Source organism: Macrotis lagotis, chromosome 1 (genome assembly GCF_037893015.1).
Source record: "Macrotis lagotis isolate mMagLag1 chromosome 1, bilby.v1.9.chrom.fasta, whole genome shotgun sequence".
Taxonomy (NCBI): Eukaryota; Metazoa; Chordata; class Mammalia; order Peramelemorphia; family Peramelidae; genus Macrotis; species Macrotis lagotis.
In genome coordinates, this window is record NC_133658.1 from 589588386 (window position 1) to 589649333 (window position 60948).

Below are 60948 nucleotides of genomic sequence, written 5' to 3' on the forward strand. Positions count from 1 at the left end.
AAGATCAAGTAAGTAGATAGAGGGGAGAAAGAACCTCAGGTCAGAGGAATGTTTTTATACTTCTATCCTTCAGAAACCTTTTTAATAAATAGCGTATAACACACATACTCATAGACTCATAAGTGAAAAATGTTAATATATTGATACTTATACACTTCAGATATTGTGGCATCTTCTTCCCTCCTAAGATCAAAGATTAAGAAGATATTCTATTGCTTAATCTAAAAAGAACATTTTATTATTTTAACTTCTGTTATTATCAATATGGTACTATTTTCAAAAATAAAACTTCCTCAGAAAATTCAAACCACATAGTCTCACTAGTTCCTGTTGCTGCTGAAGGAGATACCTAGGTGGCACAATGGATAGAGTTCTACACTTGGATTCAGGTACTTACCCTCTTTCTTTCTCAGTTTCCTTATTCATAAAATGGGTGTAATTTTAGTTCCCATCTCACTGAGTTGTTGAGTATCATGTGAGATAACACTTATAAAGTACTAGATACAGTGCCCAGTACTATTTAGCATCTTAAGTCATAAAAACTCCCTCAAGAGCATGAATTCATCAGTGTAGGAAATGCCTTCCACAAAACTTGGTAGATAAATCTTAGGAAGTGAGCTAGCTACTTATGGTACAAGTAGGTACAGAATACTTTACAAACATTATCTCATTTGAAATGATTTATCTAGGGTCACAAAGCTGGAAAGTGTCTGAAGTTCTGTTTGAACTCAGGTCTTCCTGACTCCAGGTCCAGGGATCTATCCATTGTGATACCTAGCTGCAACAAAAATTAAATCAAAACAAAGCAACACCCTCTCTCTCCAGGGAAACTTTATATAAATAAATAGAAAATATCTAAGTTCTATGGTACAAGACACTCTTTCTCCACCTCTGGCTATCCCTCATCTCTGGAATATTCTCCCTCCTCAACTCCTACTACTGACCCTTGCTTTGTGACCCCATTTGGAGTTGTTTTGGCAAAGATATTAGAGTTTTTGCCATTTCCTCCTCCAGCTAATTTTGCAGATGAAGAAACTAAGGCAAATGGGATTAAGTGATTTACCTAACTGTGGGTCACCTAGTTAAATCCCAACTAAAATCCCACTTTCTCCAATCCCTCTTAATCCCAGTGTATATTCCATCCTTAATTATCTCTCATTTATACTATATATTATATATATAGTATATTATATAATCTTGCATATATTATATAATCTTGCTTCAAATATATATTTATTTGCATGTTTTATCCTCTACTACTTGTTGCAAATTCCTTGAGAGCAGGGAATGTCTTTTGCCTCATTTTTATAATCCCAGGGACTGGCACATGGCAGGCACTTAAATGTTTCCTGATTCATTGACTGATATCAGAGTTGATTTCAGGGTTGGCAGATGGGAAATGCCCAACATGAAAGACATTTTGTTAACAAAAGAACAAGTCTTCCAGAAAACAATAAAAGGATAAAAAAATTTTTGTCTTTCATTTTTGAAAAAGACTACAAAATCAGGGAGATAATGCCAAGGCAAGCAGGTCAGTTGGATTTGTTTGTCCAGTGGACAGATATGAATCAAGATGACTGGAGATGCCTTGGAGGAGAGACAATCAGGGTCATGACTTGCCTAGATCACACAGTAGTCAAACAACTGAGGTCATATTTGAGCTCTCATTCTCCTGATTCTAAAGTTGGTGCTCCATCCACTGGGCCACCTAGCTGCCCTAATAGAAGGATAAGGAAGAACTAGATAGGGATTCCAGAGGCAGAGATTTATATAGATGGGTTTGATGAGGAAATAGGGAGTTTTTAGTATAGGGAGGTTCTTCCAAATCAGTCTGGAGTTCAGATGTATGGGGACTTTCAGGAGAGCCATAGAGCAGTAGATTGTCACACCCTTCAAGATAACAAAGGTAATGTGCATTTGAGAAAGGTTTAAAAAGGGCTGGGGCTAACTGACTATAGCAGAACAGAACAAAACAGTATCTTTCCTGCCTGATGATTAAAACCAAGGTCACTTGATTGCTGGGGACAGAAAGATTATTCAGACAGGTCAGACCTTCCTCAGGACTTACTCCAATGATGACTAGATTTTCAAGGGAGAAGAAGAGAGAAATGCCAAATAGGATGTTGTTTAGTCACATTCAACTCTGTGGGTTGCACAGCTAGTAAATGTCTATTTTTGTTTAGACTTCATTTTCTAAAAGAATCATGACCTCAGGGAGGTTCTGTCATGACATGCAAGTAAATTGAATTTAAGTAGGGAGGGCTGTGCTAAATTACCAGCCTCACTTTCTCCTCCACAGCCATCTGTGACCTAGAGCTAGAGATTGAGATGACTACAGAGGGCCCTGGCTGCAGTGGGAAACCTTGATGTTTTTAAGCTAAGGTGGCAGTTTGACTGAGACAACACCCAATAAATGTCAGAGGTTGGCTTTGAACTCATGATGACGAGTTTTCCTCTGACAAATAGAATGCTGCTTATTATTTCTGAATTTCCTGGTCCTTATAAAGTGTGAAGAATGGTAAAGCAATTCCAGTTTGGGCTGAAAGTTTAAGAAGCATTGTTAACTTCCCTTTTTCTTACTTTTCTTTCTTCTCTTTCTTCCTTTTTCTTCCTTTCTTTCTCTCTTCCTTTCCTCTCTTTTTTCTTTCCTTCTTTTTCTCTATTTTCTTTCTCCCTTCCTTCCTTCCTTTCTTTCTTCCTTCCTTCTTCCTTCCTTCTTTTTTTCTTTCTTTCTTTCCTTCTTTCTCTTTCTTTCTTTCTTTCTTTCTTTCTTTCTTTCTTCCTTCCTTCCTTCCTTCTTTCCTTCCTTTCTTTCCTTTTTCATGCTGGCTCAGACCTGTGATTTCATTGACCTAGGAAACACCCAGTGTAGAAACTACCTCCACCCATGAAAATGGGTGGGTTCTTTCTTCTTGACACTTATAGTCAAAAGATAATTACCTACAGTAAGCAGAAGTGAATTCCCCATGGAATACAGCTAGTATGAGTCAGTAACTGAACTTGCCTCCAGAGCCAATCCTTTATTCACTATACCAGAGCTGTGTTTTTCTCTATTTTTTCTTAGCTAGGAATAGCTGTATTCATTTTGGCACCAAAAGCCTTCAGATTGTGAGAATTAAAGAAAGGGATCTCACAATCTGAAGGCTGTGCTAAGCCTTTTTATTTATGCTTTCACTTACAAATATTAAAATGAAGATTTAGTAGACTTAAAGATACCCTGACTAAGAGGTTATTCACATCCAAAGTCCCCAGATATTTAAGGTTGGGATAAGGGTAAAGATAGGAGTAGGAAACAGTTGAATTAATTTTTCAAAAATAATTTAACTAGCCAGGAATAAAAATATTCAAATTCAAAGCTAAAAGAAGCAATTTAACATAAATCTATAACATTGTGGACAAAATCTTAGAGGAAGTATGGTGGATAGAGAGGTAGTCTTGGTACAAGGAAGACTCAAGTTGAAGTCCTGCCTCTGACCTAGCCTGGCTATGTGATCAGTCTTTAAGACCATGTTGCAAAGAAAGTGTTGACCTATGGTAGTAGAAATAACTTCCCATCCAGGAGTTCTGTATGCCAAAAAAAAAAAATCCCAGGACCAGTCCCTATGCTTTTTCCATAGTCCAAATATAAATTTTTCTTTAAGGATATATATTTTGAAGGGTAGAGTAGAGGTAGTTATTTAGATATTAAAATAAAAAATATTAATGAGGAAGAAAAGGAAAGCCTGGAATCCTATTCTAAATTGTATCATATTTCATCAAAAATCTTCTGAGTAGTATTTCAAGTCTTCCCTTCAATTTGCTCAAAGAGATTCCATCTAAGAGTGACCTTCATTACGCAGTAGAAAGAGCATCCAATTCAGAGCCATAGGATGTGGGTTCAGATTCTGTCTCTGCTGTTTACTATATGACCTTGGGCAAGTCACTTTCTGAATATGAATTTATTCATGTATAATTAATCAGTCATTTATGATTTATACCTAGCATGTTACCCTTTCTTTCCTCGTTTTTCAGATTCTTTTTCTGATTGCCTTCTCCCATTAGATTGTGCCTTTTGCCTTTCTTTGTGGCTACAATGCTTAGTAGGGCCTAATACAATGTAGGTGCTTAATAACTATTTATCTACAGACTATTATATACTAGACACCGTGCTAAGGTATAAGGTTACAAAGAAAAAAACAAATCGAGCCATGCCTAAAAAGAACCCACAAAGGAGGTGCTGGACCCAACGAACTTTGAGATCCCTATAACTACGATTCTTTGATCTATAGATAATATATCTTTCTGACTTTGTAGAAAGTTATAGTATCTAGAGGTAGGCAGATAGTGTGATGGGTAGAATGCCCAACCTGGAGTCAAGAAACCTCATCTTCCTGAGTTCAAATCTGACACTAACTATCTGGGCAAGTCACTTAATCCTATTTGCTTCAGTTTTCTCATCTATAAAATGAGCTGGAAAAAGAAATGTCATACCACTCCAATATTTTTACCAAGAAAGCTCCAAATGGGGACATGAAGACTTGGACATGACTGAAAAACAATTGAACGACAATATAATAATTAAAATGTTATAGAATCTTTAAAACTTTATAGTCCAAACTTCATAACCTTTTAAAAATATTTTGAAAATCCTGTAAATTGTGATGGTATGTATTTTATTTTATTTATTGTTATATATTTTGAAGCATTCTATGAATACTGAGTTATACTAGAATACTAAAGGGATCTATAACATATAAAAATTCTAGAAACTCCTGATCTAGTTCAGTCTCCTTGTTCCCCACAGATGAGGAACAAGAGGCTTTATTAGCCCACAGTTAATCAAACAGAAACTGAGAGCCTCTACTTTATTTGTTCTCTCCTCTCACTCTCATTTCCAGTTTCCAAAAGATGAGGGGGGGGGGGAACCATAGGTAAAAATTAAGCCTCTTTATGCTTCCTGATACCCAAAGTCAATAGAGATATGGTTTGGGCTTGGTTTCATGCCTGAAACTAGTTGTAATTATCTTTTCAGGTCCCTTGCACAGATAGGACCATTTACTTCCAGTATCCTGCCTATAATTCAAAATTAAAGTATCTTTTATTTTTCCCAGTCTGAGAAATTGAAAGCCACACAATCATGCCCCTATCACCATTCCTCAAAATGAAGTATCTCCCTTCTATATATACTAATAAGAATTATTCAGTTTTTTAGAACTTTAAAATTTGCAAAGCACTTTAAAAGTTTTTATCTTATTTGATCCTGGCAAAAAGCTGGTAACATAAGTGGTTTTTTTTCTATTTTACAGATAAAGAAACTGAGTTTGAGAGGGATTAAGTATCTTGTTTAGAACCATAGAACTAGTAATTTTAGAGATAGACAGGTTTTCCTGACTTCAAGTTCAGTATTCTTTGCATTATTTTGTATCTGATCTTGAAATAGTCATTTCATTAAATTCTGTCTCTCTTTCTCTCTCTCTCTCCCTCCCTTACACTGAATGACTATCATTTCCTAATTGTAAAATGGGTGGAAATATAGCTTTAACCTCCTCAGATAATAAGATATCAAGATATAAACAAACCTATAGAATCTAATAGAATATAAGCCCTTTGAGAACAAGCACTGATTCAATTTTAGCTTTGAATCCCTATCATCTAACAGAATGCTTGATATTTAATTAAAGCTTGTTGAATTGAATTGAATCTAAATTCCTCTAGACTTGGGTCAGTCTTTCAATCAAGAAACATAGACAGAAACCTCTATGACTTTAAGAGCACTGAGGTCTTCTTGTATCATTTGTGCCCAATGCCAGAAATTTAAAAAACTGTGAAGTCATTCCCTTGTCTCCAAATTTCATGCTCATGTAATGAAATGAGCCCTGCCTACAAAGGGCTTACTAAGAAGAAAGGTTATCTTCTTCTCATAGACCCTGCTTACAACAAGGCAACATACTTATTTTAGAATGCACATCTTTTCAGAATACCATAAAAATATAACCTTCACTAAAAGTTCCAGTTATATGAAGTAAACCCTGGTTTTGACATCTACAACAGTGTATGACAAATTCTAGCATTTCCTCCCAATCTGGAAAGACTACTCTTTTGGATATGGGCTCCACATCAAATGTCACCATAAAGCAATAATGAGGACCATTCAGCTAGACAACACCAGAGTTAGCCACCACCTGATGAATTTTTTCAGTCATATCAATTCAGAAAGACTAACTACTAACTCAGGGCAGTGTTAAGATGTGAAGTGGGAGGGGAATAAAATCACTCCAGTGAAATCTCAAATCTTTGAAGTATTAAAATAGAGAGCTGAACAGGATTTAGACATTATCCAGTATTATAAGCTCAGCTTATAGATGGCAAAGGTAAATAGCAACAGTGGGAAATGATTTGGCAATGATCACACAACTATGCAACCTAAACTAGAGAAAAAGCAACTATGTTACAGGTCCAAAGTCTCACATTATTTGATTAATTTGTCATATATTTAAAGCACTAGGTAATATTTCTCCATTAACAGAGTTTCACTGTTGCTTCTACACCCACTGCTTTCAATTGACTGGTTCCACCTCTAATTGCCATCTGCCACCCCTGGAATCATTTTCAATTTGTGTCAATTCATTGTTTTTACAACCTTAGGTCTAAGCTAAGAACTCTCTGTCTCTGTCTCTTTATGTGTCTTGGTTTAATTTATTTCCCTGTTTTTATCTTTTCTGCTTCTCTGTCTCTGTGTGTCTTTCGGTCTATATCTCTGTTTCTGTCTCTGTCTCTGTCTGCCTCTCTCTCTCTCTCTCTCTCTCTCTCTCGCTCCTTTTATCTGTCACTCTTAGTAACCATAGCATCCAGTACATCTATAACTGTGCCATTACTTTAAATCTCTTCTTACCCACGGTAAATAACCTCAATTCTTTTCAATGATACTCCTATAGCATGGTTTCCAGTACTTTTACCATTCTGGGTGTCCTTCAAGATGAGCTCCAGTTTGTCAGTGTCCTCCCTAAAATATGGTGTCCCAAACTAAATCAAACTGAAAGAAACACATCAGATGTAATCTGACCACGGCAGCATTCAGCAAGGCTATCATTTTTCTCTTCATGGACACTATGTTTCTATCAATGGAATACAAGATCATATCAAGGAAATGCATGATTAGAAAAATGGGGTGGGGTGGTCTTGGAGTAAAGGATAACTCCCAGGCTTAGCTTAACAAGTCGTATGTGAATCAATATATTTATCTAGAACTAGAATTGCAGGTGGACAGTGAATTGGGCCCTGGACTGATCAAGAATAAGTGGCCTGGATTACATTCTCAACATTGCTTGGAGCTTTTATTGATCCCAAAATATTCTTTGGCACAAAACCCTAAAAAAATGTTTAACAAAAAGAGTCAAAATTTGCCAATGACCCAGATGTCAAGGAGAGACATGATGGTAGCAAGAAAGCTAAAATATATTTTCAATAATGACCCTCACACAAGAAAAGGTTATAGAGATATCACTGAAAGTGGAAGTCACAAAAAAAAAGCAGATTTAAGCTCAATACAAAGAAAAAAAACTTCCTAATAAATAGAGATATCCAAAAGTGTAATGGAATGCTTTTTTTAAGGTAGTGTGTTCCTCATCACTGTAAGTTTTCACATGGAAATTGGTTGACTACTCTGACCTACTTGTGAGGATTCAGGAATTCATGAAACTAAATGATCTCTAAAGTCTTTCTCAGCTATGAAATTCTGGGATTCCAACTCTGATGTTCTATGATTCCCAATGAGCACCTGATAGGAAAGAATAGCAAAAATAACTTTAGACTGAAGCCTCTTTGGGAAGCATAGGTGACCTTGAGTTTTCAAGTGTTGGGTCTGACAGATTCTACTAATTAGAATGGTTTCAAATATGGGCCAAATGGTAAAGAGCATATCTTTTACTCAAGGACATAGGTTGGTTAAATCAGGAAATACCCATTACTGGGATGGTCTCAGGATAATGAAGCTTTAATCACTGCAACTTTTCAAAGACCTATCAGTTAGGCAGCTTAGGGTACAGTGCTTAGAGTACTGGACTTGGGGTGAGAAAGACTTGGGTAAAAGAATTCTGCCTCGACCACTTAGTAGCTACGTAATCCTGAACAATTCAAATAATCTCTGTCTGTTTCCTCATCTATCAGATAAGAATAATAATTATGTCTACCTTCATGTTATGAAGATCAAATGAGAGACTGAAGGGTTCTACAACATTGGCGATCTATATAAATGTTAGATATAAAGGAAGTTCTATCCTAATACTATTATGGATTTTCTTTAAAGAAATAGTGGATGAATTTAGTCCTAAATTTATTTGAACAGTTTTATCTACACTGAAGGAGCATCTTGAATGTCAGTGTGTCATTGTATACCTTATCTCAATAAGCATTTTCCCTTCCTCTCTCCACCTGTTTTTGGGAAAAGAAATGAATCTGACTCCAAGACTAAGTCTAAGGAGATTTTTCAAGTGCTTTTCCAAATGATTTTGAAATAATGAAGTACTATTTCTAAATATCAGTGTACCAATGTTTTCTAATAAGTGATGAAAACAGAAGTCAAAATAACTTATCTCCCATCCTAAAAGTCTAGATGTAGCTGTGTTGTTTACCATTTTTAGAAAGTTTAATCAGATTTGTCAACCTCAGAAAGAATTCACATGAGATAATACTAGGGGTAATTCCCAATTTGTGTTTCCACCTAGTCTTGGCAACTAATATACTACTCTCACACCCACAAACTAAAACAAATAGAAATGAATCATTACATGACTAGGTCTGCTTTGCAAAACCTGCATGATGTAGAAAACAGAACTTTTGCTTCTGTAATCAGGAAAGCATTCTGCTGGATCATATTTTCCCATCAGGATGACAGGCAGTAGTATAAAGGACACTGAATATGGTTGCAAAAGACTGGGTTGGAATCTTGACTTTGCCTTCTACAAATTCTGACTTGGGCAAATAGTTTAACCTCCATGAGTTTTCTCACTCATAAAATGAGGCTGGTTTAAGATGAATATAGATAATTCAAAATGGAAAATAATGTCTATATCTATTATAACATTTGAATACAAGAGTTTTTACTCTTTATATTTTAAATAATAATTATTTTAACTTTAAAGTATTTATTATTTTCTCTTTCTCCTTTCTTCATATTCCCATAACTTAGGAAAAGAAAGAAAAAGGAAGATGAGAGGAAAACAAAGGAAGAAAGGAAGAATGAAAGAAAGGAAAGAAGGAGGGAAGGAGGAGAGAGAGGGGAAAAGAAACAAAAAGAAAGAAAGAAAGAAAGAAAGAAAGAAAGAAAGAACAAGAGGAAGGAAGGAAGGAAGGAAGAAAGCAGAAAAGAGGAAGGAAGGAAGGAAGGAAGGAAGGAAGGCAGAAAAAAGGAAGGAGGAATAGCAAAAGGAAGGAAGAAGGCAGAAAAAAAGAAGGAAGGCAGAAAAACGGAAGGAAGGAATAGCAAAAAGAAGAAAGGAAGGAAGGCAGAAAAAAAGGAAGGAAGGAATAGCAGAAGGAAGGAAGGAAGGAAGGAAGGAAGGAAGGAAGGAAGGAAAGAAGGAAGGAAAGAAGGAAGGAAGAACACATCATATAAGCATAATTAAGCAAACAAATTCTTGTATTGACTACATCCAAAAAAGGTGTCTTTCAGTCCTTTCCATATTCTCCCTAAGATACTTAATGCTAAGGAGTTTCCCTTAAGTTCAAGACGAATTTCCATAATCCTTTCTTCATAAATTGGTTTTTTTAAATCAAAATGTAGAATTTATACTTATCTGTTAGATTTCATCTTAGAGGTCTCAGTCTAGAACTTCAGTCTGATACAACCATTTTGAATTTTAATTCTATCATAATCAGCCTTTATCCATTAAATTCATGTCATCTTAAAAATTGATAAACATCTTCTATATCTTCTTCCAAGTCATTGATAAAGAAAATGGATTGATTAAAATGTCAAAAAATGAAAATGATCAATGTTGAAGGAGATGCACTGGTGGTGGAAAGAAGGCACTAGCATTAAGGGAGACCATGAAAGGCTTCCTGTAGAAAAGGGAATTTTAGCTAGAAGTTGAAGGAAGGTAGAGAAATCAGGCAATAGAAATGAAGAAGACTAACCCAAGCATGAAGAATAGGAACATGTCTGGAATTAGAAGTACAGTATCTTATTATAAATAGCAAGGAGATTGATATCTCTGAATTGGAGAGTATTTGGGGTGTGTGTGTGTGTGTGTGTGTGTGTGTGTGTGTGTGTGTGTGTGTGTGTGTGTGTGTAGGGGGAAGGTATAAGGTCTCAGAAGACTGGAAAAGGGCAAGTGAGAAGCAGGTTATAAATGGCTCTAAACATGAGGGAAAATTTTTAAATGGATTCTTGGATTCAGACTTGTGTTTTAGAAATATCACTTTAGCACCTGGGAAGGATAGCTCACATGTTTGTGCCTTCCTTCTTCTATTTCCAGTTTATATGTGTACATAGTTGTTTTCCTCTGATCTCTCCAATTAAACTGTGAGTTCCTTGAGAATATGGATTGGCTAAAATGTCAAAAAATGAAAGTGATCAATGTTGAAGATGTAAGAAACCTGAAACACTAATGCACAGGTGGTGGAATTATGTGGAGAGCTTTGGAACTATGCCCAAAGGGCAAGAAAACTGTGCATAGCCTTTGATTCAGCAATACCACTACTTTGTCTGCATCCCAAAGAGATCATAAAAAGAGAAAAAGACCCACATGTACAAAAATACTTATAACAACTCTTTTTATAATGGCAAAGAATTGGAAAATGAGGATGCCCATCAATTGGGGAATGGTTGAACAAAATATGGAATATGAATGTGATGGAATACTATTGTTTCCCCAATTGTGATTTATTACAGAACATCAGAAAAGCCTGGAAAGACTTGCATGAACTGATATTGACCAAAGTGAGCAGGACCAGGAGAATTTTGTGCACATTAAGAGCAACAATATATAGTGATTAACTATATGGACTTAGTTCATTGACCAAGGACAATTCTAAAAGACTTGTGAGAGAAAATGCCATCCACATTCAGAGAAAAATCTCTGGAGTTTAATGTAGCCCAAAACACACTATTTTTGACTTTTTAAAACTTGTTTTACCTTTTTTTTCTCTTTTTTTATCTTTAGTCTTTCCCCCTTTAGTTCTGATTCTTCTTTTTTCTTTTTTTTTCTAACTGGTAGACCCATTTTTATTTTGTTTTTTAGGTAGGTTGTCTTTTAAAAAATTATTATTTTATATTTTTCCAATTATATGTAAAGATAGTTTTCTTTTTATTATATAAATATTATTTATTTTCCAATTATATACAATAGTAGTTTCTACCTATCATTTTTGTAAGGTTTTGAATTTAACAATTTTCCCCCACCTTCCTTTTCCTTCCCACCCCCACACACAGAAGGAAATCTGTTAATCTTTACATTGTTTCCGTGCTATGCTTTGATCAAAATTGAATCTGTTGAGAGAAAAAAAACATATCCTCAAGGAAGAAATAAAATATTAAAGATAGCAAAATTAAGTAGTACGTAAGAACTTTTTTTTAAAATTGAAGGTAATGTCTTTATTCCTTGCTTAAACTCCACAGTTCCTTTTCTGGATATAGATGGTATTCTCTATCTCAGATACCCTCAGATACTCCTGATTATTGCACTGATAAATTAGCAGGTCCATTAAGGGTGATGATAATCATGTTGCTATGGCGTACAATGTTCCTCTGGTTCTGCTCATCTAGCTCAGTATCAAGTCATGCAAGTCTTTCCAGGCTTCTCTGAAATCTCATCCCTCCTGGTTTTTAATAGAATAATAGTGTTCCATAACATACATATGCCACAAATTTTACAGCCATTGCCCAATCGATGGATATCCCCTCAATTTCCAATTCTTTGCTACCACAAACAGAGCTGTTATGAATATTTTTGTAGAAGTGATGCTTTTACCATGATCTCTTCAAGGTATAGACCCAGTATAGGTATTGCTAGTTCAAAGGGATGCATATTTTTATTGCCTTGTGGACATAATTCTAAATTGCTCTCCAGAAAGTTTGGATCAGTTCACAGCTCCACCAACAATGCATTAGTGTACCCACATCCCTTCCAACATTGATCATTATCCTTTCTGGTCATATTGGCCAATCTGAGAGGAATGAGGAGGTACCTCAGAGATGATTTAATTTGCATTTCTCTAATCAGTAAGGATTTGGAGCAATTTTTCATATGAATATGGATGACTGATTTTCTCATCTGAAAATTGTCTTTGCATTTTTATCCTTTGATCATTTGTCGATTGGGGAATGGCTTGTTTGTTTTTTATAAATTTGACTCAGTTCTGTGTATATTTTAGAAATGAGGTCTTATTCAGAAACACTAGCTGTAAAAATTGTTTTCTAATTTACTACATTTCTTTCCATCTTGGTTACAGTGGTTTTGTTTGTGCAAAAGCTTTTTAACTTAATATAATTAAAACTATCCAGTTTGTTTTTAATGATGTTCTCCATCTCTTCCTTGGTCATAAACTGCTCCCCTTTCCATAGATCTGACAGGTAGACTATTCCTTGTTCTCCTAGTTTGTTTATAATATTGTCTTTTTATGACTAAATCCTGTACCCATTTTGATCTTATCTTGGTATAGGGTGTGAGATGTTGATCTAATACAAGTTTCTGCCACACCATCTTCCAATTTTCCCAATAGTTTTTATTGAAGAATGAGTTTTTATCCCAGAAGCTGGACTCTTTCGGTTTATCAAACAACAGATTACTATAATCATTTCCTACTGTCTCTTTTGCACCTAGTCTATTCCACTTTAATTTAAATATGGTAAGGCTAAGCCACTTTCTTTTGTACTTTTTTCATTAAATCCCTTGATATTCTTAACTTTTTGTTTCTCCATATGAATTTAGTTACAATTTTTTCTAGCTCACTAAAGTAATTTTTTGGAAGTTTGATTGGTATGGTACTAAATAGGTAGTTTAATTTAGGTAGAATTATAATTTGTATTATATTAGCTTGGCCAATCCATGAGCAGTTGATGTTTGCCCAGGTATTTAAATATGATTTTATTTGTGTGAGAAGTGTTTTGCAATTGTTTTCAAAAATTTTTTGAGTCTGCCTTGGCAGGTAGACTCCCAAGTATTTTATATAATCTGAAGTTATTTTAAATGGGATTTCTCTTTCTATCTCTTGCTGCTGTATCAATATATAGAAATGCTGAAGATTTATGTGGGTTTATTTTATATTTTGTGACTTTGCTAGAGTTTCTAATTGTTTCTAGTAGTTTTTAGATGATTTTTTTAGGGTTCTCTAGTTACACCATCTAGGTCATCTGTAAAGAGTGAGAATTTTGTTTCTTCCTTCCCAATTCTAATTCCTTCAATTTCTTTTTCTTCTCTCTTTGCTGAAGCTAACATTTCTAACACAATTTTGAATAGTAGTGGTGATAATGGGCATTCTTGTTTTCACCCCTGATCTTACTGGGAATGCTTCTAGCTTATCCCCATTGCATATAATGCTTGTTGATGGTTTCAGATAGATAGTGTTTATCACTCTAAGGAACAATCCATGTATTCCTACACTCTCTAGTGTTTTTAGTAGGAATGGGTGCTGTATTTAGTCAAAAGTTTTTTCAATATCTATTGAGATAATCATAAGATTTCTGTTGGGTTTGTTTTTGATATAATCAATTATACTAAAAGTTTTTCTAATATTGAACCAATCCTGCATTCCTGGAATAAATCCTGCTTGGTCACAGTGTATTATCCTAGTCATAACTTGTTGTAACTTTGCTAAGATTTTATTTAAGATTTTTGCATCCATATTCATTAAGGAAATTGGATTACAATTTTCTTTCTGTTTTTTTACTCTTCCTGGTTTAGGTATCAGTACCATATTGGTGTCATAGAAGGAATTAGGCAGAGTTCCATCCACACTTATTTTCCCAAAGAGTTTATATAGAATTGGAACCAATTGTTCCTTATATGTTTGATAGAATTCAATCCATCTGGCCCTGGAGATTTTTTCTTGGGGAGTTCACGGATGGTTTGTTGAATTTCTTTTTCTGGGATGGGTTTATTTAGGTATTTAATTTTGTCTTCATTTAACCTGGGCAATTTATATTTTTGTAAATATTCATCTATTTCACTAAGATTATTAAATTTATTGGCATACAGTTGGGCAATTATTACTTTAATTTCTTCCTCATTAGTGGTGAGTTCACTTTTTCATTTATGATACTAGTAATTTGCTTTCTTCTTTCTTTTTTTTAATCAAATGAACCAAAAGTTGATCTATTTTATTGGTCTTTTCATAAATCAACTCTTAGTTTTATTTGTTAGTTCAATAGTTTTCTTACTTTTGTTTTTATTAATTTCTCCTTTAATTTTTAGAATTTTTAATTTGGTATTTAATGGGGGGGTAATTTGTTCTTTAATTTTTTTAGTTCATGCTTAATTCATTGATTTCCTCTTTCTCTATTTTATTCATGTAAGTATCTAGAGATATAATATATCCCCTAATAACTGTTTTGACTGGATCCCATAAATTTTGGTATGTTATCTCATTATTGTCATTGTCTAGGATGAAATTATTAATTCGATCCATAATTTGTTGTTTGATACACTCATTCTTTAAAATGAGGTTATTTAGTTTCCAATTAGTTTTAGGTCTATCTCTCCATGGCCCATTGTTGCACATGATTTTTATTACATTATGGTTTGAGAAGGAAGTATTCACTATTTCTGCCTCTCTGCATTTGATTATGAGGTTTTTATGCCCTAGTAAATGGTTGATTTTTCTGTAGGTGCCATGTACTGCAGAAAAAAAAAGGTAAATTCCTTTCTATCCCTGTTTATTTTTCTCCAAAAGTCTATCATGTCAAGGTTTTCTAACATTTTATTTATCTTCTTAACTTCCTTCTTAATTATTTTATGGTTAGATTTATCTAATTCTGAAAGAGGGAGATTGAGGTCTCCCACCAGTAGAATTTTTCTGCCTATGTGTTCCTGTAATTCATTCAGTTTCTTCTCTAAGAATTTGGATACTATACCACTTGATGCAGACATATTTAGTATTGAAATTGCTTCATTGTCTATGGTACCTTTTATGGTTTCCTTCCTTTATCTATTTTAATGAGATCTATTTTTACAGTTGCTTTGTCTGAGATAAGGATTGCTATCCCTGCCTTTTTCACTTCAGCTGAAGCATAATATATTCTGTTCTAACTTTTAACCTTTATTCTGTATGTATCTCTCTGCTGCAAATGAGTTTCTTATAAGCAGCATATTGCAGTATTCTGGTTTTTAATCCACTCTGCCATTCACTTATGTTTTAGGAAAGAGTTCATCCCATTCACATTCAAAGTTATACTTAGTCTTTATTGCCCTCCATGCCATCTTCCCTCTGTTTGAATTTCCCCCCTTTTTTCACTTTATCCATATTCCCCAGTATTTTGCTTCTGAATACCACCTTCTTTAGTGTGTTTGCCTCATTATATCTAACCCCTTCCCCTTTCTTTTCCCTTTCTTTTGCCCCTTCTTTCTTCCCTTCCTTCTGTCAGTTCCTCTTTTCCTCCCCCCTCCCCTCTCCTCCTCTTAATACTTGAAAGATAAATTTCTAAACTTAACTGAGTGTGTGTTTGTTAATCCTTCTTTAAGCCCAATCTGATGAGTGTAAGATTCAGGCACTTCTCACCTTCTCCCTTCTTCTTCTCTATTGCAATAGTTCCTTTTACCTCTTTATGAGATGTAATTTACCCCCATTCAATCTCCTTCATCCTACTGTCTCTTTATTGTTTGCCTTTTTAAGGAGATACTATTATTAAATTCAGTCAGAGTCATGAATAAGTCATGAATGTCTATTGTATCTGGCTAAGTATATTCTCTCTAATAACAATTCTCAAGAGTTATGAGAATCTTTCTCCCAGGTGGGGATATGGCCAGTTTCATCTTATTGGATAGCAGGGTTTTTTTTTTCTTTTCCCTTTTTTACAATTCTGATCTGCTTTCACATGACAAATATGGAAATATATAAAATATGATTGTATATGTATAACCTACATCAAATTATTTGCTGTCATGGAAAGAGGGAAGGAAAGGGAGGGAGCACAAAAAATTATGAAACTTAGAAACTTACAAAAAGATGAATATTGGAAACTATCTTTACATGTAAATGAAGAAAATAAAATGATAATAATAATAAAGCTCTCACTCAATCCTACTATCCCTACTAGCTATTGTCTTTCATCTCTCCTTCCCTTCTCAATTAAATTTCTTGGAAAACATTGCATACACTTAACTGTTTCTACTTTCTCTCTTTTTCTGTCTATTCTAGACCCTCTATGATGTGACTTCTGACTTTATTATTCAATTAAAATTTTCCTTTTCCAAAGTTTCCAAAGCTAATGTCCTTCTCTCAACTCTCAACCTTTTTGATCTTTCTGTATCCTTTGGCACTATCTCCATGACACTGCTGTCTGCTAATTCTCCTATTTACCATTCCTTCTCAGTCTCCCCCCTTTGCTGTATCTTCATTCATTTCATGGTCATTCCTCAGGAGTGTCCACTTAATAGCCTGTTCTGGACTCTCTTCTCTTATCCTCTAAATCAAAGTTTGGCAAAATCCTACTTAAAAGTCAAATCTGACCTTTTTATATGACTCTTGAACTAAAAATGTTTTGGGGTTTGGGTTTTTTTTTAGATTTTGGGGGTTTTTTTGCATGGCAATGGGGTTAAGTGGCTTGCCCAAGGCCACACAGCTAGGTAATTATTAAGTGTCTGAGGCCAGATTTGAACTCAAGTACTCCTGACTCCAGGGCTGGTGCTCTATCCACTTGTGCTATCTAGCCACCCCCAAGGTTTTTTTATATATATTTTAAAACTTTTTATTTAAAATGTAGAAACCGATCTTTGCTCATAGGTTATATAAAACAACAACACACAAAAAAAAAACAAAACAAATAAGTTGTTGACCTTGGATTGTAATTTGCTGATGCCATCTTGTTTGGTTATTTGGTTATTTAATCAGATTTCCATTGGCATAATTATCATTCCTATTCATATGATTCCTACAGCTACATATTCAGGCTTAGTCTCTCTGTTGTGCTCTTATCCCATTTTATCACCTCCTTTTGAATATCTTAAACTGTATGTTCTCTAGGCTATTAAATATAACACATTATCTTTCCCTCCCTACCTCTCCATTTCCTTCTGTGTTGTTCTATTCCTATTAGTGATACCACCTCCTTGCTAGGGACATAGGTTCACAAGTTTGGTGTAGTCTTCTCATTAACATCATATACTGAATCTTTTCTCATATCTTGATGTTTCTAACTACTAATAATTCTCTTCTGTTCTTTTCTTATTCATTTTTCATACATATCTTTCATATACAAACTTTTCTCCATATTCACACAACTGTCAAATGTATCACTTCACACCTGGACTATAAACTAACCCAATGTTTTTGTCTCCCTGTCTCCAGGCTCTAAACATAGCTACCAAAGTGATTTCCTTCAGCATAGATCTGGTCATGTCATATCCTTCTCATAAACTATAGTGGCTTCCTATCACCTATCAAAAAAATATTAGTTGGTATTTAAAGCTCTTTTCAATCTGTCTTCTTCCTACCTTTCCAGTCTTCTTACTCTATACTCTCCCAAACATTGTATAATCTAGCTTGGTTTACCTTCCTATGGATCCCCAAACCTCACCATCCATCTTACTATTCCAAGCCTTTTTGCTGGTAGTTCCTCATACCTGGAATTTTCTCATTCCTCTGCTTTGTCTCTTAAGTTCTCTGGCTTCCTCTAAGATTCAGCTCAGCTCCCAGATTTGATGTGCAAGTCAAGACATCACTCTTATGATGTCAATGGTTCTCTTCAAGAACAGCAATAGGAAAACTCTCAAATTCTCTCTAGTCACTATTGTCTTCCCCTTTGACTTTACCTTCCATCTATTCTGTATATACCATGTATACTCATCTAATTATTTATGGGCTGGCTCCCCATTAGAATATGAGTTCCTTGAGGGTAGATTTTTGCTTTTCTATGTATCCCCAGCAAAATGGTTGACACAGTGTAAAGTGCCTAATAATTGCTTGTTGACTGGCCAACAAAATGACGTAATAGTTCCTTGATGACATTGTTTCCTCCTATTCTTTAGAGTTTTTCATTAGTTATATATTACAACCTGATCCCAAGAAAATTTTTGTTGTCCTCTATGTGATATTTTGCAGGCAGAAGAACTTTGTATTTTTTTCATTGATTCTGTTACACAAAGTCCTGATTTTCTTTTATTCAACTGCCCCCTTTCACTTGCTCTCTTTTCCCTCTGTTTTTCCCCAACAGCAAAGGGGCTCTAGGTTAATAGGTGGGGAGGGAGAACTCCCCCATAAGGCAAACAGAGCAGAGTGTGTGCACACAGTGAATAACAAATGGCTCTTGGTACCAAGTTCTGGAAATTATCTCACTGAATCAGATAAAGGAGAATAATCAAACTTGGGTGGCACAGGTGAGTCTTTCCTACGTCTGATTTGTGACGTATACTGTGTCTCAGAGTAAAAGTGCCTTTCTTACTCTGAATTGTTCAAAGGAGAGTTTTACATTACAGCTCCATATTGCAGGGTCATCTAAAGCCATCATGGCTGTGACAGCTTGCCAGGGTTTGGGCTTTGTAGTCTCTCTTATTGGTACTGCTGGAACCATAGCAGCAACCTGTATGGACCAATGGAGCACCCAAGACCTTTACAATAACCCTGTGACTGCTGTATTCAACTACCAAGGACTATGGCGCTCCTGTGTCAGAGAGAGTTCGGGATTCACGGAGTGTCGGGGTTACTTCACCATCCTGGGACTGCCAGGTAAGGTGCCTGGCATGATCTGACTGGATTCAGAGGGGAGAATAGAAGCCAGAAATGAAACTAAAGACCTTTTGTAATCAATAAATTCTCAGGAAATCTTAGGTCTGGCACAAGATATTCTGGTATTTGTCTACAAAAGTTGACTGTGGGTATGCCTGCTTACCATATTGCATTCTTCTAATAGAATGCAAGCTCCTTGAAGACAGGAACTGATTGGATTTTTTATTTTTTGTTCTTTGCATCTCAGCACCAAACAGTGACCAGTCCATGAATATGTTTAATAAATACTTTTTGAATTGGATTGGGTGAGAGAGCTTCTATTCTCTAAGTTTTGAAGGTGGGAGTGATAGCAATATCCCTAGTATCAATTTCTAGTTAAGCATTATAGATTTAGGCAGTAGTCCAGAACAGTTCTCTCAATCAATCAACCAATCAATAAGTATTTATTAAGCACCTACTATATGGTAGGCCTTGTAACTAAATTACACCTAAATCTAGTTTAGATGTCAGTTTGTAATTATTCATGAAATTCAGAAGTCAAAGAAGTTCATATTTTAATCACTTTCTACCTTTTACTTTAATAGTTCCTTTGTTAGAATAAGGAGTAAACTTTTTCACAGAGTTCAATGACCTTGCACACCTTTCCACAGTATTTCAAGAGTGGTAAGATATTCCAAATTTGTGTAGCAGAATTGAGGAAGCAGAGAAGGAAAAAATCTAACTAATTCATGAATATTTGAGAGTTGATTGGATTTTGATTTCATGTTTACATCAGCTCAAGTATAACAAATTACATTTAACTTTATTGAAAAACACTCTGTGATTATAACTTCAAAGAGGTTTTATTCATAAAATCTAGTTAGATCAGTTAGTGAGCAAAATCTTATTAAGCACCTACTATATGTTCAGTTCTCCCAAGTGCTAGGAATAAAAAAGAGGATTCCTAACCTTACCTAAGAAATTCACAATTTAATAGGAGAAATAATAAGCAAACAAATAAGTACAAACTACAGGAAAAATTGTTGTTCAGTTATGTATGACTCTTTGTTATCCAATTTAGGATTTTCTTAGCAAAGATTCTAGAGTGGTTTGCCATTTCCTTCTCCAGCTCCTTTTACAGATGAGGAAACTGAGTTAAAGTGATTTGTCCAGGGTCATACAACTATTAAGTGTCTGAGACTTGACTTAAACTCAGTTCTTTTTGATTCCAATATTGGCACTCTATCCACTGCACCACCCAGTTGCTCGCACAGGAAAAATGGAAATAATTAAAGAAAGAAGGCACTAAAATTAAGAGAAGTTGGAAAACAGCTTCATATAGAAGTTGATATTTTAATTGAAACTTGATGGAATGTAGGGAAGGCAGGAGGTAGAATGAGGGACAACCAGAGAAAATGTCTTATTTGAAAAGCAGCAAGAAGACCAGTATCACTGTATCAAAGCAGCAAGATCAGTATCACCATATATGTGGAGTGTTTAGGCTATGAAGGTCTTTGAAAACCAAAAAGAGGGTTCTATATCTAATTTTGGAGTAGAGGACTGACGTGATTGAACCTGAGCTTTAAGGAAAATCACTTTGATGGCAGAATGGAGGATGGATTAGGGTGTGAAGATAAACTTGAGGCAGGCAGATCCACTAGTAGGCTAATATATCCCAAATGTGAATTAAAGAACTGTATCAGGTGGTATTCATATCAATAGAGAGAAAGAGGTATATTCAAGAGATGTTGCAAAAGTAAAATCAACAAATCTTGACCAATATATTGGAAATGGGAAGTAAGAGATAAGGATGAATCAAAGATGACATCTAGATTGTAAACCTGATGATGTTCCCTTGATTATAAGAGATAAAATAAGTAGATACTGCAAAGTATATATGTGAAGTGCTGTTCAATTCTTTTTAAAAAATGAAAATTATTCTTTTGAACAGAACTGCTAGAGAATATCATATTTTTTACTCAATATATTGAATCTGATGAAGAGAAACAATGGTGCCTTTTGTTTTTAATTGAAAGATTTATGTAATTTGCATGTGGAAAAGTTAAAAATATGTTTCCCTATAGGCATTATGACTATATTTATGTTATGACCAATAAGTATGTTAGGGTAGTTAATCACTAACATGATAACTAAAACATTGGAAAGTGCTAGAGTTTGACTAATCATTGAAACTGGGTTCAAATCCAAGCCTACTCACTTATTACCTATGTGACCTTTTATAAGTCATTTAACTTCTCTGGATCTCAATCTTTCATGAGTAAAAGGGTGGGACTGACAATTCCTTTCAAGAGCACCTCTACGATCTTATTATTCTATAAGTATATTCCAAAAGTGGAGTTGTAAGTACTTCTATGTATCTTTGAAGAATTTTCCTACAGAAACAATATTATGAATTAAGGTAAATTTCCAAGACAAGCTTTCAAAAACCATTTTGACCAATAAAGTGCTTGCAGTATAAACATCGTTCATTTATCCTTGTTTCTATGGTGAAATGCATTCAGAACTCCATCCTGGTATACTAGAAACAAATCATTTTCTCATCACTCCAGTGGTGGAATCAGAATTTCTTCCTCCTCTCCATCTGCAGAGAAATGGGAGCATATTCTCCCAGCTCAAAATAGCTTAAAGGTCTTCTCTCTACATTTGTGCTAAAATTTCCATTAAAATTATTCCTCTATTTTGATCAACAAAGCAATTGTCTAAAAGAACCCATTGTGAAACCTGTTAGAGGCTGTGAAAAGGCTATTAATTAAATAGAATTAGCTCATTAGATTAGTTAGTTGACATCACAAAAACTTTAGAAGATATAGAGAGCCTAGAATGATACCAATTCACTATAATAACAAACACTCAGCAAAAAAAAAAAAGATAAATTTAAAAAAAAATTTTAAATAGAGTAAAAAAAGAAGGGAACTAAAGAGAGGGTTACACTGACACTTTCCTGCTATTTTACAGTTTTACCTAGCACCAGCCTCCTTACCTGTACTATCTTAGACAAAATCATGTAAATAAATTACAATAGCTATCTTTTACTTATATAACCCTTTACAGATTATAAAGCTCTAACCCAGTATCTCATCTGAGTCTCACAATAGCCTTATCACAATAGTCTATGGTATTAGAGATGTTATTGATCCAATTTATAGTTGAAAAAAATGGAGTTTCAGAAAGGTTAAATAAGTTGCCAGTTATAACACAGATACTTAAAGACTGAGTCAAGACTACAAGAAAATAACTTTTACCCTTAAGGATTTCACATTCAAATATGGTAGACAATGCATAAACAACTTAGAAGGAACAAGACATATGCAGTATTAATTGAAGATAATCAGGTTATACAGCTATCAATTTTCTCAGAGGAAAGGCACTAGAAGGAGAAGAAAACCAGAGTAACCAGGAGGTGGAGGTGAGGAAAGAGGGCAATAAATAAGGAACAGTCAGTTACAAGGCAAGATTGAGTAAGGAGTAACAAGTCATTGGATCATAGAGAATGGGAAGAAAAGTGTAATATTGGAAAGAAAGGAACTGGGATGTGAAAGGTTTTAAATGTATTTTTGATCATGGAAAGAAAAGGAAACTACTGGAATTTACCAAGTAGGATATGACATAGTCAGATCTATGTTATAAGAAAATCACATTTGCAGTTGAATGAAAGATGCACTGGAGTAGAGAGAAACTTAAAGTAGGAAGACCATCCAGAAAACTATTGCAATAGTCCAGGTATAGGGTGATAAGAAACTACACCAGAATGGTTGCTGTGTGAGTAAAGAGATATATCCATACATTTATATGTACATACATACCAACATGTATGTGTGTGTATAATATGAAGGTAGAAATGACAAGAATTTTTAGCAAATTAGATATGAGGAATGAGTGAGAAAACAGAGTTAAAGATGACTCCTAAATTGCAAGTCTAAATGAATGAGAGGTTGATGGTGTTCTGACAGTAAGAGTTTGAAAGAAACATCAGTTTGGGAGACAAGATGATGAATTCTCTTTAAGACATTGAATATAAGAGGTCTACAGGACAGACAGTAAGGATTGTCCCATATGTCTGATATAGGATCTACACTCGGGATTTCATCAATATAGGGAACTCCCCTAATATAGGTTGGCACCTTCTCAGACATATATAAATCAAGAGAGTTGCCAAGATCACTGATACATCAGAATTGCTTAGAGTAATTCAATCAGTCTGTGTCAGGTGGGACTTGAACTCAAGTAAGGGCTAGTTTACTATGTGGCAGATGCTTATAAAATAAATAGAAAGTATATATGAAAAACCTATTCTGTAGTAAGGATAGAAATATCCTTATATGAGTCTCACTCAGTCATGATTTTGTTGCTGAACTGTCCCTCAATGTTTGTTTATAAGTAGACTTTCTCAGCATTTTAAATGAAACTAAGGATGTTTGACTTTTACAAAATGTACATAGGTAAAGTTAGAATACATGACTTACAAATCTAGACCAACAGATTATTGAAATAGAACATATAATACAATGGAATGTATTGGAGTTGTAAACTTAAGATTTTTTAATAATTTTAAATTTAATACTACAGACCTCCAAACTAAATTAAAAATTTTTGGAAAATTAGTAGCATCTTTACAGAGTTCTTGATAGTTATCAAGGATTTTAAATACATTATTTTCATGTAATCTTCTCAAGTTGCCTGCAAAATAGGTAGTGAGAATATTAAACTTATTTTATGGATGAGGAAACATATTGAAAAACTACATGACTGCTCCATAGCCATATTTAGCAGTAAATGGCAGAAATGATACTGAAACTCCCATCTGTTGTCTCCTGCTTCCATACAATTTCATTACACTACATACCTTAAGACTCAACCATCATGTCTTGCTTCTTGCTCCCAGGATTTTGTCCTCCTTTGTAATTTTCATTAGTACTATTACTACTTGCCACTTTAGCCAGAAGTTACATTTTTATTGGTTCTTGAATAGGTTCACCTTCAAAAATGAAAGTTTATCTTTATGACACTGAAGAAGTCCTAGTTTCATTTGGGTTGAGTATAAGGAAATTGTTTGGGGAGCTGTGACAATAAATAGTTATTTTCTTTCATCACATCACTTATATCAATTAACTTCTGAATAAACATTTCATAGTTCTCCTTATCATTGTAATTATAGGCTTTAAATTACCCATTTTAGTTTCCCTCCAAGTTCAAAGACTTTTAGAGCTGGAAGAAATCTTCAAGGACCTCTATTTTAAGTTCTTACTTGGTAAAGTAAATATTCCATAGCATTCCTGATAATCTCTCTCTACCTGGAAACAAAGACTACTGGCTAAAATAAGTACTACACTGTCTAAATCTAGTTCCCTGTGTCAACTCTGACCCTGCCCTGCTTAATTGGTAAAGACCAAAAGGTTCCAATTGGTTTATTGTGATTGGTCAGGCATTCACTAGAAAGAAGGGAGAATTTTCATTGGATGGTGTTTATAAAAGTTAAGTCTTTGTTCACAATTAAAATAAAAACAAGAGAGAAAGTAGAAGTGAGAAAGAACAAAAAGGACAGAAGGAAAATGGGGAAAATAAGGACAAAGATGATAAAGAGTAATAAGGAAGCAATGGCAGTCAAATTAGGGGAAGTGGTCTTGAGAGCAGGGGAAAGCAAACACTGGCAATGAAGAAGAGGAGAGACACCTGCAAAGAGAGAGAAGACCAAATACTTCTACAGTACCAAGAGGCAAGTAACCAATTAGATTCCAATAGTCCCTAAGGGCAATACTATATTATACTGAATATACATCAACCAGAGGATAGATGGGAAACCTTGATGAGACTGTTAGTGAGATAGAAAGCTAAGATAAATCCACACCAATGAATTTAGCAAAGTATACAGTGCCCTGCTGAAAGAATGCCAACCAGGGCAATTTAGCCATCTGGAGCAGGCAAGTAGTGAAATATATAGTCCCATGTTGTTATTTAGTCATTTCAATCCTTTCCTACTTTTCATGACTCCATGTGGGATTTTTTTGGCAAACACACTTGAGTGGTTTACCATTTGCTTCATTTTACATATGAAGAGAGGCAAACAGAGTTATGTGACCTGCTCAGGTTCACTTACCTAGTATTTGAGGCCAAATTTAAACTCAGATCTTCCTGATTCTGGGCTAGGAGAGTTCTAGCCACACATTGCCCCATATAATCTCCAAGGGTATCATTAAATATTCAAATTCATCCTTCATTATTGAAGAGGATCAATGACATCAGGAGGGTAATGTCTTATAGTGATATAAGGAAGGGATATCACATCATGCCCTCCATGATCCTGGACAATATTAACATTTCTCTACTGGACTATAAGTTCCATGAAGACCAGGACTGCATCATATGCTGTCCTTATGAAGTGCATACAGTGCGTGCATAATAAATATCAATTGAATCAAAAGGACAAAAGAGGATCTGTAGTTCATTTTTTTAGGGACACAAATATAATAGTTTCCATTATTGTAGCCATTATACATATTCTCTTGGTTCTACTCTGTTCTGTATCAGTTCATACAAGTCTTCCCTTATTTCCCTGACTTCCTCATATTTGCCATGTCTTTTCATTGCCTTGCATTTGTATGCCATAACTTTGGTAGCTATTCCCCCAGTTAATGGGTTCCTACTTGTTCCTTTATTTCTTTTTTGATACCACACAGAGTATTGGGGGCCTTTCTTTTTGTAGTTAAGATGAAATGTTGCACATAGAGAGACTCAATTGCTTTGTGAGCCCTTGTTCAGAATTTATTTTATGTGAAGGGAACATTCAATGGGAGGTATATTGGGAAATTAGTCTGACAAAAAAGATACAAATAAAAGTTATTAATTTGGAGAAAAATAAATTTGCAATACTATTAAGTCAAAAGCACTGTTAGCAACAGAGAAGAAAAGGCTTTCTGAAGGGTGAGGAAATCAGTTAAGAGAAGGTTATTTGGGCCTTTGGCTCAATAATTAATTTTGTAAAAAGTCAGTCAGGTAACACACTTCATGGATACACATTGAATTCCTGAATGCAGTGAAGTTTTCTACCCATGAGTTAGCAGATGATTGTATTTCATTTTGAAGGTGATTAAACCCTGTTGTACTGATCTCTTTATTATTGAATAAGATCAGAAACCAGTTTTCTTTTACAGTCACATCTTTGGGGTTTCAATATGTTTGAACAAACCTTGTCACGGTTAATGAATAGATGGCTTTTTCATTGTGACCTTTTATTCAATGTTTTGACAGTGGTAATTCATTTTATGAATAAAAGTGCTGTATCAACTAAAAACAGCAAAGTGTTCATACAGTGGCCAGACATTCTGCTGGGTCTATGCGACACTGAGCATCTGGATAAGAAGTAAAAAATTCAATCATCCAAGTGTTTTCAAAACATTGAGATATTTGATTTCATACTAGCCAAATATAATTGATTGAATTATATACTTTTCAGTATCTTAGTTTCTCTTTCATAGTTTCAAACAGCCTCTTTTCTCCTTACTAGGCAAAGTCATTGACACCATTTTAACAATTTAAAAATAAAGAAAAAGCTTGATTAGTAACTTTTATTACCTATGAAAATTTTTTAAAATTATTTTTACTGTCTTGTATTCTCTGCCTGAATTGTTTGATCCTTGTCTAACAACTATAAGCATGATAGTCTACTGAAGGATCTGAACCATATCTATACTGACATTCTTACTATAAATGAATCAAGAAACCAGAAGGAAAGAGGCTTTCCCCTCCCCTCTTTCTCCCAGATTGAAGATCAAAGTTGAATCATTATTCCCTTCCATCTCTCTCTCTCTCTCTCTCTCTCTCTCTCTCTCTCTCTCTCTCTCTCTCTCTCTCTCTCTCTCTCGTGTGTGTGTGTGTGTGTGTGTGTGTGTGTGTGTGTGTGTGTGTGTGTCTTATAGTGGAGAATTGCATGTCTTTGTGACTTCGGCAGACTTCTATGGATTTAAGACAGGCAAGGCTGGGTTGGTTGTATTAGGAAAAAATACATTCAATAAATTCAACCTTCTCTCTGCCAAAACTAAACAAAATAACTTGTTCACAATAAACTCTGTTCCTCAGTTTTGGGGTTGGACTAACTTCTAAGGGCCTGTTGGGAGTTATTCATATTTGAATGTTTGACCTTGTGTACAGCTAATTATAGAGAATTAGGTTACTGAAAATTTTATTTTCATTTTGAACCATTCATTTGTCAAAGACTCCAAATATCACAAGATGAAAATCTGGAGACAAAGACAAAAGAAAACTCTCATGATGTGAAACAAAAGCTAAGGTTGAAGTCTTTGATTCTGCAGTTATGGGAAAAGTACAATGAGATCACATCTACCTGAAGAGTGGTACAATGCTTTCATAAATGTTTCAGCAATAATTTTCAGTATAATCATCAAACCAAGCAATCAAAGCTTTATTACGGATGAAAAAGAATCCAAGAAAATATCGAGTATTTTAGAGATAAAGAAGCAAAAGTTGAAAATGACAAAGGGCTTACCTAAGGCTTAGAACCAGGTCTAGATTCGAAACCTCTGGACTTCTAAACTAGTATTGATTCCAAAGCATAATATCTTCTAAAAAGTCTCCAGGTCGTCTGCCTGGTCAGAGAATATTATGATTCATCCTAATCCCACAACCACAAAACCCTCGTCTCTGTGATTCCATTCAGCATATCCAATTGTTAATGTCTCCTTACATTTGAGCTATTACTATGGTTTGAACATTATTTTAGAGAAATAATGTTAAGGAGTGCAAAAGAGGGGAAAAAACCAGGGTCAACTCCATTTTAATTCATCAAGGGCCATTTTATGTTTGCTTATTATATTTGCTAGGAATAAAGAAAGTTGGAGAGTACAGCAAAGATAACATTGAAATGTCCCAAGGGTCAGTGCTACCTTACTAATACATTATCACTGAGGAATGGAAAGATTGATTTTTTTTTAAAAGCAGAGTAGGGAGTGCCCTGAAATCCAGGTTTGGGGGAAGTGTAGTTGAAACTCTACAAACACTTAGAGGCTAGGTACACAAAACCAAAATGAAATAATAGACTTATAAATCATTTGATAATGTTAAGCATGGAAATACCAGTTCTAGATAATTTAATTCAAAGATTTATTTTCTCCATATGCTGTACTGGAGTCTTAATCTGTTGTACTGAAAACTCTTATGGAAAAGATGCTTTCATTTTCTTTGGTAATTAAGTTTCTTAATGCACAGTATAAAATTATATTGGTGCAAAAACCCAGATTTTTTTAAAGGCCCAAATTTCTCCCAGAAACAAGGAATCATTTTTTTAATAATAATATTCAACTCATGTTGCTGTGGTAGAACATTATTATCTCCAAAGAACCAAAATCTAGGGTTGCTCAGAAGACAATGCAGATATGTATGGCATGTGTGTGGATACACACACACACACACACACACACACACACACACACACGCACACACACACACGCACACATATATCATTTTCAACAAATAAGAACATAGATTTTAAGCAAGAAGGGACAACCATGACATATTGGGTAAGGTATTAGACATGGCATCAGGAAGACTTAAGTTTAAATGCTGACTTAGATTCTTACTAAGTCACTTCACCTTTGTTTGCTTCAGTTTCTTTATCAATAAAATGGGCATAATAATTGCACTGACCTCACAGTGTTGTGGTAGTGATTTATGAGGTAACAGATATATATATATATATATATATATATATATATATATATATATATATATATATATAAAATATAAATATATATATATTTATATTTACATATAAAGTGTTTTGCAAACCTGTAAGGCCTTTATAAGTGCTGGTTATTATTATTGATGCTACTGTTGAATTCAATTCCCTTATTTTAGAAATGGGAAATCAAGGTCAAGGGAAGTTAAATGACCTACTCAGGATCACATAACTAGTAAGTATTTGAGACAGGATTCAAAATCAGGTCTACCTCACTCCAAATCCAGTACTCTATTCAGTGTTCCCTTAGTTGTCTCTGCTACATAACAGATGAGGAACTAAGCCAAAGTAAAAGATTTCATCAAAGAATGATTTTGATTTTTTTAAAAATTGGCCTCATCACAAGATAAGAGCAAAAGCTAACTAATGGACTATATAAGCATTCTACTAGTATCCTCACAATATGAAGAGAAAGTAAGAAAAAAAATCTCATTTCTTGGGGAAAATGTCTTGTGGAAAATTTATGGGAGGACATAAGAGTGATACAAATAAGGAAATTGAAGGAAGCAAAGGTTAAGTTACCCAGGGTCATATTAAGAGACTGAGTTGGGATTTGAACTCAGATTTTCTTGAATTTAAGTCTAGCACTGTATCTGCTCTACCATTTAGTTCAAACTTTCTAGTTTTAAATCTATGATCCTATTTTTAAAACTATTCATGGATGGGTTCCAATCTGCATCATTGTGTGAGTAGGTTGGTATCATCAATACATTTAAGAATTTGAATAGTAAATAACTACACATCAACTTATGTATTCTACTAATTGCCTACAATTTAGTCAAGGAGTCTCTTTTCTTGAGAGTAAAAATGTCAAATCACTCTAGGTCACCAGAAGAAAATGATAACCAGTTGAGCTTCCATAGTATAAAGCCTCTTTTTAATGTATAATAATTTTGATCTCTTCCATTCCCAGAGTTTTTCATATCTAGCCATTTTATAAGTCCTTTCATTTTCAAGCAAACTCTCTTATGGTTTAATGAAAGGGCTGCAATACTGAAAATTCATCAGAAGACTTTATTTTCAATCCTTACTGTATTATTTGTGTGATGTTGGACAAATCCCCGGAATTTTCCTCACCTCGGTTTTCTCTTCTGTAAAATGGACTAGATGATTTCTTAAGCCTTTGTTTAAGTGTATCAGTTTCAGGTTACTTCTTCTTCTAAGTGATATTACCTGCTCTTGTTCCTCCACAGTATAGTTATGAGAAAACATCTATGAAAGCTTAGTATAATAATTTTAAAACATCATAAAATTGCAAGGCTTGTTATCATCCCTGTAATTCTTTTCTCATGTTCTCACATAATGGAAAGGAAAAAGCTTATTAGCTGAGTTTTCTTTTTTTTTTCAACTTGTGAAAACACTTAAAATTCTTCCCAAACAGTAAGTACAGCCAATGATAAGGTCTCTGGGCATAAGTAGTGGTGTAGGCTTAAACCAAGAAAAGGGAGGCAAGGTTGCTGAGCAAATTTCATTGCAGTGAAGGCTGTCTCTGCCCCCAAACAAGCCAAGCCAGCTTTAACTCAGAAGTACAAGAGACCACTCACTCTCCCTTTTGAACAGAAGAAAAAATAATCGTGCCTACCAAGACTGAGACTGAACTATCTAAGGAAAACACTTTGAGCAAATATCTACAACAGAAGGAAAGCAACTGATTACAGAACTGCTCCCCTTTGGGTGGCTTGGTTAAGAAGACTCATTTTTTTCTATAAGATCCATTGCACCCATAGACATAACTCAACTAATCTCCTGTGGTGAAGGGAAAAGGACATAGAAAGAAAAACCATGTCAACAACCCTTTGCCAAATGATAGGGTTCCTCCTATCTACCCTGGGATTTGCAGGGTGCATTGCTGCCACGGGGCTAGACATGTGGAGCACCCAGGACTTGTATGACAATCCAGTCACATCTGTGTTCCAGTATGAAGGACTTTGGAGGAGTTGTGTGAAGCAGAGCTCTGGTTTCACTGAGTGTCGACCATATTACACTATTCTTGGTCTTCCAGGTAGGAACCCAATGCTATTTATGTAGAAACTGAAGCTTTAAAGAGGAGATTCCACTTGAAAGTTCTGTGTGTTTGGGTTTAGGATTATTTGCAGTCTCCATTTGTCTGAATTTATTTGGCAGGTATTAAAGGTACCTACAAAGTTTGAGATTATGATGCCACTTATTTATGAATTCCAGAAAACTCTGAGCTATGACCCTTAGGAATTTATCTTGGCAGCTGTGACAGTAGAATCCAAATTTGCAACTGAGGGCTAATGAAGGATTTTGGCCCTGTGCTTTGGATGACAGTGAATTTTTTACACTGACATTGTAGTCTCCAAATCATGAGATCAAATGAAATAATGTGTGAAAAGTCTTTACAAAACTTAATAAATGTTTGTATCTATTATTGCTATATATGAAACATAATAGAAGAAAATCAGGGTGTGCATAATCAAGCTAAGGGAAATGGATATATCTTACAGGGCATTCCATAAAGGAAAGAAACAAAATAAAAACTTTCTTATCAGAAAAAAAGAGCAATGATTTTCAAATCACTGTGATTCTGTGTGTGTGTGTGTGTGTGTGTGTGTGTGTGTGTGTGTGTGTGTGTTTGTAACAGGAAAAGAGAGATAAAGACTGGAAAAAAGAGATAGAAATGAGTAAGGATTAAGTTACATCAGGAGAGAAAAATCAATTGACTTTATTATTCTCATAAAAATAAAAGATAAAAAGGTTTTTCCCCCAAAGGAAGAAAGCATTTATTGCATCATTTTAATTATATTTTTTCTCTGAGATTTTTAGACTGTAGGTAGTAACAATTTATTGTGTTCATAGGATGGTCTTGTCCCATGTTTGTGAGGAATTCTGAAATATGAACATCAAAAATATATATATATATATATATATATATATTCATATATGAATAAGAATCTGCCCACATATGTATCTATATATGGTGAAGATTTTTTGGTTTGGATCTGTGATTTCTTAGGTTTAGGGAACTCCCATGGTTTAAACTGCCACCTCTAATAGAGTTAGAAACTTGTGGGGTTCTAAGAGGTCAAGCAATGTGTTCATTATCACATAATTAACTTCTGTCAGAAGGACTTGAATCCAGCTATTCCTGATTCCAAAATCAGACTTTTATTGACTACTTCTTCTGTATGGGAATGTATATACATACTTATATGTAGATTATGCAAATAATCACTTAGATGCTTAATATCACTTTAGTCATGAAGAACTGACCAGAGATTTTGCTGCCAATTCTGAGTATTTAAGAAAGTCATTTTGTTTTCTTTCCTTCTTCCATTTAAAACTCACTGAAAGGGTGGCTAGGTTGCACAGTGGATAGAGCACCAGCCCTGGAGTCAGGAGTACCTGAGTTCAAATCAGGCCGCAGACATTTAATAATTACCTAGCTGTGTGGCCTTGGGCAAGCCACTTAACCCCATTTGCCTTGCAAAAATTAAAAAAAAAACTCACTGAAAGTTAAACTTACCCATGATTCCTAAACCTGGCACAGGGGTGTGTATGGGTTCCCTGAACAAGAAGTAGAGTGGGGCTATTATTCAGTGAAGTAGTTCAGTATTTCTCTGAAGGGTTTGAATCTCTTTTTTAAAATATATTTTTCCAGTTACATGTAAAAACAATTTTAACATCCTTTTATTTTAATTTTGAATTCCATATTCTCTTCTTCCTCCCTTTTCCCACTGAGAAGGCAAGTAACTTGACATAGCTTATATATGACATAATGCAAAACACATTTACAGTCATGCTGTGAAAGAAAACAGATAAAAAATGCAAAAAAAAATGTGTGCTTTGTTCTGCATTCAGACTCCATCAGTTCTTTCTCCAAAGATGAATAGTATTTTTTCATCATAAGTCCTTTAGAATTGTCTTGGAACTTTGTATTGCTGAGAATAGCTAAGTCATTCACAATTGATCATCATACAATAATGCTTTTATTGTGTATAATGTTCTCCTGTTCTGGTCACTTTACTTCACATTAGTTTTTTCATTTTTTTCTTTAAGCATCCTGCTCATAATTTCTTAGAGCATAATAGTATTTTGTCACAATCATATACCACATCTTATTCAGTCATTCCCCAACTGATGGACATCCTCTTAATTTCTAATTCTTTGCCATTATTAAAAAGAGCTGCTATAAATATTTTTGTACAGATAAGTCCTTTTTCCTTTGCTTTGATCCTTCCAGGTTCAAACCTAGTAATGATATGTCTAGATCAAAGAGTATGTACAGTTTATAACCTTATGGGCATGGTTCTAAATTGTTCTTCAAAACAGTTGGATCAGTTACAAATACACCAACAATGCATTAGTATCCCAATTTTACCATATCACCTCCAACATCTGTCACTTTCCTTGTCTCTCATATTAGTGATCTGATGGGCATAAGTTGGCATTTCAGAAATATTTTAATTTTCATTTTTCTAATCAATAACTTTTTAGAGCATTTTTTCCTTATGATAATAGATAGTTTTGATTTCTTCATCTGAAAACTGGCTGTTCATATCCTTTGAATATTTGTCAATTGGGAAATGACTTGTATTCTTGTAAAATTGACCCAATTCTCCATATACCTGAGAAATGAGACCTTTATCAGAGAAACTTGCTATAAAAATTTCCCCAATTGTTGGTTTTCTTTCTAATCAAGGCTGTGTTGGCTTTGTTTTTGCAAAAACTTTTAAATTTAATGTAATCAAAATTATCAATTTTATATCTAGCTATGCTCTCTATCTCTTCTTTTGTCATAAATTTTTCCATATTCATAGATCTAATAAGTAAACTACCTCATGTTCCCCTAATTTGCTTATGACATCTCCCTTTATGTCTAAATCATTTATCTATTTTTAACTTTTTTCTTGGTTTTTGGTGTGCAATTATGACTTAAACTTAGTTTCTGCCAAACTGCTTTTCAGTTTTCCCAGCAGTTTTTGTCAAAAAGTGAGTTCTTCTTTTAAAACCTTGGATGGGGGCAGCTAGGTGGCACAGTGTATAGAGCACCAGCCCTGGAGTCAGGAGTACCTGAGTTCAAATCTGGTCTCAGACACTTAATAATTACCTAGCTGTGTGGCCTTGGGCAAACCACTTAGCCCCATTTGCCTTGCAAAAACCTAAAAAAACAAAATAAACAAAAAAAAACCCTTAGATCCTTACATTTATCAAACAGTAGATCACTATGGCAATTAACTACCATGCACTGTTACCCAATCTATTCCTCTATCCCAATTTACTTCTAAGCCAATACCAGATTGTTTTGATGATTACCACTTTATAGTACAGTTTGAAATCTGGTATGGCTAAGTCACTTTCCTCCATCCTTTTTTGATTATTACTAATTCCCTTTTGATTTTCCAGATTAATTTTGTAGCTCTATAAAATATTTTCAGTTATTTGATTGGAATGGAATTGAATAAGTATATTAATTCAACTAGAATTATTTTTTATTATACTGACTTGGCATACATATTAGTCATTAATATTCTTTCCAGTTTTTATATATGACTTTATCTGTGTAAAAATTGTTTTGTAATTGTATTCCTATAATTCCTGGGTTTGTTTTGGCAGGTAGATTCACATGTATTTTACATTGACTATAGTTTCTTTAAATGGAATTTCTCTTTCTATCTCTTCTTGTTAGGCTTTGTTGTAAATATGTATAAGGGCTGGTGATTTATGTGGATTTATTTTATATCTTGCAACTTTATTAAAGTTGTTAATTATTTCAATTTTAATTGATTCTTTAGGATTCTCCAAATATTCCATCATATCTGTAAACAGAGATAATTTTGTTTCCTCATTGCCCATTTTATTCCTTCAAATTATTTTTCTTGTCTTATTGCTTAGCTAGCATTTCTAGTACAATATTGAATAATAGTGGTGATAATGGATATCCTTACTTCACCCCTGACTTTATTCAGAAGACTCCTAGTTTATCCCCATTACAGATTATGCTTGCTGATGATTAATATATATTCCTTATCATTTTAAGGAAAGCTTCATTTATTCCTATGTTTTCTGGTATTTTTTTAAAGGAATGAATACTGTAGTTTGTCAGAAAGCTTTTTCTGCATCATTGAGATAATTATGTAATCTTTGTTATTGATATGGTCGGTTTTACTAATAATTTTGCTAATCTTAAACCAGTCCTGCAGTCCTGATATGAATTCCATCTTGTCATAATGTACTTTTTTGATATATTGCCATATTCTCCTTGATAGAATTTTATTTAAAATGTTTACATCAAAAAAAATGTTTACGTCAATATTCATTAAAAGTCTATAGTTCTTCCTCTGTTCTGCTTTTTTTCTGCTTTAAGTACTAGAACTATATTTGTGTTATAAAAGGAATTTGGAGGGATTACTTTTCTAATTTTTCCAAATAGTTTATATAGAATTGGAGTTAACTGTTCTTTAACTATTGGTGAAATTTACTTGTGAATCAATCTGGTCCAGGGTTTTTTCCCCTTAGGGAGCTCATTGATAATTTGTTCAATTTATTTTTCTTAATTATTTAAGTATTCCATCTTCTTCTCCATTAATCTGGGCAATTTATATGAAAGTTTGGATCTCACATTGTTGAATATCATATCTTGTAAAAGGTTGAAATGATGCAAATTTTTAATGTTGGGAATCTTTGAAATTTAAATGCAAAAATTTATCAGGTTAAATCAACTATAGAAAAAGTGACATAAAAGATTTGTTGTTTATTCAGATTAATATATAAAATTTACATTCAGAAGTCTCATTATATAGTAGGAGATATAGTAGGAAGGATAAGTGAAATCACTGACTTGGTAATACTTAAGCATGAGACATGCATGCTTTTTTGGAGGATGGGATAATAAGGGAATCAAGAAATGAATAGTTAGAAATGGTAGAAAGTAAAGAATGAGAAGGCAGGAGTTTAATGAAGCTAAGAACTATGTAATAAAATTGAATCCAAGCAAAGATTTTCATGTCCAAGAATGAAATTCAAAGGACCAAACAAACTTTATTTTGAATTGAGACAGTTAGAGAGAATGAAGAGAAAGGGAGGCAGGCAGGTATAGCAAAAAGGAAGACAGGCAGGCAACTATATAGAAAGGCAGGGAGACAGGAAAAAAGGCAAAAGAAAAAAAAGGAAGATGGAAGTTGGAAGAAAGGAAGGAGGGAAAAGATGGAAGGAAGGGATACACAATTCTAGTCTATGTTTTCCCATAAATTCTCCATAGAGTACCTAGCCGGGTAGCTATTTCTAAGGTATCACTATTTCTAAGATAGAGTTATTTTATTTTTTGCCTTTTATTCAGGGATCAGTACATGTGAAGACTGATAGAAGGCATCCAAGAAAATGCAGAGCCAAGAAAACTCTTAGTAGTCTACAAAAAAGGGAACCCCTAAGAACAAAGCAAAGATATTTGTGGAATGTTGGGATAGAGGTCAACTTTGCAAATTTTTGTCTTTATGCCACTTCAGTTGAAATTATGCAATAGACAGGGCTGTCCAAAATGCAGCAGTGAAATTTTATGCAGCCCCCTCTAAGCTACTAATTGCGTTAGTAAATAAAGTCAAGCTACCAGAGCTCTTACTAAAATGGCAAATCAAAATATATCGTCTGTTGTTTCAATAAAAACTTTTTAAAAATAAGGTTGGACAGCCCTGCAATAGAAAAAGTGCCTGGGGGGCAGCTAGGTGACACAGTGGATAGAGAAGCAGGCCTGGAATCAGGCATACCTGAGTTCAAATCTGGTCTCAAACAATTAATAATTACCTAGCTGTGTGGCCTTGGGCAAGCCACTTAACCACAATGCCTTGGAAAAACTTAAAAAAAAAAAGAAAGAAAGAAAATATGCCTAAGTTGTCTCCCCAACTAGATTTTAAGTTAATTGAAGACAGAGATTGGGGCTGATATTTCTTGTTAGTGCCAGTAAAAACTAACATTATACCTTATACCTATAAGATTTTCAATTAATATGTATAATTCAATTATTTTATCATGTATCTGTTTTGCCATGCAATAATATGTTCTGATTAGTTTATCAGATACAATATTATGGTTGCATGTTACCCTCTCTAGGTGTATGTTACCCTCACCAATTGTTCCATGGATGGGAAAAATGATGAATTTTCTAGGCCAGGAAAAATATATTTCAAAGCTATGAAGGTCCCTCATTCCCTTCCCATATTTTCAAATAACATATTTGTAAAGCACTTACCACAGTATCTGGCACAGAGTAGATGCTTAAAATATGCTTATTCTCTCCTTTCACCTTCCACACATTGCCAAAGTTCTTTAAATCAGAAAAAAAAAAGCATTTGTAGCTGTGCAAGGAAACCAATCCTCTTTAAAAGAGGCAGTCATAAGATAAAATGAGATGCCAAAATTCAACAATTCAATCCAATAATCATTAATTAAATGCCTGTTAAATAATCAGATACTGGGAGGAGTTCCCAAATACAAAGACAAACAAAAAAGTTCTCAAGTAACTTACCATAGAATGGAGGAAGTGTAGAGTTTAGAACATGTTCACAAAGAAGTAAATACAAAGAGATTTAAGGAATCTCAAAGATTCCTAACATTAAAATTTGCATCCTTTCAACCTTTTACAAGATATGATATTCAACAACGTGAAATCCAAACTTTCATAGGGAAGTCATAGTGACTCTGTAGTAGAGGTACAACCTAGACTAAGCCTTGAAGCTTCCCAAAGCTTGGGAAGAAGAAGCCTTGAAAGGTCTGGGATATAGATTACATGAATACACAAAATCAGCAAATGGAATATCAAGGTCAAGAAACAACTAGTAGACCAATTTGGCTGGAAAATAGAAATCTTAAAGATGAACAATGTTTAATAAGGCTGGAAAGAATTGCTGGAGTCAGATGCTAGAAGTCTTGGAGGCCAGATAGAAGAACCTGGAATTTATCCTAGAAGGAATAGGGAGTACTAACATTTTTAATTAGGATAGTGATAAATCTTGGAAAGGATAGGGGGAGGGGGAGGGCAATGGCTAAGAATTAATGGTCATGGCATAAAACCAAAAGGCAACAGTGAGAATTATCTTGGCAGCTGTGTGGAGACCAGATTAGAGAAGGGAGAGATGGAAGTAGGGAGTCAGTGAATATTTCAATAATTCAAAGTGAGGATGGCCTGAACTAGAGTAGAGAAGAGGAGGATTAAAAAGAAGTTGGGGAGGTAGAATTGACAAGACTTAGCAATTGATTACATATAGTCAGTCAGTCAATAAACATTTGTTTATTAAGTTCCTAACATGTTCTACCACTGTGCTAAGCACAAGGGGTACAAATACCAAAAAAGAAAAAAGAAAGTAAGAAATAGAATCATTTGAAAGTTGATTGATGTAAGAGGGGAAAATGTGCATTTTTAACTTTTCAGAAACCTGGTTAGAAATGTCCAAGAGATAGTTGGGGATATGGAAATAAAATTCAAAAGACAGAATGAATCAGGAAAATTAGGTATAAATATATGTATGTGTATGTGTATACAAATATAAGTATAATACAGACACATATGTAAGTCATATATATATATATATTATACACATATAAATTCAAGTCTTCTGTATAGATGTGATCACTGAACCCATGGAAAGAGATAAATATAAATGAACCCATTTGTGTATGTGTGTGTGTGGGTGTGTGGGTGGGTGTGTGTGTGTGTGTATAGAAAAGGAACTTGCCAAAAGAATGTAGAGAAAATGATAGAAAGACAAGAGATGATGTCAATGATGATGATGATGAAGATAGAGAACAGATATTAAGGGCTTACTATGTCCTAGTCCACTGTAATAAACACTGAAGAAACCACAAAAAAAAACAGTTTTTGCCATAGACCAGTCCTTGGGGGGGGGGTGACCCAAATTATTTAGAGTAGGAAATAGATGATTATCCATGAAATGAGAATGAGGAGCAGCCAAGTAGTTAGGAAGAAAAAGAGAAAAGATCAGTGCCATGGAAGCAAAGGAAAGGGAATGTCTCTAGGAGTGTGTGGAAAGACATGTTTTGACTTCATTTAGCCAGTTTCTCATCTATCAGTCACCTGGTTGAGAAAAAACATTTGTATTTAACAGAACTGATAATCTTGGATAGCAGCTTGAATAGTGAAATTAAACACAGATTATAAGAAGTTGAGAAGTAGGAAGGAACAAAATGAAGGTAATGAATATAGATAATTCTTGCAAAGAACTGGATAACTGAAGGAAAATGGTATTGAGAACAATAGATTATTACAAATTTTTGTACTTAAGAAAGCAGGGGTAGCTAAGTGGTGCAGTATATAGAGCACCAGATTTGGAGTCAGGAAGACCTGAGTTCAAATTTGGTCTCAGACACTTAGGTACTGTGACCCTGTGTCCCTTAATGCAGTTTGTCTAAGTAAACTTATCTGTAAAAGGACTAGAGAAGGAAATAGCAAACCACTCCAGTATTTTGCCAAGAAAATCTCAAAATGAGATCACAAAGAATCAAACACAATCAAAAGGACCCAATAACAGCAAGAAGAGAACAAGAATCTAGGCTACTCAACTAACATACAAGTAAATTCCTAGAGACTTGATTTTGGAAGTGAATTTATAAAAGGAAATATAGATGATATTTAGAGAGAATAGATTCTATCTAAGCATGAAAAACAAGATGTAAAACTGTATGCTTCAATATTAGATATAGGGTCAGTAAGGTCCCCAATAATCTAGTAACATTGGCCTCATTGCTGTTCTTTACACATTTTCCCTAGTTGTAAATTCTCTCCCTCTTTCTCTCTGTATCCAGGTCAGGTTTTTCACTCAATTAAAATCCCATCTTTTGCATGAAGTCTTTCCCCTTCCACCTTAATGACTCCCCCAAGATTATCTCTAATTTGTCCTGTGATTTTCTTTGTATCTCTAAAGCCATTGAACAATGTTTAGGATATAGTATGCACTTAATAAATAATTGTTGACTTGATTTGTGTATTGGTAGATTAAAAAGGCCTAGATAAAAGAAACTGTCAAAGAGGCAGTATCATATATTGAATCATAACCAAGGCAGGGTGGACAATGCTTTGCCATGAGTTGTTGATACCAGAGAGGAACATTTCCCCTCTGTTGCAGTTCTCTGGAGCAGCTAGGTGGTACAGTGGATGGGGTGTAGAACCAGAAGTCAAACCTGAATTCAAATCTGATTTCATACTGGTTTTGTGACCCTGGGCAAATCACTGTACAGTTTCTTCCTCTGTAAAATGAGGAAATGGCAAACTGCTCCAGTATCTTTGCCCCAAATGGGGTCTTGAAGAATCAAAATACAACTGAAATGAGTGAACAACAGCAAAAAGCAGGTCTCTGAACCTGATAGAGTATTTTCCATTGTTTAAATTAAGGAAATAAATGCCATGCCATCTGGATTCAAACTATGACACTCTACTAAAAAGTGCCTGTGACTGGTCCTTCAATTAAAATTCACCCTGATTGCAAAAATAGGTATCGTATTTCCCCATGTATAAGATTAGGTTACTTTTGCCATGTTCTGACCAGAAATGGCCCAGAAAAGATTTTCCTACAGTGCCGAATTCAAGTTAAAAGTCATCCAGTTTGCAAAAGTGAATGAAAATCGTGCTGCTGAATTTGGTCAGTTTAGTCCTTCTCCAACTGAAAAAACATTCTGAGACTGGCTACAGGAAGAAGAAACCCTACTGAAAATGCCACAGTAGAATAAGGTCATGAGAGGCAAGTCAGCAAAATGACCTGATTTACAGAAGGAACTGAAGAGATGAATTGAAGAGCAAAGGGCAATTGGAATTCATGTTTCCACAAAGATGGTTCAGCATGAGGCAAGAAGAATTGCTGATGAAAAAGAAGTTACAGATTTCAAAGGAGGATAAAATTAGTGCTTCAGGTTCATGAAATGGAATGGACTAAGCATGCATCCATGTACCAGACTTGCCCAAAAGATGTCTGAAAGATATGAGCAGAAGGTCCTTGAATTTCATGATGAAAAAACCTAAGTTCAATAACTATATGTAATACAATTTTTTTCAAATTTTGGGCCCCAAAATTAAAGTGTATCTTAAACATGGGAGTTTCTTATACATGGGGAAATAAGGTAGTACTTTCTCTATAATTTAGAGGAAGAATGTTGGATTTGGGGGTGGAAGACTGAGTTGAAATTCTGAACCCTCTGCTAATATCAGCTATCTCTGCAACTCAATTTCTTCCTTTGCAAAATGGAGGACATGTTCTAGATGAACTATAAGGTTCTCTTTTTGCTCTAAATCCAATGATCTTCAGAGGATTCAGGAAAAGATAGAATTACTGAGTCAGACTTTGAGTGACTCTGGAGAGGATCTAGAACTAAAGGCTGGACTTGGGAAAAAAGAAGAATCAAATGGAGTGACCAATTGGAAACCTGCTGGTGGCCCATTGAGTGACTACCTATAAAAAGGTCTAAACAATGAAATGAGCCAAAACAAGTACTAGTGTTCTATCTGCCTACACTTTTACACTGCAACAAAGTAAATTTATATTCTAGAAAGCTTGTTGATATGTTATGTTAAAGTAAAGGTACCAGAGCTGTGAAAGATGAGATGATCTTATTCCAGTGACACAAACTAGAGCAAAGAAACTCTTCCTGCCTTGGATAGCTTTCATAGAAAGTCACTAATAATGGAACAACTGTGTAATCCTACTTGGTTACTTCTTGGATCATTTTTCCAATGAATTATTAGAAGGAATTTTATCCAAGGGCTGAGTCAGATTGGAGTAGGGGAAATATTGTTCAGAAAAATATATTTTATAATTAATCTATTCCCTCTCCACTAATCATGTACTTACTAATATTAACACTGACCTTGTCCTTCAATCTCCCATAGTCCAAGTAATGAGATGAGATCAATGAACTTTAGTAAAAGTACCTTGCTCCAGGGGTGGCTAGGTGGTACAGTGGATAGAGTGCCGGCCCTGCAATCAGAAGTACCTGAGTTCAAATCAGACCTCAAACACTTAATAATTACCTAGCTGTGTGGCCTCAGGCAAACCACTTATCCTAATTTAAAAAAAAAAAAAGTACCTTGCTCCTCCCAGACACAAAATAATACTCTATCAACAAAACAATGGATCCCTGCCTTTGCCTGAAAGGATCAAGTCTTTGACCTACCACCCCTCACCTCTATATCCCTAATTACCTCATTTCTGTTTTGAGTTACTGCCCCAATCTACATATACCTAAATAAACTCATCTTCCTATTCCTTTAAAAGTTCTTCAGTTGAGTTACTTGTCTTTCTTTGGGAGGATAACCTGCTCTGGAGTGTGGGAGAGTTGTGATACCCAAAATAACATCTCATAACCCTATTCCCTTCTTTACTTCTTATCCTCAACTGTCTTCTGAAATTAGCCTGCTCTTGGGGACCATGACACCCCTGTGATTACACCCCCCCAAGTAACCTTTCCTCATTCTGCTCAGTCTCTCATAGCAGTATATATACATTTATAAAGATCAACTTCCTCATTTTAAAAATAAGCAAAATGAAATCCATTAAAGAAAGTTATTACAACTAAAATATTATAAGCCATTCCTCCATTGATAAATGGTCAAAGGATATATACAAACAGTTTTCAAAGGGGAAAAAAAAATCCAAGCTGTCAATACTGTGAGAAAGTGCTCTGAAGCATAAAGATGTGAGGAATGCAAATAAAGTAATTCCAAGGTTCCAGCTCACTCAAATAAGATTAGCAAAGTTATCTGAAAAAGGATAAATATTGTAAGGGTTGTAGAAAAATAGGCACTTAAACACAGTGCTGACTGAGATGCAAATTTGTCCAATTTTTTTCTGGAGAACAATATGGTACTATGCTCTCAAATGCTACTAAACTCTCCATACTCTTTGACTCAGTGACACCACTACTAGGGTTATATACTCCAAAGAAATCAGAAAAAGAGGAAAAGGGTTTAAATGCACAAAAATATTTAAAATAGTTTTTTTGTGGGAGCAAAGGAATAAAATCTAAGGAAAGTGTCAAATTATGGTATGCAGATGTATTAAAAAATTACTGTGCTATGAGAATTGACAAGAGGATAGTTTTCAAAAAGACCTTACAAGATTATATGAAATGATACAAAGTGAAATGAGTTAGATCAGGAAAATAAAATAACAAAAACATTCTAAAGATAAAAACCTTGAAAGACTTAAAAATTGAAATTCTGATCAATATGATGACCAATAACAGTTCTAGAGGACCAATCATGAAGCATGCTACTCAACTCTGATAGGAAATTAATAGGCTCAGGACAAGATATTTTGGGACATGAATATTTGTTAGAAGAATTTTGTTTTCTTTTTTTATATAATGGATGAGAAGTGAATGGTAGAGAAATTTTTTTTTACTCATTGAAAAAACAAATTTAAAAATAAATCTAATATTATATTTCAACAGATAATCACTGAAAAACATAGCATGTATATTTAAATAATGGGGAAGTGATTTTTTTAAATGGATTATCTGTATTTAGATCCCAATTGCCTGTCCACAAAGACTCAAAAGGAAATGATAGTGAATATCAAGATGGTCAATGGATAAATGGCAGGAATAAGAATAAACTCCCTCTCCCCCAAATATAATCTATGACTTCTATAATCAAGGGGGGGGAAGTGTATTGTTGATAATGTATTTTCCTATATATGAAAATGTGCTAACAGAAGCCTAGCATACACTCTTGTATATATCATACTTCTTGGTAACAAGTTAAAAATTTTTAGCTATTCAGATGTTTCCCTCCAGAATCAAATTCAGTAAATTTCTAAATATCCAGATTCTAAATTCTTCATGTTTTCCTTTCCTTTTTTTTCATCTTCTGTATTTTATCTACAATCCATTTCATTGCTTTTTAGTTCCTAACCCCCAAATTCAGACTCTGTTTTCATCTGGATGCTCTGTAATCTTGTAGCTACAACCAGTAATAATTCAGGGAGTTATCCATCAAATTGTCAGCCAAATTTGTAGAAAGGAAAAGAATATATAAGTACAATGTATATTTTTTTTCATTAAACTTGGGACTCATGGTCTGATAAAGTATGTTCCTTTTGTAAAGTCTCATTAAAAGTACTTTGTTTTTCTTTAATTTAGGTAGATGGCGGGGGCGGGGGGAGAAATACAGAAATGCAGGTGATGCAAAAACAAAATAAATCCATAAAGATCTATTTGAAAAAAGAAATTGGTTGGTTGCCATAGTTATGGTCAGAGTTATACTGAATACCAGTGTGGTGCAGAGGACCAGGTTCAAATCTCATCTCTGATTCTATGTAATATGACCTTGGACAAAGACAAATAACCTCCTTCAGCATCAGTTTTCTCACTGAAAAAAAATGAAAGTTTATGCTAGATAGTCTCTAGAATCCTTTTGGGTTCTATATCTATGATCCTATGAATAATTATATAAAAATGTGACAATTCTGTAAAAATCAATAATCATCTTTCAATAGAATTTGTTTCCTTTGTAACCCTGTTTATTTTGTTTTATGCATTAAAAACATGATTCTGTGAAAGGATTCATAGAGTTTCCCAGATTGCCAGAGAACTATAATACACCCTTATCTGAGGCTGTCTCACCAGCCCAATTCAAGTTCCATTCATCTTGGATTACCTATCACAATCTCTTCTTTGTTTTCCATATTGTTAAACTATTTATAGGGTCCATCCTTCTACACTTCCTATACACATGTTTTAAGGTTTCCTCCTAATCCAAACCTAAAATATTCCTTTTCAGAGTTACACAATACATACAAGTTAATAATTTTTCTCTTTTGTCCTAAAATACATCCATTGTCTTCCATTCAAATGTTTTAAAAATGTAGAGCTCTCTATCTCCATTTAATCTGCATGTAAGCGTATTTAACCTCTATTTCCTTGTCTACAGTCCTCCTTCCTATAGGGAATCAAGTATTTTACAATAGGGAGGGAACACTCTGTTCCCTTTTTTATATTTGCTTCTTTCTGCTTTGAATCCTGCCCACCCTTCTGGTCTGATAACAGTTTTTATTCACCCAAGAAAAATGCTGTAATCACACCTTCGCAAAACATAAATAGTCACTAGATTTACCTGGTATCAACTGATAAGCACGCCCCTCTGGATCAGAATAACAAACAAGAGTAAAAGGTGGTTGTTTTAAAAAAGAGTGAAATGGAAACCTCCAAGTGTCAGACTGGTGCTTTTCAGTTTATGTATAGAAAGTGATTAAAATAAATTAATTATATTATAACCCCAGGATCAAGACTAGAAATATCTGTGCTTCTGTTGTGGGAGAGAGCATAGATTTTTTTCCCATGCTCTCCAAACTTCCCAAAACCATAATTTTTCTGCCTTCATAAAAACAAAACAATTACCACGATGGGTCAGATTTATTGTTTCTTTCCACCCCTCTGCACTTAATCTCAATAAGGCAAGAAAGCAGGCTAGACCCAAGCAATGCAAGGAAACTAGAGGTCAGGAAAAAGAAAGTTAAGGATTAAGATAGGCAAGCTTTCAGAAGTATGCTGAAATAAAAAGTATGACAGAGATACAAAGTCAAGCCAACAATTTGGTCATCAGCATAACACATGATCATTGACATAAACTTATAAAGTACTCCTACTTTTCCAGTCTTCTTACAATTCACACCCTTCCCTTGCTATCTATGTTTTAGTAACATTGGCTACCTCCTTCCTGTTGTTGCAGTTCAGATGTTTTTCAGTTAATTCTCACTCTTTATGATTCCGTTTGAGGTTTTCTTGGCAAAAATTTTGGAGTAATTTGCCATTTCCTTCTCCAATGCTCATTGCAAGTGAGGAAACTGAGGCAAACAGGATTAATGAGCTTGTTCAGGGACACTCAACTATTAAGTGTCAGAGACCAATTTGTACTCAGCAAGATGAGTCCCCCAAACCTGGCTTTTTATTCACTTTATTCACTGTACCACCTACTTGCCCCTTGCTATTCCTCAAACAATATCTCCCAACAACAAGCATTTTCATACCTATACCTAGAATCCCCCCCCCCCATTTCTACCTCCTTAATTCTCTTTCTTCAAGTCCCAGAAAAATTTTATTTACTTCTGGAAACTTTTTTTCCAATTCTGCTTAATCCTTGTGCCTTCTTTCTGTTACTTCCCTTCAGTTGATCCTGACTGCAGTTTTTTTTTTAATACACGGTTCTTTATTTGCTGTCTCCCCATCAGACTGTGAGCTCCTTGAGAGCAGGGACAGTCTTTTTGCCTTTCTTCATATTAACGCAGTGTTTGATATATAATGACACTTTTTAAATGCTTATTGACTGACATGGATTTGAGTCTTACATCCACCATTTACTAGCTATGGGACTAGGGAGAAATCACTTTTCCTCTCTTGACCTCAATTTCTCCTCTTTAAAATGAGAATGAAAAGAATGATGGATTTGAACCCCAGCTCTGCTCTTTACAACCTATGTGATATTGGTTGTGGTACAGCCTCTCTATACCACACTTCCCTCATCTATAAAATAGAAATGATGAAGTCCCTCTAAGCTTTAAAGCTACAAGTCTATTATTCTTCGAATGAGATGATCTCTCAGAGCTCTAAATCCTATAATCCTCTGACTTCCCTGAACTTTAGCTCCATTACTGGCAAAATGAAAATAATATTTTCACTACCTATCTTACCACATTGTTTAGAAGGAAGTACTTTGTCAGCAAAAAGGTACCCCCTCATATAAATAAGTCATCATCATCATAATTATAACTATTATGTTAAAGCAATGAAGTACAATGGAAAAATGAACTGAATTAGGATTCAGATGATCTAGATTCACAACCCGTGAATGCCTTTTCATGCTTCTGTGACCTTGGATAAATCATTTAACCTCTCTGGGCATCAGTTGGCTTTTTTTTAACGAAAAAAATAAGGAAGGTTGGATTAAATGGCTTCTATAGTTCCTCCTAGTTCTAAATCTATGATCCTGTAATTGTACTCTGATGCTTTCTTAGTAGAGATGTAGAGTACTGTGAGTTTAGAATGTTATACTGTGGCCACTATGTCATAAGAACATAGATTGGTTTTGTTTAACTGTTTTTCTATATTACAAAGGAGGAATAATTTGGGTATGGAAAATGATAATGATATGAAAACAAAAAACATTTAAGTTATTTTTATGGGGGGGGAAAAAACAAAAATGGGAACTTATTCTTCCCAATCCAAGCTCCAGATTTTACAGTCTTCTTCCTTTGTTCTTTTGCTGGCTTCTAAACAGATGCTGGGAAAGACCATAACTTTTAAAGGCCAAAGTCTCCCACTGCATCCTGGGCCATCTTCAATTGCCTGATCCAGATCTGGTCACTGGACCCAGATGGCTCTGGAAAGAAAGTGAGACTGTTGACTTTGTGTAGCACTCCCTCACTTAAATACATTTCACTTGCAACTCATGGCATCATCTCTCTGATGGTCCTCTCTGAGGACCATCCTCTTTGAGAATGAAAGACAAAGGACAAACAAACAAACAACAATAGCTTATTAGTGACACTTTTTTTTTCTGGAGCTCACATCACTGCATTCTATCATGTGCAGCCATTTTGTATTTCCAACAGGACACTTTATTTTTAGTTTATGGGAAATGTTTCCTACTTATATTGTTCCCAGGACTAATACCTTGATCTGTCACTAAATATGGAATGCAAAAAGAAAAATTTCACGAGGAATAAATTTTTCAGGATGCTAACTTTTCCATTTGAACTCTTGAGAAAATAGACTCAGGTTAAGAGAAGTGTCTTCATTTGAAAGTCACTCTTTTATTTGACATTTAAAGGCATTCTGGCACTCATCTTATCTTTTGGGCTTTAATCTGTCTTTCTAGTCTGATTCCTTTTATAATCCTCTCCAGCTCCCCCATCCCCACCTCTGTGTTTTGGCCAAAATGTTGATTCATTTATTCCAATATATGATTATATCCCACTTCAGTGCCTTTCACAAGTTCTCCCCCATGCCTGAGATGCTTTCCATCCTTACCGGAATTTTAGAAATCACTAGCTTCCTATAAAGCTCAAGTTCCAACTCCTTTCTAAGGCCATTGTTCTATTTCCCCCATACTCCAATTAGAGTGCTCTCCCAACTTGCTCAAAATTATTTTGTATTATTTTCTATTTACTTAATTGTGTACATATTGCTTCCACAGTTGACTATAAGATCCTTGATGATAGAGACAATTTCATATATGCCTTTGCATTCCAAGTGCTTAGCATAGGCAAATAAAATAGGCCCAAAACATGCTTGTTGAATTGATTTGTGGTGTACCACTGCTGGAATATTTTCTACTTATAGTCATTTAGTTTTGTATATATACCAAAAAGTTGATTAGAATTTCACTAATTTAGGCTAATTTCGTCTTGCTTAGTATAAATTAGTGTAGTTTTATAATGCCTTCCATTTAAATTGAATTATGCTCTAAATAAGCCAAGGAAAGTTTGACATTTAAAGAAGTCTTCTGGGTAGATTTTTGTATTGCAAATAAATGCATCTAATGTCTCCGTGAGCCCAAACTTTTTTTCCCTTGCTATTATCACTGTTATTATCCTGTAAAGGGGGTTTTCTAAAACAGGTCAACAGCTAGAACATATTATCTAAAAATAGATCATGATAATGGATTTAGACCTTGGGGATCATTTAATCCAACCCTGCCATAACCATTTAGTCTACATGCTTTCTACATAAGAATACATGTATCATTATTATGTTAGTACATCAAGGATCAAGAATCTGCAATTCTGGTGATGGAGTTCTCTCCATCAATAAGATTACTACCTATCTATAACAGGCAATTGTAGTAAACTGCTTAGGAGCAGTAAGGGCTAAAGTGACTTACCCAAGGTCCCACAGCCAATATGTGTCTAAGGTTAGATTTTCCTGATTCTAAAGTCAATTCTCTACTACCATACCACATTGATTCTCTGGATAGCAGTATTACTTTTTAAACTGAAAAAAAAATCTGAAATTTATTGCATTCTTCCAAGTGCAGCATGATGGTCTTAGAAAAAAAGTACTGAAGTGAGAAAAACTGGACTCAAATCTTCATTCCATCCTATATTAGTTGTGTGACCATTATCAAGTTTTTCACATTGCTAAGCCTCAATTTTCTTATCTTTGAAATGGAGATAATGATACTTTCATTGCCTTCCTTATATTGTTGTTTGAAAAACACATCGCAAACTTTAAAGCATATCATAAAAATGAGTTGTAATTATGTGATTTTTAAAAATGTGATAAATAGTTAAAACTGAATTATTTGTGCTTTTTTTAAAAGCTATGTTGCAAGCTGTGAGAGCCCTAATGATTGTAGGCATTGTCCTGGGTGCCATTGCTCTACTGGTATCCATCTTTGCTCTGAAATGTATTCGGATTGGCAATATGGATGACTCTGCCAAGGCCAATATGACTCTGACCTCTGGAATTATGTTCATTGTGTCAGGTAAGTTCCATTCAATTCAATAAACTTTGTTAAAGTGAAAAGTTCTATATTCAATTTTAATAATAGACAAAAACATTTCTGGGAACTTACATTCTGAACTTAGTGCTAGTATCATTATTATATCCTTCCATGTTAGTCAAAAGGAAAAAAATTAATTCAAAAGAGAATAAGAAAATGATTATGTCACCACAAGAAAAAATTGTTCTTAGGAGTAATCAGCTGTGTAATGGCTATCTTTGGAAATAGTGAGCTCCTTGACCCTTGAAATAGGAACACTATGATTCAAATTCCAGTCCTCTAATTACAAAACCAGTTCAAACAGAAGGTGGATAATCATAAAAAGAAGTTTTGAGAAGATGCCCAAGGAGTCTTTGACGTTGTATTATATGAACTCTATGATTTTTTTTCAATTTTAAACCTCTATGGTTTGAGATAGATTAAAGTCAAGTTATGGGAGCTAAATATATAATAAAAATCATATCAATCAACTACCACCATGACAATTTTGACAGGTTTTAGGATTATAGAGCTTTAGACCTGAAAGAGATCTTAGAAACCATCAAATCCAGTCTTTTATTTTACAGAGGAGGTCCAGAAAGATTAATTTACTCACCTGGGGTCTCAAAATCAGTGCCTGGAACAAAATTTGAACACATGTAACTAATTAAAGGCCTAGCACTACACCATTATATCACATCACACTGTCTCTCAGTACAAAATTATTAATCTCACCTCACCTATATCTTCATCAACACTTAAGGACCTCAATCTAACCTTAAGCTATTTTGGTTTTTGAATTATTAACATGAAAAAATTAATAACATGAAAAATATTTCACATAGAATATTTAACCTATGTTCTAAAACAAACTTTTTTCAAGTCACTTACACATGTATTCTAATAATAAATTGTTCTAATTTACTTATTAAGTATGTTTAGCTCAATCTCTGGGGTGTCTTGTTGAACACTAATTCAAGTGACTATATACAATTGAATTTTTGAAAATATTTTTGAAGTTCTAAAATTCATGAATTTCACTAATTACTTTTCTCTGACTAATCTAAATTAACAGAGCTTTACTATATCATTAGTATTTTAGATTTACAAAGTCATTATTTGGGAAAAAAAAAACCTGGATCATTTCTCAGGCTTCCTCTTGGCAGTCTTCATCTCACCATCATTTTCCCAGTCACTCAGGTACAAAATCTTGGCTTCCTTTTGCTTCTTTAGCCTGCACATCCAAAAATTTGACAATCCTGCCTCTGATGTTTAATACATCTATGACACTGGATAAGGAGACAGCTCAGTGGCATAGTAGAGAAGGTGTTAGGGCCTACAGTCAGGAGGACCTGAGTTCAAATCTAGTCTTAGACATTCATTAACTATGTGGCCCTGAGCAAGTCATTTTTGCCTGTTTCCTCATCTGTAAAATGAATTGAAGAAGGAAATACAAATCACTTTAGTATTTTTGCCAAGAAAACCCTAAGTAGGAATATGGCTAAACCATTAAACAACAACAATATTGGATAAGGCATTTAACTTCTATATGCCTATTTCCTCACTCTAAAATGAGATGCTTAGATTAGATGGCCTCCAGCATCCCTTGTATCCCTAGATCTAAGCCCATGTTTATGATCCCAATTCCTATTATAATTTCTTTCATGGAATCTCTTCCACGTGTGCCCCTCTTCATTCCATCTTCCTAAAGACTTTATTACCTTGTTTTTTTATTGGTATTTAGTGATTTTTAAGTAATGTTTGACTCTGTGACTCCATTTGGGGTTTTGTTGGCAAAGATATTAGAGTGGTTTGCAATTCCTTCTTCAGATCACTTTACAGATGAAGAAACTGGATTAAGTTAAGTGATTTGCCCAGGGTCACACAAAAAATAAGTATCTAAGATTGGATTTGAACTCAGAAAGAGTAGTCTATCCACTGTACCACCTCACTGTCCCTATTTCCTCTTGTTTGTGTTATTATAGTAGCTTCTTTACTTCTCCTATTTCCAAGCTCCTTCTTTGAGCCATCCTGAATTATACACACCAATATTTCCATAGTTAAAGAACACTTTGATACTGTCAATGACTCCTCATTACTTATGACAAACTAAATCCTGAATTCTTTAGCATTTAAGACCTACTACAACTCTGCTGATAATATTATTTTCAGCCTTATCTCCACTGCCTTCCTTCATGGAAAGAGTTCTTGCTTCCTTTTTCTCACCTCTCAAATTTACCTATCCAAATTTTACCTAGCATTCAAATAATATTTCATTTTTTTATTTTTTTTAGGTTTTTGCAAGGCAAACAGGGTTAAGTGGCTTGCCCAAGGCCACACAGCTAGGTAATTATTAAGTGTCTGAGACCAGATTTGAACCCAGGTACTCCTGACTCCAAGGCTGGTGCTTTATACACTACGCCACCTAGCCACCCCTCAAATAATATTTCAAATGTTACCTTGCCCATGAAGTTTTTTTCTGCTCATTCTAGGGAAAAAAAAAAGACATTTCTCCTTATTTTGACAACCTATATTTTGTTTTCCCCCCCCTCCTTTTTAGCATTTATCATATACTCACATGTCCTTTAGTGATTGTGTACCTTGTTTTAACTCTCCTGAAAAACTTTAAACTTCTGCTTTTCTAGACTAGATCAGAGATGTGAAGCACACAGTCTATGAGTCACAGGCAAAGCACAACACTCAAATGTAATTTGAAATAGATTAAAATGTAATTGGTAGATATTTAACATAATAAATAAAACTACAATAAAATATAGATAATGTTCACATGGTTTTCTAAGTCAATACTGGACCCACAGTATAGGAATCTTTATCTATGGTGGTCCCTGTTTCTTTGAATTTGATACTATTGGACTAGATGACCTCTAAGGTCCTTTCCAAGTCAAAGCTTCTCAAACAGCCTGATATAGTATAAAATCAAGATCGAGATATTATGTAGATATATAGAACAATTTGTGTGAATTCCAAAAGATCTAACATAATACAAGATAGAAAAGCATAGATTCTCAAGTAAACTAATTAAAAATCTTCCTCAAGAAGCCAAATTCAATGTTAGAGTTCTCTTTCCATGAATCTTCAGTATAAACAAATATATTAAAACAGTAGAAATTATAGAACTAGGAGGTGTCACAGTCTAAGACACTGATTTTAATGAGAAAGCATAGGTCTATTGAGAGAAGCAACTTGCTCAAAATTACACAGCAAGCCAATGGCAGAGCATCAATAAATATTTATTGAATTAATATAGATTTCAAATAAACATGATGGAAATAGACTTTCCAAAAATCCATTCTCTTCTTCCATATTTCACTGGTCCCTCAACAGTCCTGCCCATCCCAGAATTCCCTTCCATTTTACTATGAGAAAAAGGAAAAGAGAGGGGCTTTAAAGGCAATGGCCTCCATTGTCCTTGGCTGTTCAAAAGGAAGTTGGATTTAGATCCCTAAATCTGGAGTGACAGACAGGTTCCTCAAGACATCCAGTAGGGTAACAAGGTTGATCCCAGAGAAGCTGGTGGGAGCCCTGAGGAGAGCTCTTTTTTATTTGTCAATGGCAGGACCAACCTGGAATGGGTTCACCTGGGGAGAGGGACCCTTGTCTTGAAAAGCATCTGGGTTCTGGAAGCACCTATTAAGATTGAACTCTAAGGAGTGTACTGATAGAGAGCAAAATAGCCCTATGAATGGTAAGCTGACTTTGTCCTAGTGTTGCCAGTTGAATCATACTGAGTAGCTCATAAGTCCAAGTTGGCAGGTTTGAGAGAATCATACTGACAACTAGACTACTGGGAGATAAGTTAGGATGTATCCAGTGTCCCAGTCTGTTACCACATAGAACAAACTAGTGCTTGCCTGGTATTGATGAAGTACCATGGTGCCTCACTGGAAGAATTTAAACCATGTACGGCCAAGGGACTCCCATACAGCAGCCAGATCATCTTTAAATCAGGTCACAAGACAGAACAATTCTGATGAGGTCAAGTAAGAAGAATACCTTTCACAGCATATCCCTCTCTGTAATAGACATAATTGTACAACTCATGGCTCTAATCATTTGGTTGATTGGTGTGGTCCTCTTCCATACTGAAGGAATAGTAGTAGTAGTAGTAGTAGTAGGGGAGAAGAAAAAGGACCTAAATATCTTTAAAAAGTAGAGGCAACTAAAATAACCACTACAAAATATAAACAAAAACAGACATCCTGAATCTGGGGATTGTTCTGAGTTGTATGAGTGGAAGAACGGTAAAAGGAATATATTTGTATAGAAAGCAGGAAGAAGAAAGTAAAATTTAGTATTTCTCATAATTGGGGAATATATAAAGAAGGAGTGGGGAGAGATGGGGTGGGAGGAGCTGCTATCAGTTAAACTACTCTTACCTGAAATGGACAGAGGAAGGTTTTAGTATGCACATGCATATACATGCACACACACACACACACACACACACACACACACAGAGACAAACACACTCCTCCCTTTGTGTAGGAATATATTAAAATCAACAGGAAAATCAATAGAGATTGAAAGAAGGATTGAGGGAGGACAATATTGAGAATTGTTCAGTTGTGTTTAGTTACATAAAACTCCGAGACCCTATGATTGTATTCAAAATAAGTTTTAGAAATAAAAAGAAACTAGAATTTGAAATAAGTGTACAAAACATACTTTTCCATCTGTGTCTCTTGATGCTAAAATGCATTAATTTTAGTCTTGCCAAGGGATGTGAACATTGTCTTGTTCTATCATCCTGAATAAAGAGGAGAGTCAGAAAATTTAGATATTTTTTAGATAGATAAATATTGTTTTATTAAACTGTTTGGCATTGAGAAGAAGGGAATGGGAAGGGAGGGTGGTAAAAATGTGCAATATAAATATGTAAGTGGATGAATGTTGAAAAACTTTCATAACACGTAATTGGAAAAATGAAATAAAATATCAATAAAAAGATAAGTAATGGAATGTTTTGAATTTTTAGGTATTTGTGCTATTGCTGGGGTGTCTGTTTTTGCAAACATGCTGGTCACTAACTTCTGGATGTCCACAGCCAACATGTACTCAGGAATGGGTGGGATGGTCCAGACAGTTCAGACCAGGTAAGCTCTAATTTGATATAAGGCTTTCAATGCTAAAACTGCTGTAACATGAAGCAGATTTAAGATGTGTATAATGTGACTGTCACTGTCTTAAATATATATTTATAAGAAGCAACTATTTCATATCATAAATCAGCAATGAACTATGAACTCATAAATTTCATTTCAGTAAAATATACACGAGGATATGATTTGAGTCTGATCTGGCATTTTCATTGAAATATAATAACAGTTTATAGTATTTATCTCACCTTATACAAGATTCTATTGTGGTTGCTATGGGATGATAGTTATTAACCCTAGCATACAAATTAGCATCAACTTGCAATTTTTCCTCCTGAAAGAAATTATGCTAAACTAATAACGTATAAGGTTATAAAAGAGTGAAAGCTTTAATTGTAACATAAACTGAAGATTCACATCATACATGTATTTGCATATATCTCATGCTTCTATATTCTACAGATGGTCTTTTCTATCAGAAGCAATACTGTTACAACCTAGATAATATAAGAAGGTAAAATTTTGATAGACTGGTTTTTTTTTTTAGATTTTTCAAGGCAATGGGGTTAAGTGGCTTGCCCAAGGCCACAAGACTAGGTAATTGTTAAGTGTCTGAGGTCGGATTTGAACCCAGGTACTCCTGACTTTGGAGTCGGTGCTCTATTCACTGCACCAGCTAGCCACCCCCAATAGACTGATTTTAACAACTTACAAAACCATCTTCATAACGTCAAACATTTAATAAAACTGAAGGACAAGAGGAATTTTGCATGACATATTCTATTTAAGTTTTTATGCATATAATGAATACTAATCTCATAGGGATACAAAAGTTAAATTAGATTAATCAAAGTAGGATGAGATTATATACATCATTTTGAAGAAATCACGACCCCAGATGCGTGCTTTTTAAATCTAGACTTCTTGTTCTCTAATCCATATTCCAAGGTCTTTTTTCTTGTAGGCTTTCATTTCTACTAGCACCATAAAATCAGGAAGTGGAAGTTAGACAATAAATAGTGTTAAGTATTAAACAAGAACATAGCACATCCCACAATGGACAGAACAAAGTCAATAGAAAAATGTAGTCTGCTGCAATTGCAAATCGAGAAAGGGACTAAGGTGACACTGAACTGAAGAGAGAGGCAAGGGACAATACTTCAAGATTTGTAGAAGCCAAGTATTCAGAGGTTCAGGGACTAAGGAGGAAGAGCTGTAGTATATGTCCCTTCAACCACTATTTGAATAGAAAACAAAATATTCTTTTCACATTAGAAATGGAGTAGGGCCGGCTAGGTGGCGCAGTGGATAAAGCACCAGCTCTGGAGTTAGGAGTACCTGAGTTCAAATCTGGTATCAGACACTTAATAATTACCTAGCTGTGTGGCCTTGGGCAAGCCACTTAACCCTGTTTGCCTTACCAAAAAAAAAGAAATGGAGTAAAATATGACTTTTGGGAGAGAAATAAAAGTTGCTGTTTCAAGGAAGGCACTTGGAAGAGACCAAAGAATGGTGTCTGATTCTCCACCTTCCATCCATGCCTTATGAGAGGAGAGTTCACACTTGAAGATCCCTCATTACTATGGCTTTGCTGATTTGCTTTTTTGGTCATGAGAAGGATAAGGGAAAGATTTATAATTTGTTATGAAACCATAATACCGAGTATCAGACAGTCAACCAAAATTATCAAATTGTCTCATTTATGTTCTTTGAGAGATTAGGAATTATCTCATTATACAATATCTAAATTGTGTATTGAGATGTCAGCTTTTACAGACATATCCCATACCATGTTTTCCCAACCAAAGTAAATTCCCAATAGCATCATTAAGACATAATAATTCTTAAAGGCAACAGGGATTAATAAATAGTGAGTCTACTTTAAATTCATAAAGATCCATATTCAAGTCCTTCTTTTGCCATATACTAGATCTCTGATCATGGGCAAATCACTTTAATATCTCAGTGATTTAAGTAACCCTCTAAGACTATAAATAATAGCTAAAATTTCAGTTCTATATTGATAGAGGAAGTTTACACACTGAATTCCAAGCACAGATGAACTTCCATGTTTGGACCAAAAACAGAAGCAGAAACTCATGCCCAACTATAATAGTCAAAATTTGTTATAATTACATTTAGCTAGTCATCTACAGATAACTTTAAAACATTGTTCCTCTATAACTGTCTGCTCCATGTAAATTTGTTTTACATAAGACTGTGCTTGGATAGAACCAATGAATGAGTATAAAAATGTGTCTGATTTTTATTTTCTTGATTATTCTATTTTATAATGGAATACAAGTTAGAATTTTGGTCGAGTTGGCTCTTAAGGGCACCAGTTGTCTCAATTTCATATCTATATCCCCAGTACCTACCACAGCATCTGACACTTAGAGGGCACCTAATAAATATTGTAAGAATAATTCAGATCATGAGGTTTAGGGTGGGAAGGAACATTAAAGATCATCTAGTCCAGGGGTGGCTAGGTGGCTAGGTGGCATAGTGGATAAAGCACCGGCCCTGGAGTCAGGAGTACCCAGGTTCAAATCGTCTAGTCCAACCCTTTCATTTTATAAATGGAGAAATGAAGGTCCAAAGAACTGAAGTGAGTCGTCCCTAGACTGCAGTAGGGGTCACAAATTCAATCATCTTTCAGAAATAAATAGACTGGGGCAGCTAGGTGGTGTAGTGGATAAAGCACAGGCCCTGGAGTCAGGCCTGGGGTCAAATCCCGTCTCAGACACTTAATAATTACCTAGCTGTGTGGCCTTGGGCAAACCACTTAACCCCATTTGCCTTGGAAAGAAAGACAGACAGAAAGAAAGAAAGAAAGAAAGAAAGAAAGAAAGAAAGAAAGAAAGAAAGAAAGAAAGAAAGAAAGAAAGAAAGAAAGAAAGAAAGAAAGAAAGAAAGAAAGAAAGAAAGAAAGAAAGAAAGAAAGAAAGAAAGAAATAGGCTAAGCATTGTTTTAGGCAACTAGGTGGAGCAAGGTGCAAGGAGGCTTGGTGTTAGGAAAGTCTGAGTTCAAATTGAATCCCAGGCACTTACTTGTAAGACTTTAGTCAAATTGTTTAAACACTATCTGACTTAGTTTTCCCAACTGTAAAATGGGAGTAATAATAGCACTTCTCTTCCAGGTTTGTTGTAATGATTAAATGAAATATTCATAAAGGAACCGGCACACAGTATTATTTAATAAATGATCATTTCCTTCCTTTCTTAACTCGAAAATTGTTCTTAAAAAGTCTTCTAGAGAATCTATTCAGAACCCTATAACAAAGGGCGCTGTCATATAAGATAAGACATTGTGGCTAAAGCATTATTGCTTCAAAGAATATATGCCTCAGGTTGATGGAATTAAGTCCAGAGCAAAAGTTAACCATCCATACTTCCAACACTTTGCTTTTTCTGTTCTTCAAGGAGTCTTCAACAGTGTAAGATGGCAGTCAAAAAAGTAAATGTGATCTTAAGTCTCATTAAGTAAGAGAGATATAGCTTAAAGGAATAAGAAGGTAGTTGTCCTCATTCTACCCTGGTCAGACCACATCTGGTCATTTGTGACAGCCAGTTTAGGAAGGAAAATCATAATAGAGAAGCATCCAGAAAAAGGCAATGAAAATGATGAAGAAACTCAAGACTGTGTATATGAGAATCATTTAAAGGATTAGGGACTATTTTTGTTTTAGAAAAGACTCAGGATAGAAGATATCTATCTCCAAATTGGGTCTCCTATAAAAATGAATTAGACTTGTTCCCTTTTAATCTGAAGAGTAAAATTGTTTGTAATGAGTGGAAGCTGGGGTGGCTAGGTGGCATAATGGATAAAGTATCGGCCTTGGAGTCAGGAGTACCTGGGTTCAAATCTGGTCTCAGACACTTAATAGTTACCTAGCTGTGTGGCCTTGGGCAAGTCACTTAACCCCATTTGCCTTGCAAAAAAAAAAAAGAAGTTCTACCTTGTTGGGCAAAATCACTTAACAAAGTAATTAATGAGTGGAAGCTACAGAGAGGCAAATTTAAGTTTTATGCAAGGAAAAATACTTAACACTTAGAGTTACCCAAAAGTGGAAGGGGTAAAACCCAGAGGGTTTCTCTCTTTATGGAAGAAAACAATTAAACAACCACAATTATGTGCTAATCATGTTACATATATTATCTCATATGATTATCATAGCAACCCTGTAAGATAGAAGCTATAACCATTTTTTTTACAGTTGAGGAAACTTAGACAAATAGAAATTTTAGTGACTTGTACAAGGTCACACAACTATTATGTCTGAGGTCAAATTTGAACTCAGGCCTAGTGCTCTATCCACTTTACCACCTATGGAGACCTTTAAGTAAAACTGGAAGATCAGTTTGAGGTGTTATTTAATGTAGATTCTTTTAGGGTTCCTTTTAGCTCTGAAAGTCTGTGATTTCTAGCAAGTGTCAGTGTGTAACCCCATGAGAAATAGTGAGGGGATAAACATGTCATCCTCTGAATGGTTGATAGATGGATGAGCATTTTTAAAGCAATTTACTAAGTACCAAGCCTTGTGCTAAACTATAGGAAGAAGAATGCAAACACAAAATGAGTCTTCCCTTTAAAAACTTACCTTCTAAAAGGAGAGACAAAACAAATTGGGAAATCGTGGGGGATATTTTGGTCATATGTGAGTTTCTATCTATTGCACAATAGCATGAAGGAGAAAAATGGGTTTGAAGTTATTGCTTATTACTATTGCTGCTGCTGCTGCTGCTGCTACTCCCACTACTATTACCACCACCACTACTTACTACTACTACTACTACTACTACTACTACTACTACTACTACTACCACCACTACCACTACTACTGCTACGACTACTATTACTGCCACCACTACTACTGCTACTGCTACTGCTACACTCCCATTCCTACTACCACTATTACTACTACTACTGCTTCCAGTACTACTACTATCATTGACTACTTCTATCACTACCACTGCCACTATTATTATTATTATTATTATTACTACTACTACCACCATTATCACTACCATTACCACTACTATTGCCACTATTATTACTGCTACTACTCTTACTACTACTACTACTACTACTACTACCTCTACCACTACCACTATTACTACAAGTAACTATTCCTTTTTTTTTTTTTACTTTAGGTACACCTTTGGTTCTGCACTCTTTGTTGGTTGGGTTGCTGGAGGCCTTGCAGTGATTGGAGGCATTATGATGTGCATTGCTTGCCGTGGACTAGCCCCAGAGGAAACTCAGTAAGTCTTGATATGACACATGTATTTGACTATCATAATATTTAAAGGGATCTAATCTATTTTCCATAATTTGTAGCTAGAATTAGTTTGGAATTAATAGAGGAAAGTGCTTTGTAAATAACAAACCACTGGAAAAGTATGATCTGCCATTATTCTCAGCATTATCATTATTACTTCTCTACTTAAAGCCTCATTGAATTCCTCAAAGTTATGCTCATGTAATACAACCTAAGACAAATCTATAAGGTCACGAAAACATTGATTTAGAGCCAGAAGGGACTTAAAATTTTTCTTCTTTTTTTAGATGAAGGAACTGATGTCAAGAAGAATTGTCAAATAATTTACCTAAGGTCACCTGGGTAGTAAATGATAGAATAAGGTTTAAAACTTAGATCCTCTGATTCAAAATCCCACACTTTCCACAGCTGCTCTTCTGCCTTTATGGCATCATAAAGGACCCAATAATGGATCATGTGTCTGCAATGCAAAGATCAAACCAGCTAAATTCAGAAAGGTTTATTACCAGATAATTGGCTATCAGCTGATGGAATTTTTGTTTGTTTGTTTTGCTTTTGCTATAGCAATTCATGAAACAACCTCCTAAAGTAGGGGGAAGTGTCATATTAGTTTAGTTGATTGAATATCAATGGAATCATAAGTTTTTTAAGACTTTGAATAAACATCATTCAAGTAAAAGTTGTCAAAGAATGATATAGCATTTCCTTTCTTGGTATATTTAAAAATGGAAAATGTTGATTAATCTTGTTTTGGAGGAAGTACTCCTGTATGAAAGTAGGGACTGGACTAGATTTAATCAACACAAGCATTTATTAATGTCTATCATGTGCATGGGTAAAGTGAATTAGAAAAATCATACAGTTAAATAAACAGCAAAGCTGGGTCCATCCTCTGAATCCCAGTGCAATATTCTCTCCACTGCACCAAGCTGACATGTTATTTTCTTTTTTTTTCTTTCAGTTACAAGGCTGTGTCCTATAATGCCTCAGGTCACAATGTTGCCTACAGGACAGGAGGCTACAAAACTAACACTGTCTATGAATCTAAAATGAAATCCAAAAATGAGGATGAGGCACAGTCACATCCATCCAAATATGACTATGTCTAAAGATGCATTATATGGTGTATGAAAGAAGAAAATCACATTGCATGGATACCAAGGAAATTATACACTAGCTTCTTTATTTCTTTTGGCTGAATTTATTTGGTTGGATATTTGGAAGCCATTAATTTCATCTATCAGATGTCATGCAATATAGTTTAGGATAATACATTACATGTTTCTCTATTTACAATTCTATTACAGTGCATTTTGCATAAAAGTTATTAGGACCATTGGAGATAGTTATAATTTTTACATTCTCTATTTCTTTTTTAATAGTTATTTTCCTATTATTTAGTTAGAGGATGAGATTCAGATCTTTTCTGAAATCTTTGGTATATTAGCATGCTTCCTCCACTAAGCCAATAGAAAATACCCCACTTCTAACCAAAAGGAATAA

At 34.7% G+C, this 60948-nt stretch overlaps 1 protein-coding gene across 1 annotated transcript; it reads left to right on the forward strand.

Moving 5' to 3' along the window:
* Positions 1-30388: 30388 nt before the first annotated feature.
* On the forward strand, positions 30389-60609 carry CLDN18 (claudin 18). Its single transcript, XM_074234399.1, has 5 exons — positions 30389-30608; positions 48885-49049; positions 54043-54160; positions 59318-59428; positions 60407-60609. The coding sequence occupies exons 1-5, from the start codon at positions 30389-30391 to the stop codon at positions 60552-60554; spliced, it is 762 nt and encodes a 253-aa protein (XP_074090500.1). The 3' UTR covers positions 60555-60609.
* The last annotated feature ends 339 nt before the right edge of the window (positions 60610-60948 follow it).

What these genes read in the sequence shown, in the direction of transcription:
- CLDN18 (XM_074234399.1), top strand. Translation starts at nt 30,389, where the DNA reads ATGTCAACAACCCTTTGCCAAATGATAGGGTTCCTCCTATCTACCCTG. An exon ending in AATTATGTTCATTGTGTCAG is followed by an intron (nt 49,050 to 54,042) that starts GTAAGTTCCATT and finishes TTGAATTTTTAG; the next exon opens with GTATTTGTGCTATTGCTGGG. An exon ending in CTAGCCCCAGAGGAAACTCA is followed by an intron (nt 59,429 to 60,406) that starts GTAAGTCTTGAT and finishes TTTTTCTTTCAG; the next exon opens with TTACAAGGCTGTGTCCTATA.